At 32.6% G+C, this 57,080-nt stretch overlaps 6 protein-coding genes and 2 pseudogenes across 8 annotated transcripts; 4 read left to right on the top strand and 4 right to left on the bottom strand.

Moving 5' to 3' along the window:
• Positions 1-1,672: 1,672 nt before the first annotated feature.
• On the bottom strand, positions 1,673-4,967 carry LOC140822607 (protein CONSERVED IN THE GREEN LINEAGE AND DIATOMS 27, chloroplastic-like). Its single transcript, XM_073183392.1, has 7 exons — positions 4,473-4,967; positions 3,939-4,091; positions 3,653-3,730; positions 3,101-3,196; positions 2,560-2,595; positions 2,146-2,324; positions 1,673-2,060 (listed from the first exon to the last, which is right to left on the bottom strand). The coding sequence occupies exons 1-7, from the start codon at positions 4,698-4,700 to the stop codon at positions 1,898-1,900; spliced, it is 933 nt and encodes a 310-aa protein (XP_073039493.1). The 5' UTR covers positions 4,701-4,967; the 3' UTR covers positions 1,673-1,897.
• A 648-nt stretch (positions 4,968-5,615) lies between these two features.
• On the bottom strand, positions 5,616-9,099 carry LOC140822626 (uncharacterized). Of its 2 annotated transcripts, none has more exons than XM_073183432.1 (9): positions 8,519-9,099; positions 8,282-8,426; positions 7,698-7,866; positions 7,353-7,611; positions 7,065-7,168; positions 6,795-6,977; positions 6,608-6,693; positions 6,306-6,390; positions 5,616-6,071 (listed from the first exon to the last, which is right to left on the bottom strand). In XM_073183432.1, the coding sequence occupies exons 1-9, from the start codon at positions 8,706-8,708 to the stop codon at positions 5,937-5,939; spliced, it is 1,356 nt and encodes a 451-aa protein (XP_073039533.1). In that variant the 5' UTR covers positions 8,709-9,099; the 3' UTR covers positions 5,616-5,936. The 2 variants fall into 2 exon arrangements, with proteins under 2 accessions (XP_073039533.1, XP_073039534.1); XM_073183433.1 differs by having other exon boundaries at positions 7,065-7,153; positions 8,519-9,097.
• A 1,559-nt stretch (positions 9,100-10,658) lies between these two features.
• On the top strand, positions 10,659-13,264 carry LOC140822620 (BTB/POZ domain-containing protein SR1IP1-like). Of its 2 annotated transcripts, XM_073183415.1 has the most exons (5): positions 10,659-10,895; positions 11,011-11,080; positions 11,225-11,842; positions 11,922-12,461; positions 12,543-13,264. In XM_073183415.1, the coding sequence occupies exons 1-5, from the start codon at positions 10,876-10,878 to the stop codon at positions 13,104-13,106; spliced, it is 1,812 nt and encodes a 603-aa protein (XP_073039516.1). In that variant the 5' UTR covers positions 10,659-10,875; the 3' UTR covers positions 13,107-13,264. The 2 variants fall into 2 exon arrangements, with proteins under 2 accessions (XP_073039516.1, XP_073039515.1); XM_073183414.1 differs by having other exon boundaries at positions 10,668-11,080.
• Positions 13,265-21,215: 7,951 nt separating this feature from the next.
• On the top strand, positions 21,216-23,277 carry LOC140822639 (peroxidase 73-like). Its single transcript, XM_073183445.1, has 4 exons — positions 21,216-21,523; positions 21,614-21,814; positions 21,927-22,092; positions 22,634-23,277. Exons 1-4 carry the CDS (start codon positions 21,302-21,304, stop codon positions 23,038-23,040), a joined length of 996 nt encoding a protein of 331 aa, XP_073039546.1. The 5' UTR covers positions 21,216-21,301; the 3' UTR covers positions 23,041-23,277.
• Positions 23,278-26,655: 3,378 nt separating this feature from the next.
• Positions 26,656-27,819, bottom strand: LOC140822587 (LOB domain-containing protein 37-like). Its single transcript, XM_073183368.1, has 2 exons — positions 27,481-27,819; positions 26,656-27,367 (listed from the first exon to the last, which is right to left on the bottom strand). Exons 1-2 carry the CDS (start codon positions 27,662-27,664, stop codon positions 26,907-26,909), a joined length of 645 nt encoding a protein of 214 aa, XP_073039469.1. The 5' UTR covers positions 27,665-27,819; the 3' UTR covers positions 26,656-26,906.
• A 2,139-nt stretch (positions 27,820-29,958) lies between these two features.
• Positions 29,959-33,644, top strand: LOC140822637 (uncharacterized; annotated as a pseudogene).
• Positions 33,645-34,357: 713 nt separating this feature from the next.
• On the bottom strand, positions 34,358-37,694 carry LOC140822638 (uncharacterized; annotated as a pseudogene).
• A 10,886-nt stretch (positions 37,695-48,580) lies between these two features.
• On the top strand, positions 48,581-50,764 carry LOC140822627 (probable N-acetyltransferase HLS1). Its single transcript, XM_073183434.1, has 3 exons — positions 48,581-49,091; positions 49,187-49,395; positions 49,700-50,764. Exons 1-3 carry the CDS (start codon positions 48,900-48,902, stop codon positions 50,562-50,564), a joined length of 1,266 nt encoding a protein of 421 aa, XP_073039535.1. The 5' UTR covers positions 48,581-48,899; the 3' UTR covers positions 50,565-50,764.
• Positions 50,765-57,080: the final 6,316 nt, after the last annotated feature.

Here is a 57,080-nt window from a genome sequence, read left to right on the forward strand (position 1 = left end):
AATTTTTTTTAATAATTACTCTTAATAATAAAAAAATGTCTAAAATTTATATATTCATTCTTAATTTTGTACGTTTATATGTTCTGTAGAGTGCGTTTGGTTTCAAAAGATTTTTGCTTAAAATTCTTTTAAAAGTGTGTTTTTAATATTGTGATTTTTACTTTTTTTTTTACTTGCTAACTATGAATTTTTAATTTAGTCTTGTAGTTTGCATATTAGTTTTATTTTTAGTCATGTTAATGGTGAATGACATTTTGTCATGTAATTTATAGATTTTTTTAATGTTGTCTATCGTGCATGTCAAAAATTGTTTATGTCAAAAATTGTTTATGTGACAAACATGATTGCTGACATATAGGTTCTTGGAAAGAAGCTTGCATGTCTAGTGATTTTTTTTAGCTACCAGAATAGATGTATATGGTAGGAGAAAATAAATGTTTTGGTCAATTAACGTGTCTTTTTTTTTATATATATTTAGATTCATTAACTTTTCAATTTTGATTTTGGTACAATATATTTTGAATTTTAGCTATTTAGTTCATCTACTACTGGAATGTTCATTTTTTTATTTGGTTCATCTACCACTGGAATGTTCATTTTTTTGTCGGAAAACGCTAATTAGATTGTGGTTGAAGCTACCGTTGCCAAAAATTTGTAGATTTTGAAAGGAAATCAATTTATTTGGAATCAATTTAACAAAAAAAAAAAATTGAATAAATCAAACAAACTTTTCAAATTCCATGCATTCCGCCATAATCATTCAATGATTGTATAACTACCATTGGTCCACGTATCTTTTGGGCCTACAATCACATATCTCACTCTATTCCATAGAATTATCTCACTCCTTGTGGTGGTTTTCCTCATCTTTTCAAGCACTCGAACTCAGTACTTCTATCTCAAAGACATTCGTTCTTAGAGTGTGATTTCAGACCCAAAAGATCAGTAGACTTATGGTCATTACAATAAAAGACGACATGTAATCATATCACTCACAATATTCCATGGACCGTGAGGATGTGATTTGCATGTTCAAAATATGAGCAGGCTCATGGTCATAACAAATTGTGACACCAAAATGTGCCTTACCTACCACCTAATCAAGGTTTCTAGTAAACATTGAACATTTTGATGATAGCTGGATCAAAATAATTGAAATTGAGAAATTATTGTATCAATATCTAAAATTGAAAAGTCAATGGATCAAAACAAAAATAGACAAATTGTTGGGCCAAAATTATATTTTTCGCATACAATAATTTCAAAATTATTGATATACTTTCTTGATATAAACATGACAATTCCAGAAAAGATAATATAATAAAAAACTTATCACAGATAAAGATTCGTGATACCGTTTCACAAAAAATCTACTCAATAATTAAACTTCGATACATTTCAAAATAATAATTGTAATTTCTTCCTTTTAAAAAATTTTATTGTGATATCTCATAATCATTAGTTTCTGAAGCAGTTTTGTAGTAGCTCTAGGGAGAGCTTGTGATGAGCGGAAAGAAGGAAATAAGTAAGCTTATAATAAAGGTCCATATGAAGCAAAAGTGAAATCGACAGCAATTCGGACAAGTTGGGTCTCCCTGATTCAAATATGGTATCCTGAATTTTTCCATTCAGAATTTGTTTCTTGAATATTCGCAATTAACTAGTTGCACCATCTGGAAACCTTCATTATTTATTGAACTGTATGAATTTGATCAATTGCTATTGTACAAACATCGAAAAATCCAAACTAAAAGTCACGCGATTTCTGCAATTAATGCTTTTAAGCAACTCTGAGATATCTATATTTTCTCCAAAATGTAAGCCAAATGATTTACAACACCTGAAAATCTGCATCACCTAGCTTGTGCTGATCATGATTAAATGGATTTTCACAAACTCACTTAAGTAGATCTTCCCATTTGCAATATTGCCCGCCTGCTAATACACGGTAAAACCTGTCTCTGCAGTAGACAGGCCTTCCACCTGCAGCCTCTGCAGCCGCGGCTGCTAGATCATCATCAGTCTTGACATCAAATGGTAATCTTAACAACTCCTCCTTCCTGTATAATCGTATTGAAATTGTAATGTGTGCAATTGTCATGTTTTCTCAATTGAGAGATTGGAGTCTCCACTGATAGTTGTTACCTTAAATTGAATTTTGAGCTGATCTTTGAGACAGAACCATTGGATTGGTTTTCTTGGACAAAAGTGTTATGGATGAAGTCCTCTACTGGTGTAGCAAAAATAAATAATGAAACAGCTGTAACAAGCAGCACTCCTGTTCCAACCAGGGTCTGCTTCAGTAACTTGATGACTGGCTTGACCTATGCACATAGATCACAAGTTTCAGTGAGTTTTGATGATGACCTGAATAAGACTTTGATGGTCTAAGAATTAATGGACTTATTGTTTTACTGCACAATAAGCTCTTGATTGATTAATTGTTTTAAGGATTTTAAATTTCATCATCTATTTGTGGTCCTGTGCAGCATAAATTTTTTTTGTCCCAATCATCAAATTTGAAATCTATTAAACAACTATACTTTATCCATCTTGTACCTTATATGATCCCAGTAATCTATCACGAGCAAGGATCTGTAAACAAAAGAGACAGAATGGCTGTGATAAGTACTCAAAAGAGAGGGAATGGCTGTGATAAGTACAATTGATCGAATCTATCTTGTTTTCTTGTCCCCCAAATTTTCTTTAAAAAGCAGAGCGGCGTATTCTGTTAAACTCACTCCTTCAAGCAGTGGATTGATGACAATCCCCTTAAATTTTCTATATTTTAGCAAATTGGGTGCTAAATGTTATAAATTTTTAATGTGTATCAAATCATCAAATGCTGTTGCACTCGTCACAAAAATATAATGGTTCACTTTGCATCAGTGGAATTTTTTATTTTTATTTTTTTGTGAATTTCCCATTTAAATAGGAAAGACTGAACTGCAGATATCTATATTAAAATTTTGAAATCTGAAAAGGCTGGGTCCTCTTATATTTGCATTATGCCAGTTGCCGGGAGATATGAACTTTGAAATTGATTTTTGGCAAAAATTTCATCGTAATGCTGTCAATACAGTTTTGAATATGCACCAACCTCTGGTGGTTTCACCCACATTTGACCATCATACCATCCAGTTTCTTCATAAGGTATGACTGCCGATAAAAGCCTGTCTCCGACATAGCTCCATCCCTGTCAAATTCGTTGTACTAAGCTCAGGATGCATGGAGACAATAATGTTTTGAAACTTGATATGGAAAGAAATAATTTTATAGGTAAATCTGCTCAGTTAGACAAACATGAGAGATGTACTGCTCTTTTGAGGATTTATGAGAGACGTCAGGTCTAGATTAAAAGAAAGGCATGCTATTGTGAAATCTAATATTTTTCTGTTTGTCCCAGTTACTAGCTAACACAAACAAACTAAGATGCAGAAAATTAAATTAGAAACTATTGGTCCTTTCATTTGTAGAGGATTGAATCCATTTCATATGGATTGCACTTGCCAAGAGATCTGACAGTAGCTAGTTCAGCTGACGGGGATGTATTGTAGACTAATATTTCTGTCTTTTGCCTTCTTCTTTTTTGGTGCTACCTCATGTTGAGTGATTAATTCATGCAAATATTTTCAATAAGGACAGGACATACCAGGTAAATCCTCAGGACAATTAAAGAAACAAGAAAAAGTGTTCCTGTACCAGCAGCAAGGAAGAAACGTAAAGGATCCTGCATGGTTAAAAAAGTGTTAGCTTCTTCTAGTTTTAGAGAAAGGGAGTAAATGTTTCAACGCCAGAACTTGGATGAGTTGCATGCATGAAGAGTTTGGTTATCACTCAACACAGAACCCTTCGTGGCATGTCTGTTTTCTTAATCGACCTATATAAACTTTTTAGGTAACGTTATCCTTAAAAAATGTCCATACACTTCCAAGTACCTTTGATAGATTGAAGCTTGCTCCTGCAATAGGTACTCCCAGGACTGTGAAAGTGACTAACCAAAGTCCTCCTAGGCGCAAGAAAAAGGATCCTGGACCCAGGTCAGCCCATGAGTATAGTGTTGATTCTTTCAGAGACGAATATTCATTTACCTAAGAAAGCACCAGATTTTGTTGGTGGAACTCACATAAAAAATTTGTAATCAAAATGTGAATATAATGTATCCTCATAATCTTGCTTCATTTTTTAACATTGTCACAGGAAGTGATCATGGGGATTCAAGTTTGACAACCATTCGACTCTGCAACTGAAGATATGGGATGGGATTATAGCGGTGGCATAAACATTCTCAGTGTGTCAAAGGTAATCTGACATGAGAGTACACCTCGTATACTTAATTCTACTCAAGATTGTCAATCTTTTTTGCTCAATTAATCATCTTCAGGGATTTCGATGAAGGTCCGAGGTGTTCAGGAATTCCATAGAAGGAATTAATTCAAATGTCCAAGAAAACAGAATTACATGAGACATACCGGTCTTTGTTCGAATGGCACCTCGATTTCGAATCCAGGATCCCAACTCTGGCCAGACGCCCCCCCACCTTTGCCTCCATCCATTTCATCTTTCAAGCCCCTAACAGCAATCCTTCCCTGTAAAATCCTACATCTTTGGTATGTAAACATGGAGCCGCACCCCTTTCCAATCTTGATCTCATGTCTAGGACTCGAGACAATAGTACAATATATACTCAGTCGAAGCATTCTCACTCTCTAACGCTGTAGTGATCGGATAAATGTTTTTCCCAGCTCTGAGAATTTAGAGTGGAGGAGAACTGAGTTGGAATTTCACGTTATATTTACGGAGTTAATCTGTCATTTGTTTTATAGTCGGAAGGTCACTTGATATATTTATTTAGATGTGGTGTAGTAAAATGGGATTATCCGGAGGAAGATATTTGTTTTTTGTGGCTGAGGCAGATGCTGTGCGAGTGTGGAGTGGGTCGAACATTTCGTGCCAACAAGATCTTAGCACGCTGCTTCTTCTTCGTTCCTGCGACTCACCACGTGGAAACACCGTGGACTTGGATTCCCTTGTGAAGCACAAAATTGTCCTAAATTTTCTAATTACTATGTCTATGACATATTTTGTAATTTATAATTTATAATATATGTATGTATATAATATATACATGGTGAATTAATCGATTAGTTTCAAGCATAAGTTAGTGCTCTTTTTAAATTTATTTTTATCATGCTATTCTAAATATGTATGTTATCTGTCGTTTATGCATCCATATATCCATGGCATAAGGTCATATAATTTCATGCTATTTCTAATTATGTTGTTTTTTATTCTAAAATTTTTAAAAATATTTTCTGATACTCTTTTTAAAGTAATGATTGAATATGAACTCTTGAAATTAATATAAACTAAATTGGAATATAGTTTCTTATAATACAATTGTGTAAAAATCTTAAAGTACATAATGATTAGTGAACTAGCATACATAAAAAGATGTATTATCATTCTAAATTACTGATTAAAGTTGGATTAAACTTTAATAAAAGATTAATTTTTTGCTTCTTGATTTCGACTTTTTCGGTGCTTTTTTGAGAGTCGAAGAAGTATATTCTATATCTGGATACAGTACTGAAAAGAAATAATTCTCAGAAGACGAATTTTGATTAACAATGATTCTCAGGCGCCCCATCTAACATGCATTAGAGACCTACAAAACTGATCAACTCGACAACAGGATTAGCTACCATATACACCCTCCTATATAGATGTAGCCGAGGCGAAAAGACAGTTAAACAAAAATTTGCAGACATAATTCTGTATATCTTTCCGTCGTCTTTCCCTTTCATGTGGAACCAGCCAATACGCGTCGTGAATCCATCTCACATTGGCTTCTTGAGATCGACGACTCAAGGTAATACAATTGATGCCCTAGAGACTTGATCAATAGAACGAATTTCAGACAAGATATGTGTATATCACAAGTTATGCTTACTCTGGTGAAGCTGCTTTCCCCATTTTTTAAGCACATACATGCAACCAGCAGCGGAGAACAGCCCAAAAGCTGCAAATGCAGTGAGAGTCGAATTCCCAATATACTGACAGTAACCTCTCTGCAATATAAACAATATCCAAATAATTTTAATCACACGCTCAGTCTCCACGTGATTAATTCTCTTCAATCATCTCTTCTCCAGCCTTTTTTTATCTAGAACAGTCCTTTTTCCGGGTTAAGAAATTTCAAGATGGAGACATGTACTCAAAAGCAAAAACAAAGGCTAAAATATGAAAATTTGTAGCTCTGCAATTGTTTAAATTTTTTAAAGCAACATGGTTAAAGAATGTACCAGCATCAGGAAAACCAAGACTGCAGCATTTGCGGGTGCGAGTGATAGGGTCATCATTCCTCCACGAACTTCATTCGGCACATACCTATGAATTGCATTGAAAGGTGAACTAAGATGCAAGTAACTAAACTAAGTCATGACATCTAACGCTCAAACTATATGCTCATCATATCATATAAGTAAAATGCAGGACTAAATTTTTTAAACCACTGGAATTAAAATAGCAACAATAATCCACACCATAATGATCCAAAAAGCCATAATTTGTGACTAAAAAGAGCACAAAAGCAATAACAGCTTACATGGTTCTCAATCTTGCAAGAGACGGCAGAACCAGGCCCATGCAAGCATGAAATATGCAAAATAGTACCACAAGAATATCAATATCCTGAACATATTTATACATTAACCATGTTATCAAAACCGGAAATTGGATTTATGAAGCTCAATTGGTCCCACAAATTAATAAATGATTGAAGAGTTCCATACCTGATAATCAAAGGCAACAATAGACAAAGCGGTGCCCATTATAATAAAAACATATACTAGATATTCCTCTGTACGAATTGCTAATGATCCCGGTAACAACCATGGGAATCCAGTGCTACCGAGCATCTTAGAACCCAACATACAAGGATATATCAAACCCAATGATACTTCTCTCCCATCAGCCTGCAACACGTGACAAGTTCCAAATATTAAAAAAAAATTGAACTAAGAGAGAAAAGTATCTTCTATCAGTTGTGCTCAAGATCTTACCACTACAGTTGGAGCCCAAAGAATCCAAAAAGCTGTAACAGAGAAGTGAACAGAAGCTTGCGCCAACGATAATAGCCATATTCTCTTGTCTAGCAAATGAAAATCTAAATTTGTCACGTGAAGGTTTGAACAGTTTTGGAAAACTAAGATCTATACAAATGTTGTAGCAAACAGTGGTACTGACTTCTTGATCTAGCTATTATGCAAGTAACTTGTGTGTTAAAGTACTAAAGACAATATATCAAAAACTGGTTTTCCGATATTAATCAACAATGTCAGAAAACATACCACAGAGAATGCGCCTATGAAACACAATACTATAATCCTTGAACAGTGTTCTTTTAGGAGCTTCTTTCCAGCCTTGGGTAACATAGATAATTGCAACAACAACCAGAACCACAGCTACATTCCACTTAGATCTAATGTTTTTATTGACATCACCATCAATCAGATAATTGCCAAGCACTTGACTGCCGATGAAAGATGCAGATTCAAAGAATGTCATCAACCAAAACATATGATTCAACGAATCTTGCCTCTGGCCGAGCTGCAAAGCATACAATGTAAAAGATAACTGGCATTGCTAATCCAATCACCCGTATTTGTTTATCAAGACAAAATCTTTATCCTAACCTTGTCATGCTCGATTACTATCCATGTCTCAAAAGAAAAGGAAAATATTGAAGAGGCCAGTGAAAGACAAATGCTTGCCAACCAAATAGCTGGAGTGCTATTGACCATCTTCAATATGTTCACAAAAAGGTGCAGCATGTAAAACAATAAGCATAGTTTCTTATGACCCCTGCGCGTAAAGATCTTAATAACATCAAAATCTCGATCTACAATAATTTCGTGTAGTATTGCAAGCGCCAGGTGTAGAACAATATCAGCTAGTCGAAAAACAAATTCTTTTTTTTTTGCAATTCAAGGTACACATTTAGTATTGCAAGCGCCAGGTGTAGAACAATATCAGCTAGTCGAAAAACAAATGCTTTTTTTTTTTGCAATTCAAGGTACACATTTAAAAATCATCCAATAATATAGGGGAACCAGTTGGGGGAACAAGGCGCCAAGGACAACACCCAATTTATTTTGATTAGCTTTAACTAAATTAATCACCCAACAGATTATAGAGATGGATCAAAACCACATGTTTCCACATTATAACAGGTATTAAACTAAAATGACACAATCAATTGCTAAAGAAGTACACGTACACTAAATCAGAAAGAACTCCAAGAAAACTCCCGATAAACAGAGAGACCGCACATCCGACGCATAATAAAACCAGCATTTGCTCTTTATTCAATCCATAATAGGTCAATTCGTACTCTCCAAACACATCCCACAAGCCCTCCATCACTATTAAGCAAAATCCAAAATCAGCCAGCGAGAAAGGACTTAGATTCTAAATCCACAAAAATAATATCATAAAAGATACAAAATTAAAATACCAGAGGAAAGTGAGTAGAGCAGAAGAAAGTCTCGCTGAAAACGAAGAAAGGAAACGGTAGGCGCGTGATCGAAGACATTTGCCGCACTTCGCGCCGGATAAAGGAATATGGAGAAGAAACTGGAAATGAATAAAAATATGTATACCACTTTGTTTGGCTCCCAGATTTCGGACTCAATTACAACTCCCATTAGTGAGGGAGAGCAAAGATTGCAGCTTTAATTGAAATTGTTCAGATGGTTAAAAACCCAGACGGTGATCATGCTGAAAAATTACAAAGTAAGATCAAATATTTCACTTGTAACTGATATTGTCCTGATCCTTCAAAACACCGGCGACAACCATGGTAGCACCAGCAAAATCAGAAGCACATGTTGCACTTCAATGGAAATAGTTCGGATCCTTGAAAGCCCATATGAGAATCATGCTAGAATTACACCAAATGATTTATTCCAGGCGTGATTGCAAATTTTAGCAGTTTTATGGTTTGATTTGAGAAGTGTAAACTGTTCTCTGGAATCCGTGCGGGAAACCTAATTGAATTTTGCCTTGGCCCAACGGTTTTTTTGATGTAAAGAAACCCCACATTCGATTACATTAATGACCCAACCCAATCAAAGATCCCCTCTTAAATTTGTTTGTGTAAATTCATATACATCCATTTTTAGTATTTGTTTTTTTGAAAATATACTTTTTCTGAAAAAAAATATTTTAAATTATATGAAATATATAATATATTGAAACAAAAGATAATTTTTTTATGGCCAACCGATATACAAACGTGTTGTGTGAGTAACATTGTTATGTGAATCGCTAGAAACATGTGAAGTGGAAACAAATAATAAGAGGAAAGGCGAAAAATATATATTTAATTTTAAACCTATATTCGATAAAATAAAAAATTGAGAAGGTGGTCGCACCCATCCGCCTGTTGGGCTCCGTTTCTGTGTACATATATGCTAATTATATGAAGAAAAAAAAAAATAAATATACCTCTCTTCTAGAAATTTAAAGGTGAACCATTGTTACTGGATATAGTGTGTCAATCATCGTAGTAGTTTTGAATCGGAAGGTTGAATATAAAATATATTTCTTAGTAATATCAATTTTTTTTAATACTTGGGCAAAAACTTGTGTGAGACGGTCTTACAGGTCGTATTTTATGAGACAAATATCTTATTTAGATCATCTATGAAAAAATATTACTTTTTATGTTAAGAGTATTACTTTTTATTATAAATATCGATAGGATAGATGACCTATCTCACAGATAAAGATTCGTCAGACCATCTCACAAGAGATATACTCTAATACTTGTAAATGAGATGCCGAGTGTCGTCAATTATTATAAGTGCAACCAAACATCAAATAGGAAATTTTTTTGATTGTCAATTTAAATAAGAACACGAATGGAGAAGTTGCTTTTAAGTGAAATCGAACATCCAAATCCTACGTACTCGCTCGATATTTTTTTAAGAGTTGCTTAAAAAGAAGAAATTAGTTCACAAAATCTCATATCTAAAAAAACCATGTAATAATAAATAGATACGTAGAAGGAAACCATTGCAGATTTGTACAATATGGAAAATGTCACTATTTGGAAGTCGTTTCTCGATTACGGGCCAATAGTTTAAGGAGCGAGTCTAATGTGAGACCGTCTCACGGATACTAATTTGTGAGACGGGTCAATCCTACCCATATTTACAATAAAAAGTAATATTTTTAACATAAAAATTTATACATTTTCATGGATAACCTAAATAAGAGTTTCGTCTCACAAATTCGACCCGTGAGACCGTCTCACACAAGTTTTTGCCTAGTTTAAGATATTTTAACTTTTTTTGTTTGTTTTCAAAGAAGAGTAGTTTTGTAAAGATTGGATGGTATGCATTCGAATCTAATCCAAATCCAAATTTCTTTATGGATAGTATGCATTCAAATCTAATCCAAATCCTATTTTTTAAATTAAAACAAAGCAAGAAAATTGAATTTCTTCAAAATGAATGACCGAACACACATGTTGCGATTGCATTTATTTTCCATCATTTTTATTTAATAAAAATATACTTTAAAATATATAATTTAATATTTTTAGAATTATTTATCATATGTTGAACCAAGTGAGATAACTGTTGAGAAAGAAAATGACACGGTTATCGATTATTTTTTATCGATGTCCAGGAACGAAGGGGAACAGATTCACTGTACGTTCACTTCAGTTTAATGCAGCGAAGCTGAGTCGCCATAAAATAAAAATAATTAAATATCAAGATGCTGGATCTTGACCACAAGCAGCACACTGCACAATCCAATGATGCAAATATTTAGTCCAAGAAAAAACATCGCCTTTCTGCTACCATGAAGAGGACTAGCGAATGGTCAACTTGATTTCTTCTTTAATAATCTTTCGCGCGCGCGCGTGTGCAAGATATGTATGTTCTTGATTTTGGGAGTGGAGGTAGAATCTGAGCTTTTTCTTTTGAAATTCAACAGGGTTTTTTCCCATGAGATTCCTACCGATGTTACTGTTATTGCTGGAGGAACCTCCTTCTCGCTGCACAAGGTAGATTTTGTTATCAATAGATATAATGCTAATAATTCACCAATTTCTTGATTTATGTCAGTTGGGTTTTGTTATTCAACGTCATTTTTGGTTAAATTTCATTGATAAGAATTGAGTAAATTTGATATATGTTGAAACGTACAGTTTCCTTTGGTGTCGAAAAGTGGATACATGAGGAAACTGGTTTCAGAATCCATGGATGCTGATCTTTCAATCATCGAACTCTCCGATATCCCTGGAGGGGCGGACGCATTCGAACTTGCAGCAAAATTTTGCTATGGAGTTAACTTCGAAATCAGTACAGAAAACATATCGATTCTAAGATGCGTGGCCGAGTTTCTTGAAATGACTGAGAATTACGCGGTCGGAAACTTAATAGGAAGAACCGAAGCGTACGTAAATGAAGTAGTATTAACGAGTCTTGCAGGGGCAGTGTTCATATTACGTTCTTGTGAAAATCTTTTTCCCGTGGCAGAAAATGTTAAACTGGCGAGTCGATGCATTGATACAATAGTCTCTATTGCGTGTAGAGATCGCCAATTTGCTGCGCCGGTGGAGCCCAAAAGTGGAGAGTTACATCACTCGGTTTCGTATAATTTTCCTGTCTCGAAGCCTGTTGTGGATTGGTGGGCTGAAGATTTGACACTGCTTCGAATCGATCTGTTTCAACGGGTTATTGTTAAGATGATATCTAGGGGATTCAAGAAATATGCACTTGGTCCAATACTAATGCTTTATGCTCAGAAATCTCTTCGAGGTTTGGTGAGGTCTTGCTCCATGAATTTGCTTATTATGCAGTATACAGACTCGCTAATGTGACACATTTTTCTGAACATTCCAGGAGTTGTTTGGAAAGGGCCGAAAGAAGATCGATACAAAACAACAGCACGAAAAAAGGGTCGTCTTAGAAGTGATGGTTGGTCTTCTTCCAAGAGAGAAGAACTCAATGCCTGTTAGCTTCCTGTCTATGCTTCTTCGAGCTGCGATATGTTTAGCCACAACATTTGCTTGCCGGCTTGACTTGGAGAAGATGATTGCTTCTCAACTGGGACAAGCTGTGATAGATGATTTATTAATTCCTTCTTATTCTTTAAGAGGAGACACATTGTTCGATGTCCAGACCATACAGCGAATCACAATGAATTTTTTCGAAAGTAGAATGGAGATAAACAGAGTGGGATATGATGCAGACCAATGTTACATCTCCCATTCATCAAATGAGATGGAGAATGTGACAAGATTAATTGAGAATTACCTTGCAGAAATTGCTTCTGATCATAACTTATCCGTTCCCAGGTTCCTTGACTTCGCAGAACTTATCCCTGAACAGTATAGAATAACTGATGATGGAATGTATAGAGCCATTGACATATACTTAAAGGTATGTTGATTATATAGAAATTCAAAAATCGTGAGGTCTTATGCACAATGTTTTTTTTATCTAAACCATTCCGTTGTATAGGCACATCCCGCGTTAAGCGACAGGGAGAGGAAGAAGATTTGCAGTTTAATGGACTGTCAAAAGCTATCTCGTGAAGCTTGTGCACATGCAGCTCAAAACGACAGGCTTCCGGTTCAAACAGTTGTTCAAGTTCTTTACCACGAGCAGCAACGCCATGGGGAAGTCGTGGATGGTGGACTCCACGAATCGTCCCCTGCTCTTAATTCACCTAAAACCCCAGAACCGATGGAAATTCACTCGATTCCAGGTGAAGAGTCGATCACAAATCTACAGAGGGAAAATGAGGACCTGAAACTGGAGCTATTGAAGATGAAAATGAGATTGAAAGACAGAGAAAATCCTTCAATTAAAATACCAGGTGATCATCCCAATCCTTCGGTTATCTCGCGCACAATGTCCATTGCGGATAAGCCTTTTTCGGCCCGGAAATCATTGTTAAGCTCGTGTCGAGGAAACTTGGCAGGTTTATTCGGCCTGAGGGGAACACACCGGGTTTCAAAGGCAGAGTTAAAGCAGGGAAAGACAGGCGGCACTCTATTTCGTGATCACACACACATTGTTTAAACCTCGGAAAAGAGATCTTGGCCATTATTGTTGGGTAAAAATTGCATTTGAGATTCATGTATAAGCTTTAACGTGCTAAAAAAACCCTTTAAAAAATTAATACAAGTTCAAATCTACTTGTGATTTAAAAATACAACTGAAAACACCCAACGTTTGGATATTTTGGCATGTTGATTGAGGTGGGAACGGTATTTTCATCTTTTAGTTGCCTTCTCTATAAGGGTTTTTAGCACATTTAACTCCATTAACAGGTTCAAATGCAATTCCATCTGCTTTGTTGTAGTCCCTTTTCCATGTTTTGCTTAGCAATAGTTTCTTTGTGATGTCTGTATAAAATTCTTAGTGCAAGCACATTTTGATTGGAAATCAAAATTTTGATTTCCAAGCTTTAAAATGTGTTTATATTCTTCGTGCTTCAGCATGAAAATTCTCAAGAAGTCTTTGTCGCATGGATTCAGCAGCTTCTCCAATGTGCGGAATATAAACACATTTTAAAGCTTGGAAATCAATATTTCATATATCAGAAGATATATACGTGCCTTCACCTCCAGATAATAAATAATTTAAATGGCAGAATTGAAAAAATATATTTATTACTGTACAATATACATAATAAACATTAAAGGCTGCTACATATGTAATGATAATTTGGCCATAGATGTCATGTTTCTGGTGCCCTTTCTTGCATATGTGTCCCAAGCCTTGTTAGCATGGAAATTAAGAGTAAATAGACACCATTCATGTGATCTTTTTTGAGAAGGGGAAAAGTATAAATTTTGAATGATTTCAAATCACCTTTTATTTGAAATTTGGATTCCTAGTTTTTACCCATGAAATTATCAATAGGAAGAGGAGAACTACCAAAACACAGGAAATGCGGAAATCGGAAATTATCAACTCATCTTACTTATTTTATATGATTTGTCTAATTGATTTTACGTCAGATTAGGCAAGGTGTTGTGGGCCGACCCACCATTTTGGCGGGTCAAGAAATTACCAATTCATCCTCTGATTTTATGTGACAGAGCAAGAAAGTTTTGGTGAGTCCAAAGTTTGAGATGAGATTATAACAAACCCAGATCTCTCCCAACTAAAAGAAATACTTTAAACTAACGGGTGTTTTATGGTTCATATTTATTTATTCAACATGATAATTCATTTATTATACAGTAATTTCGATTTTGCATTTGTGCTTTGATCATTACTAATGCTTCTGTACGAATTAATTTTTTGAACAATAATGAAAAGATAAAGGAAATCAATATATTAATAGATTTTTTTTAGTTCACTTTGTCATCGTTTTACATTAATTTCACAATAAAATAATACTACATGGTTATCTATATCTATATCTATCTATATCTATATCTATATAAATATATGAATATGAATTGTGAATTTACAAAAATGTCCTTACTTTCATTTAATAATAATCATTAATACATGTTTATTTTTTTGTGAACTTACACACTCCATTTTATTTTAATTTTTCCATGTTTTTCATATTAATTAATAAAATTTAAAATAAATTGAAGAGAAATGTCCTTACATTCATTTAATAATAATCATTAATACATGTTTATTTTTTTTTGTCAATTTACATACTCCATTTTTATTTTTTTACCATGTTTTTCATATTAATTAATGAAATTTAAAATAAATTGAAGAGAAATGTTCTTACATTCATTTAATAATAATCATTAATATATTTTTATTTTTTTTTTGTCAATTTACACACTCCATTTTTATTTTTATTTTTTTTCCCATGTTTTTCATCTATTAATTAATGAAATTTAAAATAAATTGAAGAGAACATTTAGCCTTATTTTTTGTTGTAATGAAATTTGCACTCTATTTTTTAAATTTTACGATAGAACTGATACGATATAGTTAATACGAAAGTCACAACTAACGAGTTGAATTCGATTATCTATTTCTATATCTACATATGAATGTGAATTGTGAATTTACATAAATGTCCTTACTTTCATTTAATAACAATCATTAATACATGTTTATTTTTTTTGTGAATTTACACACTCCATTTTTAATTTTTTTTTTGTTTTCCATGTTTTTCATCTATTAATTAATGAAATTTAAAATAAATTAAAGACATGTTATGTATATGTATTCGTTATTAAGTTACAGGTGTTGAGTTTTTAGACTCATTAGGTGTGATTGATGTATGTGAGCATATTGATCAGGAGATCGAAGGTGCCGAAGACTGAGTAGGCGAGACTAGATGTGCACACGCTAACCCGAGGACCTTATTTTTTCTGCATGTTTTCATCAATTAATTAATCAAATCTAAACTAAATTGAAGAAAAATAAAATTTAGCATTCATTTTTTGTGATGAAAATTGCAATCCATTTTTTTTAAAACTTATATCTATAATGAAATTCAATCTATTATCTAGATATTATTATTAATATTACTACTATAAATATATGAGTTTGAATTGTGAATTTACATCTATGTCCTTATCTACATTAAATAATATTCATTAATACATATCGCTTTGTTTTTTTCATCTATTAATTAATGAAATCTAAACTGAATTGAAGAAAAATAAAATTTAGCCTTCTTTTGTTTTTGATGAAATTTGTACTCCATTTTTAATTTTTTTTTTGTTTTCCATGTTTCCCATCTATTAATTAATGGAATTTAAAATAAATTGAAGATAAATGAATTTTAGTCTTATTTTTTGTTATGAAATTTGTACTCCATTAAAAAAAACATATCTTTAATGAAATTCGAAACGATAATATTAATATTTATTTTTTTGTTTATTTTCTATCAGCTATTAATGATTTCTAAAATAAATTGAAGAAAAATGAAATTTAGCCACCATTTTTAGAATAAAATTTAAATTTATCTTTCATTTTTTAAAATAAAATTTACACTCTATTTTTTTAAAAAATATATATATATATCTTTAATGAAATTTAAATTAAATAAATGAATAATGAAATTTGCATTTTTGTTTGATTTCTATTTTTTTATTAATTAAAGAATTTTAAAATAAATCGAATAAAAATGACGTTTACACTGTTATTCAAAATATTATAGTTCTCCAATTTTTAGTAGATTTTTGTGAAACAATTTCATTGTTATATAGTCTTGAGAGGGGCTGACCCAGTTATTTCAGAGTGAAAAATAATTTATTTTTCACGATTCAAATCAGATATGAGACATGTTTCACAAAATTCACTCGTGAAACAACTTCATAGGAGTTTCTGTGTCAATTTTTTTTAACTTAAATAAATTAACATATATGAATAATAATAATAATCATAATTAATATACTTCTTAATATACTTCTCTTTGTTTTTTTTTTCTCATCTATTATTTAATATATTCTAAAATAAATTGAAGAAAGATAAAATTTAGCCACCAGTTTTTATAATGAAATTTAAATTAAGTCTTATTTTTTGGAATGAAATTCACACATAATGTTTTTTTGAAAATAATATCTTTAATAAAATTTAAAATAATAATAATAATAAATACATACTATATTGTTTGTTTTTTTTCTCAATTATCGAATTAATTCTAAATAAAATTTAACAAAATTAAATTTAGCTACCATTTTATGAAATGGAATTTATAATTTATTTGTTTTAAAAAATATATCTTTAATATAATTTAAAATGAATAGAAGAATAATAAAATTTACAATATATTTTCACAGAATAAATTATATCTTTATTTTAAAAATAATTCTTTTTGTTTGACTTCTCTTTTTTTTGTTTGATTTATGAATTTTTATAGTTCTCCAATTTTTGATTGGTCTTACGTGAGCCGGTCTCATGGATATATTATTCAGATGGGCCAACCGGTCAATTTTCAGAGTGAAAAACAATGATTTTTCATGATTAGGGTAGGATATGAAACATGTTCCCGTGAAACAGCCTCGTAGGAGTTTTTATGCAATTTTTATTTTAAACTTGAGTAAATTAACATCCATTAACAACTTAAATAATACACGACTAATAAATTTGAAAAGTCTAATAAAATTGTGTGAATTTACATATGTCCTTATTTTCATTAAATAATATTAATAAATACATGTCTTCTTTTGTTTGTTTTCAGGTATTAATGAATTTTATAATAATTGATGAAAAATGAAATAAAATTTTTGGGAATGAATTTAAAATTATATCTTTAATGAAATTTTAAATAAGCGACATAATGTCAGCAGTTTAACTCACGAAAAATTCACATGAGTCACTCATCCCAATACTACCCTCACTATTGCACACTTAACCTAACAAAAATGAATGATAATGAAAGATTTATCTTTTAGTTCGAATGTTGCTTAATCTTTATTTCAAAAGTTATATTTGTTACCCACGACGCAATATTTATTTCTTATAATTGTGATTTACCGTGCAAAGCTCTATACCAAGCAAATGGTGAACATAATGAGGATTGCATTGACGTGGATGTCAATTTTCCAAATTGTAAACCCTATGCATGACAAACACAAATAATTATTTGATACAATAAGAAAACACTTCAAAAGAATCAAAATGAGTTTAAATTAATTTTATGTGTAATAATTACTCTTATGTACATCAAATGGACAGAAAAAGAGAAATAAAAATGAATTCAAATCGTTTTTGTATAAAACAAATTACCAATACACAACCCAAGTTTTAAATCACACTAAAAAAAGGTATTCATTACTTTACTTCTTTATGTTAAAGGTATAGAATAACAATCACAATTGAAGATGAGAATGAGATGGCAAGAATAACATATTTGGAAAAGTTGCAGCGTCTTTTGTTGGATTTCTATTGAAGATTTCATTCAAATTCATGACAGATAGAACAAATAATGATTTATATCTACATAAATAATGCATCTAACAATAAAAAATTTCAATGCAGAATTTACTAAATAACCCATATAAAGATTCGCTAAATCAACCAAGCTCCAAGCTCCACACATTCTTGTTCAAGTTGGATAATTCAGTAGAAAAACGTGATGAAGTGTTAAAAATTGTGGCAGAAGCTATTGAGATACATGAAAATTATCCAACAACAAATGTCAATATCAAGAAATGGAGATCTCGGAAGATTATCAAGCCAACTAAACAAAGCAGTGTACCCCCAAAGGTAGAAAAATCAAATGAAATAAACATCAACAAAAATATGAAGATCCATGAAGACGAAGATGAAATATAGATTCGAGATGAAGAGCCAATTGCTGAGTACAAAAAAAGAGATAAAAAGATAAAAACCGACATGCACAAAAAGATTTCAAGAGGTCTTCAAATCAAAGACTAGAAAATGTTATGATTTCATTTGTAACCAAATAATTAATTATTTATCTATTAAAAGTTATTCTAATTTAAAAAAAAATTTGAACATATTTAAATAAAATAATCAATAACAAATTATATCTATTTCTTAACGTGCAACGCACGTGTATTTATCTAGTATAACAAAGTGTATTAATTTAAACTTCGATTTCTTGCACGTATAAGCTAATTATCCAATAAAATATTAAATAGGTTATATTAAAAAAATATAATCTATTATACAACTGGGTGAACAATTTAGTTTTGATGTGGATTTCCCACCTTACCAACTCCAGCCTTCTTTATGTGTGATCATACATCACATACTAACCAGAAATTTTATTTAAAAAAAAAACCCAATATATCGATTTTGATATGATGTTGCAAACTCACTGTGTCATTCAACTATGATGTGATGAAACATAAAAAACATTATATATCCAATATGTGAGTATCATTTTATCGATACTCACATAAATGTGCATGATGGATGTGCAATATAATGCTTCAATCCTCAATTCTGAAGAATATATTATTCCATAAGATATTGGAGGCCAGAAGCTTCCTGGATACCAACGAATAAATTCAGAAAATTTTAAATTATAATGTCCCAAATTCAGTGCATGATTTACAAAGATACAGGACAAAACTAATATTATACAATAACAAAAAATTAACATAAAGTTTTAAAAAAATATAATTTGAAACGAACTAATTAATGTCCTATTCCTATGTAACAACCCTTGTTCCATTATGCAACCGTATCTCTTAGATAAATAAATTTTTAGATGGAACATATTTTTTTAATTTTACAGGAAAACTCGTAACGTTTATTATTGAGGGATAATATTTTTCGTTACAAGAAGACCAGCCAATATGGAAAATTCTCAAACACTTATTAACATGGTATGGGGAAGAACAGGCAAATTTTGCTGAAGATTAGGCCACCGTTGTAGCCGACCTCCTGGCATGGAAAACAGTCTATTGCGATAATAAATCTTTTACTTCTGAAGCATATACCAACATAACTTAAATCACTTTTTGGCTTTGTAACTGCTTGTATTGCCAAGAGTGGGTCGGTTGATAAAATCACACGATGGAAACCTTTGTCCCGAACAATCTCGAGCCCTTCTCGAATTGCGATCCCCATAGACAATGGATCCTGGTTTCGGGAATACAGGCATAGGACGGGAGTTCGAGCTGTCCATCTTTGCTTGTCCGTATTCATCCAAGTAGCCAGCCACCCCGTTAGATGGGAATCGCAGATTGCGATCCTCACCATTGTGTACCGTCCTACACCTTTCCCCCAAAACCATCCAAGCTTGACAAAAGAATTCTTCCACTTGTGTTCTGCTGGTGAGTTCCATTAAACGAAAGCATACATGGCACTTATTTTTCTTCAAACTCTTCCATACATCATTCTTTGTCAAGAAGTTTCTTACTTCCATACAATAAAATCGAGCATGGCATGTTTTAGTTTACCAATATTTCGAATTAAATATGTAACTACTAATAATATATAAATTATTTTGATTTGAGTTTGACCATTCATGCGACTATAAACATACCATTAATTTGCTTCGAGTGAAGGCGGGATTCTATGAAGACTTTAATGTTGCCCTAATTAATATACATATCCTAAAGACTTCACTATCTAAAGTAGATTATGATCAATAATTAAAACTATATATATGTCAAATTTGCAACTCGTTTTCTCTATTAATTATTTGGAGAACATTGTCTATGACATGTTTCTCGATCATTTCTTTTGTTTTTAATTATTGATTATTAGAAAAGTTTATGCATATGTTCAGAAATGATGTCAAACTCATTGATTTTTATAATTTTGGCTATCGCTAGAAGTATGAAGAAATTACGGTGTTGTGACATCATTTTTTCTATCTTACACGGGAAGAATTTCTCCGTATGCAAAAGATTTACCTTACCGTTATTATTTCGATCTTAATATATTACTATATATAATACAAACGTGATCATATATATGTCGACAGAGCGAAGGGAATTTTTTTATTTTATTTTTCCCTTTCTAACGTAGCATGGTGAATTGTGAAACTGCGCAAGAAAGCCCATTGTAATTATATATGATGCATTTGGGGGATTCCATCACCTTTTGCTTTCATCATTTCAAGAATATATTCACTATTACTAGTCAACTAGGAAAGCAGGCAAAATATAACATTGCAACAACTATAGTATTTTTTTATATATGTTTCTGTTAGTAATAAAAAATTAAGGCGGCCAGAATTAAATAAATAAAATTCACCTTCAAATGTCTCTTTCGAATCACATATCAATATGAACAAGCGCACCCGAACACTAATAACTTTTCTGCATTATCGTTTTTATTTTTCTAAGTAGAAATATTCGACGGCAACTGGCAAATTTGACTACTTTTAATTGTTTACACATTTGGATTTAACTAGAAACATCAATCATTTCCAGGACAAACCAAAGTATATATAACATTTAATTTTTTTAATTAGAAAATCTGGAAAAATTATGGCAAACTCGTTCTTTTAAGATGTTTGTTTTCTTCTTTTTTTTTTGTCCTATAAGTTGTCCAAATTTGATTATAATACAATAAGTTCATTTTTTTTTTACTTCAGTCATTTTTTGAGATTCTAGAAACAAATAGAAGAACAAAATTCTGACAACTTACATAACCAAAAGCCAAATTGTGCTAACTTAAGGGATGTACTTTTTTCCCAAAAATTTGCATTTATTAGTAAAAAAAAACATGTTTTTATTTTGATTAGATGGCCATATAGTACCCGTGAATCTTGTGCAAGTTTCAAACTTTATTTCATCATATAAATTGAGTCACTTCTTGCACCAAACTAATACTTGGTTGGCACACTACCACTTTAAATGGGTTCGTATAAGCATCAAACTACTTTATTGTTACCACTTTCTTTGATCATTATTCTGTTCTCGAGCTCGGCTTCAGCACAACTCAGACAAAATTTCTATGCAAACATTTGCCCAAATGTTGAAAACATCGTTCGAGAGGCCGTCAAGACGAAATTCAGTCAAACTTTCGTTACAGTCCCGGCGACCATCCGTCTCCTCTTCCACGACTGTTTCGTCTCGGTACGTACCATTTCGATCAATCCTTTTCACAAATTTCTATTCCGGTTTTTTTTTATAAAAAAAAAAAAAAAACTGAACTTTTTTCCACAGGGTTGCGATGCATCGGTTATAGTGGCATCAACTCCAGGGAATACGGCGGAAAAAGATCATCCGGATAATTTATCATTGGCTGGGGATGGATTTGACACTGTGATTAAAGCCAAAGCAGCAGTTGATGCGGTTGCCAGCTGCAAGAACAAGGTTTCTTGTGCAGATATTCTTGTGATGGCTGCGAGGGACGTCATTGCGTTGGTTTGTGTAGTCGATTTTTTTTGGAGATGAGAATCATATTTCTAAGCAATATAATATTAATGTATTGAGTTTGAATATCTTTTATATGGTCATTTTAATGGAGTTCGTGTAGGCGGGTGGACCCTCATATGCTGTGGAATTAGGGAGATTAGATGGGATGACTTCAACGGCTGCAAGTGTGCAGGGAAATCTGCCTCAGCCGACCTTCAACTTGGATCAGCTTAATGCCATGTTTGCTAGAAGCGGATTAACTCAGACAGATATGATTGCTCTCTCCGGTAATTTTTCGTTTTGATCCAATGTTTTGTTTTCAACGTAGGCTGATGTTCTAACTTCTTTTTTCGCAAATTTGAGGGCCGTATTAAGGTCGCATCGATATTTCTGAATCTGTACATCGCCATGTTTGTGCTCAACATTTTCTTAAACTTGTCCTTTTACGTGTAAATTAATTACCCAAAGCTGATATATAGCATATGGCCGAAAGTAAAACAAAAGCAAATATATATATATATATATGCATGGGTGTTGGTTAGGAATCCGGCCCAAAAAGTAATCTGCCAAGACCGGTTGAACCAAATATATAACTGTCATAAAAAATATTCCCGCACTTGCAAAGTTGTAATGAAAAATATATATACAAGGAATTTTGAAATGAATAAGCAGAATTTATGTGAGATTTTTCTTGTATGTGATTCTATCTATTCAACTAAAGTGATTGAAGCCCACACCACGTGATTCATGAATAGCTAGCTTCAACTTTTCCACAAATGGATAATCAAATAAGCCCATTTACATCCTATGATCATATACCTCGTGCAGCATGCCACACCGTTGGATTCTCCCACTGCAGCAGATTCGCGAACCGGATCTACAACTTCAGCGCATCCAACCCGGTGGACCCAACCCTGAACAGGCAATACGCGACCCAATTACAACAAATGTGCCCCAAAAATGTTGACCCTCAGATTGCCATCAACATGGACCCTACAACACCCAGGAAATTTGACAATGCATACTTCAAGAACCTTCAGAATGGAATGGGCCTTTTCACCTCGGATCAAAGCCTATTCACGGACTCGAGGTCAAGGCCCACTGTCAATACTTGGGCCTCCAATTCGCAGATCTTTGATGCTTCTTTTGTTCAAGCTATGACTAAGTTGGGTCGGATCGGGGTCAAGACCGGAAGAAATGGAAATATCCGGTTTGATTGTGGAAGGTTTAATTAGAGAGATTTGTTGATCATCAACACAAGTTGGTTCAATAACATACTTTGTTGATTTGTGAATGTAAAGCACATAAAGATCATGTTGTTTCAAGAACATCGTGAAATAAATAAGATTTGGTAAGTGTTCAAGGAAATAAATTTTTGTTTTATTATTATTAATTTATGTTTTAGATTGATAATTATAAAGCAGTTATAAATGGTCACGATTATCAAATATAATAAAAACTTCTGTTGTGGTTGATTTTGTATTTATCTTTGTAAAAATATAATCGTTATGTTATTTCTTTATAAATATAAAAATATTTTACAAGCGTAGATTTTTTTATTTACTAGTAAATATCATGTGCGTTGCACGTGGAAGGCATTTTTATGTTAATATATTTGGTTATGTATTTTATTCATCGAGTGATTTAGCTGAACACTCTTTTAGTGTAGCTCTTTGTATCACTTGATGACTAAAAAAGAGTTTCTAATATATCTGTAGGATCGAATGCTTGTGCTATCTAGCAGGAACAATTATTGAACTCCAACAATCTCTCCAATAATTGTACTCCTTGCAATCACTGAGAATCTAATCCATTACCTTGGCTCTTATACCAATGGTAAAATCGAACACTTACCGCTTTACCAAAAGTTATAGTTTGTGATTATGGTACAAATCAAATCTTCTAAACCGTATAACAGCTCGAGCGATATGGTTTAATTGTTCTACCTAGCCAGGACGATTATTGAACTCCAACAATGTCATAATGTTTTTTCCAAAATTAATTGAACTAAAGAAATTGAAAAAATATAACACAAATATGTCATACTATCATTTATATTTATGGTGTCTTCCAATTAGAACAAGTATACAAGAACTTGCATCCATCTAGCTATTTTTATGACTAAACAGACCATTTGCTATTTCTATTGTGATATTTTTTGTTGATTTTTCAAGTTATAGAAATAGTCTACCTACAAATTTTCTAACTATGTATGTAATTTAAATTAAAAGTATACATATGTTAAAGGTCTTCTAAACAAAAATATAATAATATTTTTTTTCAATTCACTTTGATTCGGACTTAACTCTCAAGTTTTAAGATACAATAAAATGATGCATCTATCAACACAAACATTACTTCACTAAACTTGTATTAACTTTTTTTCTGAATGATTGTCTTCAGAATAATTAGTTAAACTTGAATGAAGTCACATGCAAGAACAACAATCTTTCTCATCAAGTGGTTTCGAATTCCTATTATTTCTTGTAAGATTTTATTGACGACTTCAACTGCTAAATCAGGTCGTGTTCGTATGATTGCACACACAAGCCAAGTCTTTTCCAGTGCAAATCAGGCCCTTGATTTGTGCTCCTTACACAAATGCGCGTGAGAGAGTGTGTGTGTATATATATATATATAAATGAGCGTCTAACAACCCTTTGTGACGTATTTTAAAGCCATGAAGCATCGTGCCAAAACGGACAATATCGCAAGTGGGTTGGGCCGTGACATTTGGTATGAGAGCGACTCCGCGTGAGTTTGGGATGGTGGGGCAAACCTCAGCGAGGACGCTGAGTCTGTGTGTGTGTGTGTCGTCTAGGAGTTTAGACGGTTTTTTTACTTGAATATAACTCTTTTAGTTCATATACATATTTCTCTAATAATTCATATATATCAGATTCAAACTCAAAATAAATGACATATCATCATCTTTATCGAATACAAATTGATTGAAAAATGTACCGAATAATTTAAAAAAATTATATATTACATTAGACGATCACCTACACATATTTAAAATTCGAGACGCTGGGCGACCATGCATACACCACCTAGGACAGGCTATCTTTTTATCAGCAAGCTCACAAAAATATTTTGTAGAAAATCCGATCGAGCATAGCATGATTTGAGACCACCTGCCTATTCCTAAATTTCAGTTATATGAAACCTTCTGCCTATTCGTGGAAACCTCCGACCAAAATATACTCTAAATTTGGACTATGATTACAAAAAAAAAACTAGGGCTCAATGGAGTCGAGCTAAGTCGAGTTCGACTCGGAAAAAATTTCAATCATTCGAAAGCTCGATTCGAGTAATAATTTTTAAGATCGATCTTGAAAAACTTGATATGATTTTTTTTTAAAATTTTTAGATATAATTAATATACACTCGAACAGCTCACAAGTTACTTGAGAAGACTCAAAAATTACTCGGAGGTCAGCTCGATTACAGGCTCGAAATTTGATGGAGTTGAGTATCTAGAGTCGTTCACATCTACGAAAAAAAACCGTGAATAAAATAAACTATATTAGTTTTTTCAAAAATAGATTTAACGTAAGTAGGACCTTATGCATTGACTCCATAGTTCACAGGATCCAGAATTGCAGACGCCTGGAAGTTGGGGGCCTCCATAGATATAATTTAACGATAAATTGGTCTTCAGTCTCAAGCTGTTGATTTTTTTTGTGTTCAGTATTGGGTACTTTTGTAATACCACATTTTCACATGAAGTGTACCACATTTCCACATGAAGTGTACTACATTTTGTATGACATAATACCACAATTTTGTGAGTAAAATGAACCCAAAGAAATATTTTGATTAGAGATTTTTCACCAACTTATCCATAATTTAATTCCCAATCCAAATAATTTTAGACAAAATGCCAACGTCGACCGTACAACTTGCTTCCACTTGAATTGAAAATCTAAGGTATACTTTATTTTGTCCCCACTTTCCTTTGTATGTATACGGCCATCCTTTTGGATCTTACCCATGATTTTATTTTATTTATTTATTTATCAAAATGTTAATCTAACATTTTGTACACGGTTTACATTGTTGGTGTTATATTATTTATCATCAAAATAATAAAATTACACAAAAAATATAATTTTTGGTATATATACGAATCTCAGTGGAATAAACATTGACGCACGTCTCTTACACGCTCCGAAAGCCAACTCACTCTTTCTTGCGATATATATCTGTCTTTGCCCCTCCAAGAATTAAGCTGTTGTGTCCGCCGAAAGGTCCCCAAACACAATATTTCATTCATTCATAAAAGCCAATTAGACACAGTTCCTATCACAACTTTCTTCCAATTAATATTTTGGGGTTTATATATATATATATATATATATATATATATATATATATATATATATATATATATATATATATATATATATATATATATATATATATTATAAAGAGAAAATATATTGAAGAAATGTCCAATAATTTTCTTTGGATAAGTACGAATGGCTAGTTAATTTCCAAACCCCACGTAATTCCTGGACCATTCTGAGTTGTGGTAGAGTCAGCATTTGACCCCCAAGAAACCAGGATTAATTGCATCTTTCCAATGGGATTGGGATTTTGGGTTTGATTCTTCAATAATTCCTTAGGATCGAATGAAATTAATTATCTGGCAGCAAATAATATATTATATAGAATTTCATTATTTTTTCTCAAAATTTTCAGCCACTGATCACGATCACTTATTGATAAAATTGGAGAATATATGAGCTTACCATAACTTGTTTATCAATTCTATGTGTGTGCGCGCGGGCACGATTAAGAATGAGAGTAAGAATAAAAAATGAAAGAGTAGAACAATATATAGCTCGAGTCCAACAGTCATTGGGCACAGAATAATTATATTACAGGCAAACATTCATTTTCCCCTCCTTTTCTTTTACAGCTGCACAATAATTAAGAAGAAAAAGAGAGAAATCTCGCGCCTGGGAATATACAATATCTCGCCGGAATTAATAAAATTCCCGGAAAAGTTGTTCTAAGAAAAACAAGAGAAACGAAATGAGAAAAGATGGCAAAAAGCTAATAGAAAAATGTTGTAGCAGCTTTTGGGAGATAACTAAGTGAAGAGGTTCAGAAGTTTAGCTTCATTCGCTGTTTGATCTCCACAAGTTGTCGTCATAGATTCTTCAGAGTTCATCGATGGGCTTCCAAGGCGCCGCTTTTCGGGTGAAGAGTTTGCTTTCTTTCCCTGGAAACCAGCCGATAGACTGAGGTCCAGATCGGATAGCTGCATGATCTTGGCCAGATCGTCGGGGAAACGGCGGCGTTTATGCACCTTGGACCTCGAAATCATGCCAGTGTCTTGAAGCTTGCACGTGTTTGGGCACGCGGAGGAAGCGTCGGGGTTCGATGCATCGCCGAAAAACTGCTGGATTGGCTTCAACGCGCCACCCCGGAGGACGGTCTCCACCGCGGCCTGGCAGACATGCCAGTTCCCGGTCCACAGAAGCCCCACCGCACCGTTGACGGGGTTCACTGTTCGTCCGGCTGCTTCGAAAAGGAGGGACTGAAAAAGAGCTGTGCAAACACAAACAAAACACGCAAAAACACACGTCCCCTTTAGTTTCATGTCTCCTATTTTACATCACCAAAACAAGAAAACCTAGATGATACAAATTGTAAACATTTACCAGGCCTTTGATTTTCTGCGACGTTGGAGATGAAGGACATAAGCCCGGCGCGGCCAAAGAACTTGGCTACGAAGACCGTAGCGTGCCCTTGCGCTTCGGCGCTGTCAATCCACTGTAAACAGGGCCTCAAAACACAAGCCTCACTGCATCCCTTTCGCAGAATCCGGCAGCCATTACAACTCATCTCTACCGAAAATCAAATCTTGCAGAAAACCAACCAACATGCATAAAATAATTTAAAACAAGAGGCAACAAATTAACATTGGCTTGCCACCCAGCTGCGACTCGGCTTCAAGAAACAGCTAGAGGAAGAAATCAGAGAGAGAGAGAGGTATGGGGGAATTGGGAAGTGGGAAGAAGTAAGAGTGGTGGATATATAAAGAAGTGGAGAATTGGAGAAGAGGAAGAGTGGGGTTGAAGTTTTGGAGTAGATTTAACCAGAGTTAGGTTAGTTGAAGGAGGATATGGTTTTCGTCGGGTTGGGTTAGATTCCATTATTCCAAAGTATTGGGCGATAGCGGCTGCGTGTTTCCGCGGATGGACATCCCTCAACCGTTGGATTATCAATCACATCGTGCATATCTAGATTCTAGATAGCTTATTGCTTCTTCTTTTTTTTAATAATTTTCATCATCACAGTCACAAATGTCGATAAGAAAATATTTTCGATCTGTCAACTTTGGATTCGTTTATGCGACAATTTTTTAAATGGCGAAAAAAAAAAACAGATTATATTTAAATATCAAGTTTTATAATTTACTAAATATAATCAAAATCCATAAACAAATATCAAACTTGGAATTTATCTTAAACATCCATTTAATATCATCCTTTAAATTCACCCATCTCATGAATATTCATACGAGAAACAATGAAGTGCTTAAAAAATATTAGGAAAAAGCCACTAATGATGGATATATTTGCTCTTGATAATTCTACCGACCAATACCACACAATGATCTTCAAAAATACCACCTAAAATAAGAGTAAAAAAAATCATGGCTCATAAAATCAGTAACGGAGTCAGGTTTTCATTTCTATTCGTGCTAGAATTTTTTAAACCATGGTTGAGCTAATATTGACAAATAGAGCCCCGAGTTATCAGAAAATAAGACAAAATTTTATGTATAAAAAATATCAGAAAAAAAAAGTCACCCGGGCAGAAACACATGGCTCCGGCCGGGAATAAAACTAACTACAAAGTTATTACCTAGGAAAACCCTCGAAATGGGGAAAAAAATGATCTTGAATATTTTATTCTGAAATTATGAAAGGAAAACTTATCACTTTGGTCATATAAGTTGACATGTTTCAGATTTTAATCTTGGAACTTGTTAAAGTTTGGTTTTTATCTAATGACTTTATTTTTTTTTGCTTTGGTCATTTTTTCCCAAAATCACTAAATCTAACAAATTGGGCTTATTTGACATTCATGATCTCTTACGTCACTCATGTGACGAAAATAATATATATATTATATTAAAATTTATATAAGTAAAATAATTTTTTTTCCTCTAATTTTAAAATATTGGATATCATTCATATTTATTTTTTCCATTTATTTTTGCTTAGATGAATTTAATATGTGTAACATGGGTTTTATTTACACCATATGAGCCAAGAAAGAAAGAATCAGTATCAAATAAATAATATTAATTGGGTTTATTGATTTTGAGAAAAAAATACCCCAAAAAAAAAATGAGTGAAATCAAACTTTGTCATATTAAGAAATTAAAATCCAAAACATTGCAACATACATTACCAGAATCTTAATTCTCTCAAATAACAAATAACCTCAGGAGGGGGGGCATGGAGACTTGAAAAGATTTTTTTTTAAAAAAAAAGAAGAAGAAGAAGAAGAAGACATAAAACCTAAGTACAAATTATTTATTTTATTATATATAAAATGGTTTATTAAGTTTTTAGTTTTTTAAAATTTTAAAATTGAAAATAAACCAAAAAACAGTTTTAACCGAACCATAAAAACCAAAATTTTTGGTCGGATCAGGTTTTTGGTTTAATCATTTGATGAATATCCATAATATCACCCCGTGTAGAAAAAAAAACAAAAACAAAAACAAATATGACATAGTAGAACTAAATTTCGATAACATAGAAGACCAAACTCACAAAAGACAGACATGAAGACCCGAATTTGTAATTTTCCCTAAAATAAAAAAACAATGTTAACTTTAAAACGAAATTTTAAACCTTTTTTTTTTAAAAAAAAAGCTAACTAAAATTTAATAAAATTTTCATTTTATATACTTTTTAAATATTTTAATATAACCATTTTATTTTGAAAAAATAATCATTTTAAACTTGATATTTTGTCTTTTTTTTTAATTAAAAATACTATTATCTTATTCGGTGATGGGAGAAACTTCATTTATAAATTTTACAGCAACACAATCACCATTAAATAACAAAATATGAATAATTTGGCATGGCCAAATAAAAACATTATCATATCACAACATGGATGTTAATGGATCGGGTATGAGTAGGATTCAATATCTTTCATCTTCATCATCATCCTCATTTATTATACTCGTCTTCATCTTCATCGGGTATATATAATTTAAAGTATTTGAATTGTTACTTTTATTTTATACTTTATAAGATATCTATAAAATCGGTAAAAATAAAAAATAAAAATTCTTCTACCCAAGATTAGACAAAAGTGGTGAAAAAAGTCACTTGACAATTACAGGTGAACACTAAATTAATCGCACGAGTAGCTATCGAATGATCAAATCAACCGGGATTGTGGGATAAAATTCATTTGATAATTTATTAAAAGTTCGTTCATTATTCCTGAACTAGTGGTTATTAATCTTGTTTATCGGATTGGGTCCATTGTGGATATAGCTTTACCCGGCACCATTACACTTTACCTAATAGTTTTTCCATTTGGGACGTGACATTTAAACTTTAATCCGTATAAAATTGTCATTTATTAAATTGGTTTGTTTTAAATTGTAGTTTTGTATATTGTCAATATTTGGTTCTCATATACTAATTTTGAATTTTTCCAAATATTGTTTTTGTCCTTTTTCGCAAGCCACTGCACTCATTTAATATCTATCAAATATTATTTATTTGAAACTGATGTTCTCTTACGTGTTCGTGTTGTAAGAATAAAACATATATCACATATGTTAAAATTTATCTACGAAAAAAACGACAAGATTTTTCCTAGTTTGAAATATTAAGTGTGTTTTGCTTTATATTTTTTCTTTATTTTTAAATTGATTTTAATGTGTGTAACATAAACTTTATTCTTATCATATGAGAATCAAAATTAGTGTCGAATATACAATGAATTAATGACTTCCGATGAAAAAACCAAAAAAAATTGTAAGTAAATTGATGAAAACTAAACTTTGACATATTATAAAATAATTAAAATCCAAAATATATAAATATATATGACTAAAATTGCAATTTTCTTTGAATCCTCAAAGTTTCAATGTGAAACTTGTGAATCGTTTCAAGGAATGATTCGAAGTGTTTAGAAGGATAAAATTCTTATCTTTAGGAGTTACGGTCTTTTTATTTGAGAGGGTAATTTTATTACCATGCCAACAGTTTTAAGTGTGAAAAAAATTCTAAATATTAAAGACCATTATCGAATATCTTGTCCAAGAAAGATATGGAAACTACGTCAATGGTGAAAAGATAGCACTAAATGATCCATTTATCAGTCAATTTTTGCTTTACAAATAGGGGAAAACGCAAAAAAAAAAATCCTTCAAAAGTAAGCAAAAATTTGATTTCCTCGCTATCAGAAAAATTTGTTTGAACTCTTTGAGCTACATATTTTTTGAATGAAAATCGTCGAAAATACATTAAAAATATCTGATACAATTATATGATTTTTGAGTACTCAAACATGTATAACAAATTTCGGTGCTAAACAAATCATAATATTTGTACCGGATATAAAACAATTGAAACTCAAATATCATAGATTTGTATCATATTTTCAAAGTTTGATACCAATTTTCATCCGAAAAAGACAAATATGTCATTTATATCAATATTTTTTAATACATGTTTGGATACACAAAAATAATTATTAATTCATATCTGGAACATTTTGTACTTAAATATCATATTTTTTATGTTTTGTACCGATTTTTATCAGAAAAAGACGTTAGCGGAATGCACGCACATTTTGTTATGGATCGGATAATACAAACACATAATAAAGCAAATTTAAGTTAGGATACGAGGATCTAAATACCCTTAGAAAAATGCTTAGGCTTGTGAAAGACATCATGGGAGTCATTTTCATCTCGAAAAGATGTCAATAAAAGTAATTTTGAGTGCACTTTTTGCCTTTTAGAACACAGATCGAACAAAGGTTACAAAAAAAATAGACATAATCCAGTCAACGGTACTCGTGGTTGTAGCGTGGTGGTGCATAGACGTGAAGAAGAAGCCGTGGCAGCAAAAGCTTCCCCTTCACAATCGGTGGGACTCGAAATACCTCCGGTCGCTGATGTTCGAACCGGAGAACTTTTCAGGGTCAAGATGGTGGATTTCAGTGGTGGTGGCATAACCAAAGAAGAAACTGCTCCATGTTTGCTGATACGTCAATTGTGAATTTCTTTTGCATTTTCTTTTTATCTAAGTTACAGAATGTCCATCTCAATTCGCCACTATTATAGCTTTTGTGACCCCAAAAGCATGGCTACTACTCCAGGCAGAGACTTCTAGTACTTTGCATCCGCCAAGTACTAGTATTTATAGGCAGTGATCTGGTAATCCATAAAGAAAAAAACCTTTTTTTTTATCAATTGGGTGTGGAAATTTTAAAAGTATTTAAATAAGCTTATTTAAAACAACTTATAAACTCTAATATCTTATAAGTTGTTTTAAAAACTTATAAGCTGTGAGGTCTTAAGTCCTACCACATGAGGATTCAGGTAAATTGGGAAAAATCACTCCAAAATAAGATTTAACTACACAAAAAATGACAAAATTCCTAAATGTAGCATTACTGGTATGTATTGTCTCAGGCGCATTATCTGAGTCAACCTATAAGAGTGGTTGACACAGATGGGAATCCGGCCAAGCTAGGTGATCTTCTAGCTGTAGGGATATGCAACTTGGGCCCTCTACCTGGTGACGGATGGGGTTTTACGGCGATTTTTGACAGGGAAAATGGTGGTGGATTTCTCACAGACAATTCCCCTTGTGCAACAAAAGCTATATGGAATTTTGAAGGAGCTTACTAGCCTCATATACCTGGTAAACACTCGTGTTGTATTATAAATGATGACCTCTAGATGATTTTGCCTCAACTTTCAGAATTTAAAGCAAACAAAAAACTTGACAGGGGTCAAATTTCCAGGATTAACACACCCTGGAATAGTTGGAACATCACCTTCTTCGGAACTCTCAATGTATGGAACAAACGGGAAGGAGAACTTGAAGAAACTGGTATTCAGTCTCTAAAACAGTTCAAACCTACCGTCGACAGAGGGATGTCTTCTTGGAAAGGTAGTATATTGACATTTCGCAGTAAACAAGAAAATTGATATTGATAGAACGATTCTAATTTCAGAAAAGTGGTGTTATCAATCGCCTAAGCTTTTTCGAGAAATTGTAGCATTTTGGAATATCTTGTGGTGTTTGTAGATTGAGGAAGGAACTCCTCAACGGGACAGAATTGCAAGAAAGGCTGCAAGGACGATTCCTGGGAGAGAAAATGGAGGAAATTGTGACAAAAAAATTAAGCAGAGGTAGGTTCAAAAATATACCTTCCTGTATTTGTTGAAGGAGCAAATCTTAGCACCGGGGATGTGCACTTTTCACAGGGTGACGGTGAAGTGGCTTTTGTGGAGCGATGGAGCTGAGAGGTTTCCTAGAGCTCAAGTATGTTTACTGCATACCTCTTATCATTTTTTCGAATTGATTGCCTGATCTTTTTCCAGTCATTAAAAGAAAGTGAACAAATTATTTTGTATATTTCAAGATACTGATCTCTTCAGCGCAGCACGCATAACTTTGCTTATACACCTGTATGTCATTAGATTTTCACGACATTCCTTCAATTCCTATCAGATGTGAAATTATCTGAGACGGCATGAAAAAGTACCTCAGTCCAATGGGGCCAACTCCTTTGCATGTCAACCCAATCTTCGAGATAGGACCAGTCGAACCAAGATTCTCAGAATTGTTGGTTTTTTAGGGCATTAGTGTCGATGAGAGTGGGCGACAACACTATCTGGACGCCAGTGTTGCTTACATGCGTGCTGTGCTCAACGCCATTGACTTCATCTCCAGATTTGGATACTCTAAAGAAAAGGTCTGCCTCCTGCCCCAATCCGTCCTAATTCAACATCATACAATCGTCCATCATCCGCCACGCTAATGTGACGACCATCTAGAGTATCAGATAATATAGCATAAACTAAAAAAGAAAAGCTTTGGTACTTAAAGTTTCATCTTTTACTTTATACTGAAAGTAAAACTATTTCCGAGCAGGATATTCGTCCAAAAAGGGGCAATGTGCCTACTGGACCGAGACTTGTGAGGATTCCAGGCCTCCCACAGTGCCCTTATGATGGAAACTTGCGCACCACCAAAAATCCCTGAGCTACAGCTTGACCACAATCAAGGAAACAGCCGGGGTATGAAATAAGATGATAACAGTAGGTAAATATGCTGGAATGGTTCATGATGAAACGTTATGTTTGCTGGCTAATTAGGAGACTGAAAAAAAATAACCCAACAAATCCAATATTTTTTGTGTTGATTAAAGACTAGCATGCACAAATAGAATCCAATAATAAATCAAGATACGGGTGAGGTGATCATTAATACTCCAGAAATGCTAGAACATGTAATATAGCAACTTGAGCACGCCATGAATAGTAGTTTTTAACTATTTAATCTGCATGCAAATAGCGAGAAAATGATCCTTCTGATAAGATGCTTAAAATTATCACCCACAACGTCACCATTGTTCCGGCGACATTAACAAAAATCCTAAAGAAAAATCTGCCAATAATCTCGACTAATCATATGGTCCACTCAATAATATATAGAGAGTGTTCGATGATGTTGAAGAGAAGAACACTGGATCCCAAATGCCCATAACCAGAGATCCAACTCGACACTCAAGACCTGCATGAGAAGAAAGTTAACTCAGATTTGTGCTTCAAAGAAAAAGGGTCAAGCATAAATTTCTTCTCGAGCTAACAGAGAGTAATCCCTGCTTTTTATGCAACTCTTCTTGCTCAAAAGTTATTTTAAATTTGTCCCCCAAAAAATTATGTTGAAGCTATGGAAACTATGGATACGAGAACATATACCTCCAATATAATATATCAGATTTGCATAGTAATTAGAATAGAAGGAAGAAGTGAAAAATGTACTATGATCGAAAAAACTGACATGCTTTCCTGATTTCCTGTGGATCGACTCCCTTATTTCCTCCACAGCATGTACTGAACATGCTCGCAGCTCTACCTCCTCCTCGCTTCCAGAATGGATCTCAACATTAGCCATTATAGCATGTGATAATGCACTGCTAAATTTTAAAACTCCGAGCTGTTGAAGTACTGCTGGGACAATATAGTCTGCAAACATTGTCACAGATTCAATGTCATTAAATTCACCAAATTGTTGACCCTTGAAAGATCCCCATAAATCTGCAGCAAATATCTGAGCCCTTTTATACAGAAAAACCTGGTGACCTTTGTACACCGTGTGGTCACGGAATCCTGCAACATTGCCAAAACTTTATCATATACTTCATTTTAGCAATTATTGTAACCCAAGATAAAAAGACTTGACTGTAAGTTAGAGCTGTACGCGTTCTCCTTATTCAAGTCAACATTCCATCATTACCGGGAAAATGTTGGCTGATGAGAGCCACAAGCTTGGCGGCTGATTTCTCACAAGATTCCACAAGTTTTGACGCTTTCCCCTCAAAAGATCTCTCAAGCTCAAATCCCACCTAAGCAACCGGTTGATAAAATAAGCAACTTAACCAAAATAGTGTTTTAAGGGGAAAAACCCTTAAAATTAAAGCAACGTGAAGAACAAAAGGGAACTGAACTAAAAGATTTAAATTTGCACCTCATGCAGTAAGCGCACCCGTTAATCCTCCAAAGGTAAAGGCCTTGACCATTTCAACATTTTACATAGTTCAGGACCTAAGGAAAATGGTTTTCTCTAAAATTCTATGAAGAGGAAACATTGAAACAGTGGAAGGATAGATGATGTAAGGTTAAATATTTCTAGAAAGTGTGGCAAAATAAATGGTTACTCGGGTAAATTATAACTAAAAAAACACAGAGACTTGTAGGAACCTATTCAGCCTTACAAATTTGAAGATAATCAGGTAAATTTTACTTGTCTACATGCATTCTAGAGAAAGAGAACTCCTGACGCAACCATGAGACAATCTAGTAAATACAAGGTTGAGAATGAAAGGTGTAGGCAGAATTAGACCAGTGTACTTTTGCAGCTGATCTGCATCGAACGCAGACTTGTTATTCCGAAGAGCTTCCTTCAATCCGGCAGCCAAATGATCATATTTTAATTCCTTATCTGCCAAAGAAAGGATTGAAGAAAGAAACTAATTTTTCAGAATTAAATATACCGATCAAGCCATATATCATAAAATATGTTAAAAATGTAGTTATCGAAAAAACATAGATGGACAGAACAACAACAGTTGAATTGAACAACTCGATATTGGATACAAAGAGCGATGAAAATATAGATTTAAATACCGGTTCTAGTGTTTATAAGTTTTCTGTCACAGCCATTTGGATGTTACATGATCAAAGTATTGTTTTTCTTTATTTTCTTCTTGTTAGTTGATGAACAACAACACACAAGCAGAAATGGCTGTGTAAGGAGACCACTAAATTCATCATTGGACGAGCAAACACACGACAAGAACAAAACAGACAGTTGTTTTAGAGCAGCTATAATGATAAGTTGAGTTCAAAATACCTGGCCAGAAACAGAAATTAAAGGCGTCCAACACAAAAAGATACTGAACAGTGAGTGGACCGTTATCAAAATAATGAATCCCCTCAAAATCCCATTCCACCTTCGGTATAGAATCCTTAATCGTTTCCGCCACTTTCTCAATGCCTGCAAATTCCATTATTATTAAAAGAACGTCCAACTTCCAATCAAACACATCACACTTTCGACTAGCCCACAAACATAAAATCTAAAAAGAAACTATAGCTCTTTTACACGACTAAGCGGGAGCCAATTTGGCATAATCCATAATTCTTGGAACGAAAACAAAGCAAAAGAGCTCACCTGCCGGGTCGATGGTAACATGGGAAGACTGCGAAGAGACCCATGCAGAGGAGCCCTAACCCCATCCATGTTCTAACCCTGAAGGGATTAGACTGTAATTGTGCGTGAAATTCAACACTAGAATTTGATGGTCGTATTATCATTAAAGGAAAAAACATTAATTTGGCCGCGAGGCCATATTTGCTTCGATGTTTCTCGTTTTTGTATGCATCTGCCTTTGCTTTTCCAAGATGTTGACCACTTGCTCCGCCGACATAATATTAAATTACTTATTTATTTTATTTTTCCGGCAACTTTTATTTATTTAATTAATATATAATCGAAAAAAATATCGACAGAGACATATGAACGAGGTTTATAAAAACATTGGATTACTTTGATTTGGTTTCTTTTTCTTAAATATAATCTTTAGAGGTACTTGGGTCACGATTCTTGATTATGATTCTATAATTTATAGTTCTCATTCCAATTCCATGAAAAGGTATTTTTTTTTATAATTTCGATTCCAATATAGTCATGACTTACATCTTAAATTGATTTGAACTGAAATTTATTCTAAATTTCAGTAGAAAAAAACTATAAACTATTTGTCAGATAAAGTGTTTATGACTAATGATACTCAGTGTAAATCTAGGATCTGGTTTCAGCAGGTGAGACTAATTCAAATACAGAATTCAAATTTACTCTAGGCCTGAAATCACGAAGAAGATCGTTAGAAAAGAGTCGGAAGAGTGCCCCGATATAGCCCCTCCGACATTCAAGTCAAAGACCGAGAACATAATGAAATAGCAGTTAAAAGTGCTGCTAAAAGTCAATATAGTGAATAAATGAATTAAACAATATTTATAGGAGAGTATCTGGACCGATCGTCCAAAATCTATATTGAGCCTAACCTTGATAAGCCTAGTCATAGAGTATCAAATAAATAGAAATTATAGTTGTGAGTAGAAGTATAACTTTATTTTCCTATAATACACCAATGCATCACCCCATATTAGATAATCGGTGGTTCGAACTTATTTTGAATGTCGATAGTTCGAAAAGGCAATCATATCTTATTGTTTGTGTTGTATCATATTACCTAAAAACTAGCTAGATGTATCCTTCTTTGGTGCTTGACCCATCTCCACTAAGATTTAGTATCTCCATCTCAGCTTGGTAAATGATATTCATATGGGTAATGTTCTTATTTATTTAGGACATGATATGTGAACCGAGAGATTAATCATTAATACTCATCAATACATCATAGTTGAACGAATGACCGTGTCACGTGCTGAGTAGATAAAAACATCACTCATATGAGTAACATGAAAAAATCATCTATTCTTTTACAACAAACACAACCAATCAAATCATGCAGGCTTCGTATAAATTTTGATATAGTGCTCTTGTTTAGGCTTTGTATTTTTCAAATTTATTAGAAGTGAACCAAGTACTTACGGTTCGATTTCTTTAAATACAAAACCAAACCCAAAAACCGTGTAGAACCAAATTAAAAAAGTTTAATGGTTAGATTCTTTAGATCGAGAATTAGATCGGCCCATTTACGTTTCACGAGCCTCACTTGTACGCCCTTTAACTCAAGTGGCCCAACAGCCCGAAGAAACACGAACGACGGCCCAGTTTAATTTTGGCGCATGATGTGGCTGAGCAGAATTTAAGGCCTGATCCTGCCATGCATGATTTCTGGTACTGCTGCCGTAATCTAAAACTGAAGCTTTTGTTGGATTGTGTTCGATTTTATACAAATATAATTTTATTTTATGGTTGAGTGCGAATCAGGCTCCCGCAAGTACAACTACGTACCGTATGTATCTATATATCTATCTATCCATTATCTGAAATTATTATAAAAATCAAAAGTAAAGTATCGTTCTTCTGGTTTTGTTTCACGGGAAGTCAGAAAACCAATTGAATCTTGCTTATTTACATCGACAATCTCAGATATGATTCTTATGTCAAGAAAAAAGTCGATGTTACAAATATTAAATTCAATCTAAACAAAAAATAAAGCAAAAAAACACTCCATATTTCGAAATAAGAGAAAAACGACTTGTCATTTCCTTTCATTTTTCGTTTAGATAAATTTTGATCTGTGTAATATATGTTTTTTTTCCATTTGAGTCGTCCCATATAGGGAACATCGTTGTCAAATAAGTATTATTCGTTGAATTTAGTTGGTTAGAGAAAAAGACTAAAAATCAAACAAATCAAATTACTGATAAAATCAAAATTTGACAAATTACATAACTTAAAAAAATCTACTTACATAATTAAAATTGTAAAATGCATAAAACAAATGATCATTACATTGTTACAAAAAAAAATTCGAATAATAGCAGCATAGAAATGAATTCGTAAAGATACAGCGCGCAACAACCGAAACAAGTGTGTTGTTTACAGTATGATTATCGTGCAAAAGAAAGCAAAAACAAATAGAGGCCTACAGCTAGCGATATGGTTTTCTTAAAACAGATTCGTCCCCTTCGGTATGTGTTTCGAGATTCCAGAGGACGTCTGTTTCCCAGGATATAACGAGCAGACCAGCGGTGATGTCGCACAAATCACTATGCTAGCTAGCGAACCGAAAAATAACTGAACTTTATCAGCGGAAGAAGTAGGAACAGATGTGCAGGAAACATAAATATGCAGAGATGTAGGAGAAAGTGGATTTCAGTGTGTCTTTTAGGCTTGGCACATCCCCCAGACGAAGCTCCAAAAGCCAGGGCAGACGAAAGGTCTCAACAGCATGTGAAATGTCTCAACCGGAAAAAAAAACAAAAACAAAAGATGGCATAAACTGGCTAGACGATTTTTGCCTTGATCGGTCGAGGTTGGCTACATATTTTGCATGCATGACCATGGCGAGCTGTGTATATATCCACCGTATGCGCAAAAACAGTTGTAATAACTTATATGGTGTCATGCATGAATCGAATCAGACATGAAACATAATTACATCATCAATGTTTAGTTTATAGAATAATTATAAAATGATCAAGAAAAAATAAACGCCACCCCCACAAAAGAGAGCTCGATTAATGAACAAAATGGACACATGTACGTAATTATGCGCAAAAAAACTGATTTAAATGCTTCCTTGTCTCCTCCTTATAATCTCGTTTATCGGATCCTAAATTTAGAATAATACTTGGGGTTTGTTGAATTCTCAAAGGACGTGTTACGAAGTTCCTGGTGAAGTATGCCAAATTTTGAGCTAGTAATTTACATGTTTCATATTTTTAATTATATCATCCTATGAGATTTTTTTACCCTTTAAGACTCGTAAATTGTCAAAATTTAATTTTGATCCATTGTATACGTTGTTTTTCACGTCTAGTCCTTTTTTTTTTTGGATTGATAACGTGGTGTCAGATTTATTAATAATAATATCCAACACCATACTAGCCATATCTTGATGTTACACTAGCAATATTCAACATCACATTGAATTTCAACGAAAAAAATATAAAAAGTGAAATAAAACAAGGTTATTATGTAAATGTCAAACTTCGACAATTTACATGATGAAGAATAAAAATAAAAAATTACACAATTATTTTTAGTTAAAAATATGATTTTGATAATGAAAATTGGTCTGTTTTAGATTTCAGTCTTGTAACTTTTCAAAATTTGGATATCATACCGTAAATTAGATTGTTTTTGGTTTTTTTTTTTCTCGAAAGCACTATATTCAACAAATATTGTTTATTTGACATCGATTACTCATATAATGTAAATACATATTACACACTAAAATCCATCTAAGCTAAGGAAAAAATAAACAACAACAATCAATATTTCAAAATACGAGGAAACAGAATTTTCATTTTGTTATTATAGTAACATGAGCCACGTAGGTAAGTATTGATGTCAAATAAACAATATACGTTGGATTCAATGATTCCAGAGAGAAAAGAAAAAAAAAATCAAGTTATTAGATGAAAACCACCATTTGATAAGTAAATGAATAAAATCCATAACTTGTCAATTTAAGAACCGAACTCATTTTTACTCATTTTTACAAATTTTCCCTATGTATGAACACATGTGGTAAATATATTTGGTGATGATACGAAACTAAAAATTATGCAAAAATATAATTCCTAATAATATAATATGTTAACTTTATAATTCATCACATATGTGTGTCAGTGTGTGAGTGACTCGAGATAAAATTATAGATAAGTAAAATTATTTCATCACGGGTGGATACGAAATATTCTCGATCATTCATACAAGACATCTCAACTCTACTCAAATATCATTTAATTTTATTATTTTGTGACAATACGAGAATTTGATTTTTCTTGTGAACATGTGTTGATAGGTTATATGGACATTGATTAGTCCAATGTTTGCATGGATTTTACATGTATTTCCCAATTGGGTAGTCCTCTGAATTTATACATTGCAATTCATGTTGCAGCGTTGAATGCCCAACGTGAGTGAAATGTCCAAAATTTCTTGATATATCATGAACACTCTTTTCCACAAGTGTCATACCTGAGCCAAAGTCCGATTTTGACACCAACGGCCTAAAATCATGTACATGGGGAAACAAAATTGGATAATTCTTGTGTTTTCTGACTTTTGACCATTTCAATTATTTTTCATCGTACAGTAAATATAACACTATACATATAAGAGTCAAATCGAAAAAAATAAATAAAATTACAAAAAAAAAAAAAAAAAAATATATATATATATATATATATATATATATACTAAAATTGAAATTTAACACCACAAAAAATCAAAATTGTAAAAAAACAACTATTCAAAAAAAAAAAATCACTTCAAAAAACGAACCTGAACTTTGGGAATAAAAAATACAGACACACAATCACATCTATGTACTATGAATATAAACAGGGATTTGACTCATGCAGGGGAGTCGGACACTTGGCGTAGAAAATGTCAAAAACTATGCACATAAAAAACAAAACGCAGAATTGACAGCTCCTCAGCCCTTCCCAAATACGTCCCCACAACACATTTCTCAAGCACTAAACCAAATCTACACTAGATCCATGAACATATATCTTGTCTCCCCTGCTATACGTAATTAATATATATATATATATATATATATATATATATATATATATATATATATATATATAATTACTTTTCTTCATATATATATATATATATAATTACTTTTCTTCCGAGGTTAATTTCATCCATCTTCTGCATATTTCCAACATCCAAAGCTGGACTACTGCATCTGGGAATATGGACATGAGGCCAATGCCATTTATTCTAGACAACTGAATTTAGTAATAAAATACATATTACACGTCTTTTTCACGTGTGGAGCATGAATGAGATTTTTATCAAGTTAATTTTGAGAAACATTAAAGGAGTCGATCCAAAAGTGTACCTACTGAGCAATAATTATATATGAAAGACGAGTATTTGATCATATAATATTAGTATTACAACCAAATGTCAGAATTTGATTTCTACAAAATTGCAAGTTGGTGGTGACTGGTGGAGTTACTGAGATGAACATTGTTGTAAGGAAGTAACTGCCTGTTGGAAATAACGATCAAATCCCGATTCTTGGATATTCAGATATATAGATTTGATTAAGAGGGAAAACACCTCGTCTTTGTATACGTGAAATCCATTACAATTGCTTTTATCAAATGAATTTGAAATTGATTTCGACTTTGAAATGAATGGATTTGAAATATCTCGTCTCGAACATATCAATCCAAGCACAACCTAAAAAATCGGAGACTTTCGACCACATATCTTACAAATTAATATGAAACAATGTTCAATGACTTGACACCTCGATCATCCGGAACTGAAGTGTATGGTGATTGATTTTATCTAGGTTTTTATACATGATGGTAAAGTGTCAAACTTCAAAAGAAACAACAAAGAGACAGAAACAGAGGTCTCCTTGTGTGGTCAATTTCCTAATCCCTCAGACCAGATAAAGAATCAATTTTTGCCGGTTGAAATTTAAATTCTTCGTGACACCACATATGATTAACTTGGTGGACAATTGCCCACACCATTTTCACTTTTTTTAAAGAATAATTTCTTCAAGCAATAGGAATCATCACAAATAGAAACATTAGTTTACAAATTCTCGTCCCTCGATCCAAACTTTCGCCATAATCCTCGAGCCAGTCGAACTTCTGATTTTGGGTCAAATCTTACTTTACAAGGGATCTAATTAAGACACGATCCCCTTTTCCTCAAACAAATTGTGATTCTTTCTAAATTCTTGTCGATCTAGGCACATTATTCTGCCCGAATGTATAAAAAATTTCCCTAATAAGCTCGTTGAACTTTGTGATATTTATCCGTTCATATCGCTCTGCCTTTTACGAAATATGTCAACTAATCAATTAAGTCTCTTATTATTAGTCAATTTATTCACGTAAATTTAACAGATAATTGCCAACTCTATTTACCAATTTTTTTTTTAAAAAAAAGTAACAAATGTGTGCTAATAATTAAGTAGTGAAAACAAAAGAAGAGACGTGGGCATGGCATGCTCCAAGGGATTAATGTTCGGAAGTAGGCCTACAATTTTTGTCTTCCTTTGTTCATGTTCGAATATGATTTGAGTAAAATTTTATGAAACGTTAGTACAATCGATATAATAACGAGAAAGGGTACAAGATTTCTGTAATTATGAACCGAGGATTTTGTCTACCCATTTCTGTCAAATATTTTATTTTTATGTTTAGGTAATAAATTTTTACCATTTTTTTTAATAATGGGTTATAAAATGTTTGTAAGTTGAAGGATATTAAGAATTAGTATAGGGTAAACAAGTTGGAGTAATTAGCACGGATCCCTAAACCGCACATAATGACATAATATGAGAGAAAATACCATATTAGATAGATTTTTTTGTTTAATTCACCGCTAGACTCAGTTAAATAATTTAATTTTGATTAGATTCAATGGAAAATTATAATTTTGATCAGATTCAAAGAAAAATTACAATTTCAGTTAAATAATTTAATTTTGATTAGATTCCATAGAAAAATAATTTTTATCAGATTCAAATAAAAATTACAAATTTATCTTGTGATTTTGATATTCTATTTTATTAAATTTCAATTTTAATCGTATATATATAAATATATATCTTTTTAAAATAATTTTTAGTTTTCCGTCAGTAGAAACACTATTGTGATATTGCACATATTAGTATCGCATCGTGTCACATCAATGACATGTCGAAAAATGAATAAAACTAAAAAATAAAATAAAAATTACAAAGACAAAAAAAACTTAAATTTTACAACCTGAATAATCAAAATTGAATGACTATAATATAAATGACAAAAAAATATTGTGTTGATCAATAAATTTTTTTTAAAAAAAAAATTGCATAAATTAATTTGTCCTAGAAGAAATTTGGAATTTAAATTTATTTCATTTTCATATAAGTAAATTATTATAATTTAGACACATTCATCTCATTCTGTATGGGCCTTCACATGTTTGATGTACTTTTGTATTCAATATCTTCACTATTTATTATTAAATTTTATCGAATATCATGTCCGCGCCAAAAATTACTAGTGACTGAATTTTAAAAATTATAAAATAAAATTAAGTTTGCAACAAATTTTGCTTTTAAATAATATTAAAATTAAGTATTTATCACTGAGTCAAAAATTATAGTTGTTAGACAAGACATAACTTTATTTCTTTATTTTCGTTGTAACACATAGTACAACTATCTGGGTGTTAATGAGTCGAACTTTTAGATCTATAAGTTCGAGAGGTGCGTGTTCGTTTATATGCTGATGTTGTCTCATATCCATCAGTAGGTGCATTAATGTGGAATAAATATAATTTTTGGTTGCATGGTCCCAACAATGGGTTTTTTAAGTGGGGCAATATGCCAATTACGTAATAAATGATATTGATAAATAACATTATTTTATTAAGTTTAGGAACAATTAAATTCAATAATAGGAGTATCTTGAGTAGGTATTTTGTGAGACAGTTTCAAAAATCTTTTATCTGTTAGATGAGTCAACTCTACTGATATTCATAATAAAAATTAATATTATTACCATAAAAATTAATACCTTTTCATGGATAACCTAAATAAGATATATTTCTCACAAAATACGACCCGTGAGATTGTCTAACGCAAGTTTTTGTCGAGTATACAAAGGGTTTCAGATTTTTGGACCACGCATGCAGTGAAAAAGTTTATAAATTAATGTTAATGTATAATTATTGATTTTTTGGTGGTACATATTCCACATAGTTGATGCTACTTTTTCAGGTCTATAAAAAAATATTTTTTCAGATACTTTCAACTCCAAAAAAAAAATTAGTATGTCGATATGACATATACATATAGTATGTTATTAATAATATAAAAAAAATAATTAGAAAATATTTGTGGGAATGTACGATTTATGTCTTTTTTTTTTTTTTTTTGTAAATCCAAAAAAATAAAGTGAAGAGAAATTTATCAAGAGGTGCAACAATTTCCTTATTTACAATAATAATTGACATTTCATATTTTTAATACTGTACGGTTTATAATAGGGATGAAAATCTCACTCCTGGATTTGGGACCTCGCAAGTGATGTCTCGAACAAAGACATTTATCGGATTCTGGTTCAGGGTAAATTCAAATTCCCCGAAGCGGGCATGAGTAGAGATGAGATCATGATCTTCGTCCTCAATCCCCCGAATTATAAATATAGTTTTGATACAGGGATAAAGAATCCCTAGTTATTTTTATCTCTTTTTTGAACATCAGAAATAATAACCAATAATCGATTCTATAAATAGAAAAGACGGAGATGATGACATGTTTCTGATGAAAATAAATTAGAGTTGTATCATTTACATCACCACCTCATTATTATCCTTATGTTTAAAAAGTAAGAGGTATATCTTTACTAGTATTTCTAACTTTTATATTCCAAAAATTTTAGATACAAGACTTCAATCATTTGAAAAAAAATATAAAATAAAGGCCAATAATTTATGTCGTCCTTATATTTTAAAAAATTTGAGGACAAAATCATAATAATGCAGAATATTTTTTACGGAAGGACAAGTAAAATCCACCAACATCAATGATAGCAACATTCATAATTCTTATGTTGTCACAAACATATAAGATTGTTGGTCAAGAGTACAATTATTAATGTTAATATATTTCATTCTTTCAACATCTTAATGTCACCTCATTTCTTTTTTCTAGTGGTTCCATTTTCAATATATGTCCATGTAGCAATTATATAGCATTTAAAAACTATCTTTTTATCTCTTAAATTGATGATTTTTTCTTCTTAATTTAGTTCGAAACTTCATTTATATTCCAAATAATATATTTTATATGCCTTGGCATCTGAGTTATAGAAATGTATATTTCAATAATAATTAAGCTATTTCCTTACATTTTTCTCGAGGTGTTGGATGGATAGTCCCATAGATTTGAAGATAATTAATTTAATCATACGAAACAAATATACAAACTATATTTCCCTTGAGTTAATTAATAATTAGGCGTGATATATAATATCCCCACTAACTAGCTATAGTTACCAAATGAAAATGAATGACAATTTAATTACGACAAACCTCCGCACTTCCTAAAAAACCAATCATTATCAAAACTGTTTGATGATTAATACATTTATTTTGTCCTTAATAACGTGTGGTTTTCACATTATATCCTCCGAGTGTATACTGATGAAAATAGCAACAATCCGATAGCCTTCCTTAGCTTAAGATTCACAAAAGTCACAAGACCTACAATTGCTAGAAGAATAGCAAGAAGAAGTCGGCCTCCGTCGACATACTCTTCTCTTCTAGTTTCCCCACCACTAATCTTCTCAATCCGATGCCGACGAGAGTCTAATTCGCAGAAAAAAAAAGAGAAATATTTCTTTCAAGTTTTGGTGTCGCTAACATCACATTTAGGTTAGAAGAAAAATATTGAATGAGATTGTTGACCAAATGGAAATTGATTGAGCCAGGATTGGAATCTTTTTTTTTTTTTTTTTGTTTCCAGTTATATTTTTTGACTTATACTATTTTATCAAACAACTTACTGAAAAATTAAATTTAGAATAAGAAGAACCTCTGGAGATATAATCTAATAGAGAATGTGGATAGCAAAATAAATAATTTATGGGTGAAAGCTGAAACCAAATAATACACCTATTTTTAGGGGATATTACGTAATGGATAATGCATGCATGTATAATATAGCTAAATCCTTATTTTATTGGATAGTGTAAATTCAGATGGATCGCTAATTAAATTCACTATAAATTTTTATATTTTTGTGGAATCTATTTATATATATATAATATATAAATATAATAAAAATGGGAAGTAATCTCAGAAGCAAAATTAAAAGGATGGGTAATGATTATAGATGGGGTCACGATGGCAATTGTAATAAATGAATAATTGTTGGGGCCACCGAGAGACACAAAACTGCCATTTGTTGTAAATACTGCGCAGACACCGCCGCCATTTTTACATAACCGGCCCTCTTTGTTATGATTAATCATCCCAATTAATTAAAAAAACTTAATTGATTTTCAGGAAATAAGTTAATATATACCTGTTTTACTTTATTAAAAGGTTGGGTTATTTGGTTTAGAATCCACGGGTCTCTTCTAAATTTGAGAGAGACGATGTAATTAGACCCAATGGTCATGACTATACCTCAAATATTTAACGACGTTGTCCTGTTGTAATATTTGAATTCGTGATATAAGAAGCGTTTTATATATTTATATATATATATATATATATATATATATATATATATATATATATATATATATGTATTATGAGATACGGATATGTCACGCGGTCTAACGATTTTGAGAAATAAAAAAATTGACTTTATTTAAAATTAATATCCCTTAACATTGTTTTTAGATACTCATATCTGATATGTTCTAACGATTTGGTGCTATGAGAAAACTGACTTAAGTAAAATTAATACCCCTTAATCAAGTAATGATTCCCATAAATTTAATAAGATAAAATTATTTTGTTTTTCAAAAGAGGTTACTCTAGTAATATTCTTGAATTTCGAACAATTAATATTATTAAATTTTTAGTATTGTAAATATTTCAAATCAAAATAATGAAATGATTAATTTAATATTGGTATGTCGTCGGATTTTAACAGATAGCTAGAGCCGAAGGGACACGGAAAAGGAATAGACACGGACTTCTCCAAAAAGGTTTTCAAGTGATAAGTTAAACTCAAAAGTCTTCACGTGAATGTGCCGTTTTGAAGTAAAACGACGTTCTTAGCTAAAGCAAATGCCAATGCTTAATGCAAAATCCCCGAGGTTACATTTGAATTTACATTCGTATCACATTAACGTTCGAAAAATTTATGTTCTATAAAACATATTATCGTCGATAAAACCATCTTGGAAGAAGCTAGTATTGAAGGAGAGTATACAGATGAAAGCTACTCTTTCGTGTACGCACAAATTTTGGAATATATGCAATAACAGTGGAGTCATAAAACTGTCCAAATTTTGTTTTGTTGTTCTTTTGATTAATCATCATTGTCTTTTTATCATTCTGCACTTAATGAATCTACTAGCAACCAAAAAAGCCCGATCTTTGTAATTTGTCCCTCATTAAGATTTTTCTATAATTTAAATTTTTTGCATATCCATTGATTGGCATTAAAAATTTTGAGTTTTTCAATTAAAATTTACGATGCTTTTTTTTTTTAAAAAAAATATAATTTATGATCACAAATAGAATGGGTCCATGATCCGGGTGGGCACTCCGAAATTCAAGTATAAAATGGCCGCACTGCTCTGAAAATTATAGCTCAGCGAGAAATTAAATGAATGATTAAGCTAGATGATTCCTCTCGCACTGAATACTGATACAGTAGCCTTATAGAAATTTTAAGATCAAGATTCTCGTTCCTTTTCTTGGGCTGTCCTTTCTCCAGGCTTTTTTTGCTTTAAAATCATTTGCATCTTCCATATTTCGATAAGATTTTCGTCCGTCGCTTTTCCAAATTCAATCACACTTTAATACAGCACCCATAATTTAGTGGCCTTGAGAAAAAGCTGCTATCTTTAGCCTTCATCTTGAAAAAAATGGTTTTGGATGGTGGCATGGCGGCGGCGGCGGTGGTGGTGAGAGAATATGATGCGAAGAAAGACTGTCGTGCAGTGGAGGAAGTGGAGAATAGGTGTGAGGTCGGGCCCAGTGGGAAGCTCTCCCTATTCACCGACCTCTTGGGAGACCCCATTTGCAGGGTCCGCCACTCTCCCGCCTACCTTATGCTGGTCAGTAACATCACTTCCTACATTACTTTCTGCTAACTGTTCAGCATCATTGTTTTGGAAACTCATCAGTGGGCTTTATTTCGAGGACATCTCAGGTAGCGGAGATGGTGGTGGCGGGCGGCGGAGAAGAAGATAAGGGGAGGAGAGAAATAGTCGGGATGATCAGGGGTTGCATCAAAACCGTTACTTGCGGGAAGAAGCTCCCCCGAAACGGCAATAACTGCCCCACGAAACTTAATCAACCCCACCCTGTGTACACTAAACTTGCCTATATTTTAGGCCTCCGTGTCTCCTCCTCTAACCGGTAAATAAAATAAAAAAAAATCCCATACTTTTCCATTTCTTGCTCCTCACTCGAATTTGTCTCACGTTATAAATCTTGTCTCATTCAAGAATAGACCACGATTCATCGAGTGGTATTCCAAAAATGGATGGTGGCTCAACTAATTATTGTTTGGATGACATTTAAATATTCCTTGGTTATTTACGCGCACACGCTCAAAAAAAAAGAGAAAAGAATAGTGCTTGCTGTCTAAAAGTTTACTTCTTTTTACATGTGGGGACGATCGGTTTTCTAATATTTGTTTACTGTTTTTGGACGCTTGCAGGAGAATGGGAATTGGGTTGAAGCTAGTGCGGAAAATGGAGCGATGGTTCGGAGAAAACGGCGCTGAATATTCATATATGGCTACTGAAAATGACAACGAAGCATCTGTCAAGCTCTTCACTGAAAAATGTGGCTATTCAAGATTCCGTACACCTTCCATTCTAGTCCAGCCCGTGTTCGCCCATCTTGTCAAGATCAACAAGAGGGTCACGGTCATCATGCTCGACCGCGCCGACGCCGAGGCCTTCTACCGCCGCCGGTTCTCAACCACCGAATTTTTCCCACGGGATATCGACTCTGTCTTGAATAATAAACTCAGCTTAGGGACGTTCCTCGCCGTACCGAGAGGGTCGTACTCCGCCGAGTCATGGCCAGGCACCGCCGAGTTTCTCGCCAGCCCACCGGAGTCGTGGGCTGTGCTCAGCGTGTGGAACTGTAAGGACGTGTTCCGGCTCGAGGTCCGCGGCGCGTCGCGCGTGAAGAAGGCATTGGCTAAGACTACTCGTGCTGTAGACCGGGCTTTGCCCTGGTTGGGTTTGCCGTCGGTGCCCGAAGTTTTTAGGCCTTTTGGGTTCCATTTCTTGTATGGACTTGGAGGTGAAGGCCCAGATGCTGTTAAGCTTATAAAGTCTTTATGTGGGATGGCCCACAATCTTGCGAAGGAACATGACTGTGAAGTGGTGGCCACGGAGGTGGCTAGCCGGGAGCCGCTCAGGTTCGGGATCCCACATTGGAAAAGTCTATCGTGCCCGGAGGACTTGTGGTGCATGAAACGGTTGGGAGAAGACTACAGTGACGGAGCAGTGGGTGACTGGACAAAGTCACCTCCTGCCTTGTCTATTTTTGTCGACCCCAGAGAGTTTTAGAAGTTGAGTTTGGCAGAGTGATAAAACACCACGTTTTTGACCATGTAAAGATCATATATAAAATCAACTTCACTTCCTTTGATTGTATTTTAATTTAAGTTTAGGTATTTTGTTTCTTGTAATATTATTATGATGAGGTGTGAGGATAAGGAGTGGAGAGGGATGGAGCATTTGATGAATCAGCTTCGTTGTTTAGTTGTTTTATTTAACTGTAAAACTTGTATTATTATGACGTGCAATGATGACTCAGGTTTGATTTCCGCGGCAATGGTGACTATAGAGATAAGATGGATCTCTTCCGACCTTGTCATTGTTTGCACAAGTTTGACTCTCTCGTTCCATACCACGTAGGTGCGTGTTGCAAAAAACTCAAAGCCTTTGCTGCTCTGTTCATCCTTCATCCACATAGAGATGTCGAACGCATCCAAGGACTTTTAAGAGTGGCGAAAAGCGAGTTTCTTTCCAACAAGATTTGATGGCGGGCCATTGTTAGTTGTCAAACATCGACTAGATAAAATTATTGAAAATTAAATATACGGATTTCGACATTATTATTTGAGTTAGCTTTTGAGGTTGAGTTAAATATGGTATCAGAGCTCGGATTCTACCGTTATGTATTGGACTGTCCATAGTTGACTCACTCGTTCTGCACATAGTCGAGTCATTTGTAAAATTCACGCTCCAATGTTCATTCGTAAGCATGATGAATGTATGTTAGTTGTCCAACATCGGTTAGATAAAATATCTGGAAGTTGCATATATAGGCTTGTACAATCATTTTCTCTTGAGCTAACTTTTAGGATTAAGTTTGATCCAAGTCTCAATGTTTATTTGTTATGTATCCAATAATCACGAATTTACCATACCGAAATTTTCGGTACAATAACACATACGAAATGCATTTTTTTTATACGATACAATAAGGTGTATCACCCCTAAGTTTAGTCATGTTATAATTAATCCAAGCTTCATAAAAACGTGAAAAAAAATAAATTGTCAAAATATTATCATGACAATATTTATTTGAACTAAAATTTAATTAGAAACACAATTTATATAAATTCTTGAGAATATATTTATTTTAAAAATCTTTATAAATGAGTATTATTTTTTAGGCAAAAACTTGTGTGAGACGGTCTCACGGGTATTATTTGTGAGACGGATATCTTATTTGGGTCACCAATGAAAAAGTATCACTTTTTATGCAAAGAGTATTACTTTTTATTGTGAATATGGGTAGAGTTGACCCGTCTCACAGATTATAATCCGTGAGACGGTCTCACATGAGACTCACTCATGGATAAATTTGGGGTAGCAATACTTTTTAAACGGAGAGTTTAATTTGAAAATTATTATTCCCAGTTTAAAATTGTTTGCTCCACGTAAGCTAATACTAATTCATAATAATCTAGCATATGTCAAGGCGATCATCCGCTTGAAATAAAATGTAGCATTTTTGGCCATGTATTCTTTTGTGGAGCAGACGATGGTTGATTATATTTGAAGGTACAAGCATATTTAGTGGCTCTCAGAAATTCAATCAGTTATTTATTTATTATTCCGTATTTCATATTAAATTTTATATATATAGACACACACTCACATAAATAACAATTGAACTTGCAGTTAGAACAAACAAAAAATTCTGGTATGGATTACTTTAACCACTCGACTTTCCTTATTTAATTTTACATAAGGTTTGAATAAATCTCAACTATTTGGACTACATCCTTATGAGTGGTTGTCCTTCGAAAGTATTTTAAAATTCGTAACAGACTATTTACTAATCATAAAAATTATTATAAAACAGTCTTACAAGTTAAATTTGTGAGATAGATCTTCGAACTCATGTCTTATGAAAATGTATTATTTTTTATGTCAAAAATATTATTTTTCATAAAACATATGGATCGGTTTGACTCTTCTATGAATATAGATCCGAGAGACCGTAATCTAGTGTTGAATAATTTTCACAATTATATATTTGTAAGAAAAATAATATTTTTGATCATGTATGTTTGTTTCTTTGTGAATATTATTCTTTATATTATTAATATATATATATATATATATTATCAAATTTCAATTTTAATCATGTATGTTTATATTTTGAAATCGAAAATGCTGATATGATATTATACATTTTGACTCTACATTAGTGATATGTCAGAAAAATGGTTAAAATCACAAAATAAAAAGATAATGATTTAAATTATCAAAATGGAATTTCATCTAATGATATAGAAGATGAAAATCATTTTTATAAGCCTATTTAAAAATAGGTCCACTGATTTATCAAAATTTTGTGCCAATCATGGGTGGTGGAAAGGTGTCGATATGTTTCACGGTTATGAGTAGCGATGTGTTAAATAATTAATGGGGAGATGGGATTGTTGAATTGAACAGACAAAATCATGTGAATTCATTATAAGTTACGTCACTTTTTAGCGTATCCCATATATATTTTCATGTGCGCGTCATATCCAATCTGGTCCAAATGTTGAAAAAATAATAATGATTTAAGAATATATTTGGGTTGATATTTTTTTCCTTCAAAAAATACTTATATTGTTTTAAAAGTATTTCTTGAAAAGATATAATCAAATATGACATGCATAATATGCAGGAGAATTGAGTTGATTGAGTGTGTGAAGTTTGTGATCAAAGTCTCACATTAATTAAATCCCACAAAAACCGTATCTGTTTAAGTGTGTCTGCAGTTTTTTGCATATTTACTGATGTGTGTAGTTTGCAACTACACATATCTAAGATTTACTCAATAAATACGTGAAAAATATTGACAATATGCCCTTTGTCATTAAAAAAAAATATATGACAAGCATGAATCGAGAAGTGGATATAATAATCTAAGGGATAAATTAAAAATAATCATACCAAATATTATATTTCATAGTGTAGAAATTAAAGAGATGGGAACAAGATAATTGGATGCACATTGGCTTTGAGTTGGGCCGTGGAGTCAGCTGACCAATTTAAAGCAGGTTAATATTTTGAGCTGCTGCACACTCCAAATATGCTTCTTATTATTGGTTAATTGGGTACCGTTCACATAGACTTGTGAATAGAAAGTACAATTTTTATTTAAATACTTCCTTTAATTTGCTGTAAATATTGTTGTTTTCCAGTTTTATTTAATATAAACAATAATGGAAGTGGCGACACTTAAAAAAGCCAACTCTTCAAAGCAATCACTTTAATTTGTGGCAATCACTTGTATTGCACTCTCGGTGCTCTCTCGGCTGTGTTGGTTTAATTCATTTTATTAAAGGATATATCGATATATTTATATTTTTAATAGGTTAATCGTGCATGAGTGAGAGTAGTAACGTGATTGATAATCTCCTGAGAAGTTTTCATACGTTTAGTTGCTGATTTTATGCCGCTTGATTTGATTGGTTAGGTGGGTACAAAAAAGTTATGTTAGATATTAATGGGTAATATTTTCTTTGGTGGGAATATGCATGGTTGATGGTAGGAAAATATAAGACTGGTCTTTAAGAGATATTAGATAATGCTAGCAAATAAACACACGCATCTATGAGCTTATGAGCCTAACAAACCAACTTATTAGTATCCAAATAAGTGCAATCTGCGTTGTCACGAGTATAAGGAATTAAAGTTGTGTCTTGATTAACAACTATACATTTTGGTCTAATAATAAGCGATTAATCTCGATATATTTAAAAAAAATTATTGGCGCGTGTTGTTGGAGTGTAATATATAATTGTATGCGGTAGATGAGTGATCTCCGATGAACATGTGATGTTTGAGCTGTTGTATGATTTAAAATATTGATGTTTTTTTTCTGACGAAAAAAATATTGATGTTATAATGTTAAAAATGGTTATAATTCTTAATAAAACAAAAAATGTTTGATCCTAACATGTCTCATATGGCATGTTACTTGATTATTTAATAATGTAAATCAAAATAAGTATTTGATATTTGGTAATAGTATTTCATAACAATATTTGAATTGCTGATATAAATGCGTATGACTATATTATATGGAAAATTCGAAAAATTGACTCGTGCTATATCGAACATGTATCATAATATACGAGCCGGATATGTCATGTGCCATGTCAAAATATTAAGAGAAAAATAAATTGGAGTCGTAATTAATATTATATAACTAATATGCATCCAATGAAAAATGAATATTTGAATGATAGTTTAATTATTTATATTGGAAAAGATATACTTCTTAGGTTGTCGAATGAGGTTGTTATTTGCACTCCATTTATTGTTGTTTGTACTCCACTTTATTAATACAGATAAAGTGAAGTGTGTGCAACAAAATGTGGAGTGCAAATAATAATTCTCCATCGAATGTAGTTATTATTAATTATTTTCAGAAAATTTCAAGTCGTGGGGGAGATTGAATGTTAAATATGAAATTACAAAAATATCATTTATATTTTGTTATTATATCTTACTTTTTGTTATGGATGATTATATATAATCTTGGACGGATTTGATTATAGTACTCGTATTACTCTAACTGGATATATAAATCCCAAAAAACAAATGAGAAATTTGAAAATAACATCAGCCGACGGCACGGCTAATTAGTTGGTGACTTTTCAATTTAATTTATGTAAATTAAAGAAAGATCTTCGTAAAAAGGAAAAACTTAATTGTAAATTGATTTTAATGCAAGTTGCTTAAAGTATATAGTGGCCGATCGTGACAAGAGTAATTAACTATGAGAGGCTGTCTCATCAACCAAATTAAACATCGTCAATTATTTATTTGATTATCGTTGTTTGTAGACTTCTGTGTTAGTCTGGAGGTTTTATATAGTGCACACCGAAGGCTATCAAATTTAGAATTAAACACTGTAATTTTGTGTGAAATTATTTTAAAATTATAAAAACTTTATAGGAAAAAATAAATTAATTAAGTACGCCGCCTAATCACAACAATCTGTCATCGAGAGTTTATGATGGTGCATAGAGCTAAGTGCTTTCACCTTTAATCTAATTACTTTTGATCCTTTAAACTTAATTATGCAGGCCACAAACCCTAAAAAAGTCATTCTTTTTCGCGTTAATTCTGCAAATCAATTGCATTATTGGCAACCAGAACCGTAAACTATCGTCAAATGGGCATCGTTTTAACTCGGTAAGCACGTTTGTTTTCTTGTAATTTGGAACCATTTCAGCTTTAATTAGGCATTTCTTGACCTAGGTATTGTGATTTGTGAATGAATCTTGCCAAACTCTGCCTAATTTGCGTTTGTTGTGGAATTATAAACACATGGGTTGGAATACAAATTTATATATATATATATATATATATATATATATATAAACCCAATTTGAATTGGACTGAATAGAATATTCTAAAATAAGATAGTCGGGAATGTTATCGACCATAAAATGGTTTTTTTGTTACTTCCTCATCTACTCATTCTCGTGCTCATGAAATTTTATCCCATGCCAGATGACACTAGTTATTTCACACCTCGAGGTTAGGTGATTTGTGCATCGCAACTGCACAATGAGCTCGTATAGAAATTAACATGTAACCATCATCATTCGGAGTTTATCCGAGGAGTTTATAGTAATTAATCCTTTTAAAAATTTATTCTTTTTTAAATAGATATTAGATGGAGTACACACATAATAATATAGACGCATGCACACGTACGTGGAGCGTTTATAGACTTATAGGTGGTTAAGGTACGAGGAATTGTGGTTGAGACAAACGGTAGGTTTCCTTTTTTTTTTCCTCATCGTATAAAATTGTCCTTTTCCATCCATTTGATCGAGTTGAGCACCTTACATTTAAGTTAAAACATTATATCTACAATATGGTGGGCTTACTTTGGTCTGAGTCTCAGTTTTTAAGTATACTTTACATTGGATTCCAATTAAACCTCAGCTTTATAGAATTTGGAAAAGAGTTTAATTAAATTTTTTTATCACCTACCAAATTAATGGGTAGTGATTTACCATTTCTCTATCTACATTTGGATATTTATCTTATTTAATGGTTTGACACGGTTAAGTTCATGCAAATATAAATATAGACTATGTCTTTTGTGAGACGGTCTCAAGAATCTTTATCTGTGAGACCGGTCAACCCTACCGATATTCACAATAAAAAGTAATACTCTTAGCATAAAAAATAATATTTTTTCATGGATTACCCAAATAAGATATCAGTCTCATAAAATACGATCCGTGAGACCTTCTCACACAAATTTTTGTCATAAATATAATACCATAATGTTAAATCCAAATCTGAAATTGATTTAGACATATGACGTCCATAAATACACATGGACTCATATAACAATTAGATTTAGGGATGTAAACAAATCAAACCGTTCGTGAGCTATTCGGAGCTCGACTTGATAAAAAGCTTGTTTGAGTTCAGTTGTTAATCATTCAAACCAAGCTCAAGCTCGATTTTGAGCTCGACAACTTAATCAAACAAAGCTCAAGCCTCAGCGTATTCGGCTCGTGAGCTCGCAAACATGTTCGT

Source organism: Primulina eburnea, unplaced genomic scaffold (assembly GCF_022965805.1).
Source record: "Primulina eburnea isolate SZY01 unplaced genomic scaffold, ASM2296580v1 ctg973_ERROPOS1174311, whole genome shotgun sequence".
NCBI lineage: Eukaryota > Viridiplantae > Streptophyta > Magnoliopsida > Lamiales > Gesneriaceae > Primulina > Primulina eburnea.

Bases quoted from the DNA above. Each gene is read 5' to 3' on its own strand.
- LOC140822620 (XM_073183414.1), top strand. From the start codon at position 10,952: ATGTTCTTGATTTTGGGAGTGGAGGTAGAATCTGAGCTTTTTCTTTTG. The intron at 11,081-11,224 runs GTAGATTTTGTT...TGAAACGTACAG, and splicing joins CCTCCTTCTCGCTGCACAAG to TTTCCTTTGGTGTCGAAAAG. The intron at 11,843-11,921 runs GTGAGGTCTTGC...TGAACATTCCAG, and splicing joins AGAAATCTCTTCGAGGTTTG to GAGTTGTTTGGAAAGGGCCG.
- LOC140822607 (XM_073183392.1), bottom strand. From the start codon at position 4,700: ATGCTTCGACTGAGTATATATTGTACTATTGTCTCGAGTCCTAGACAT. The intron at 2,596-3,100 runs GTTGGTGCATAT...TTTTGTTTACAG, and splicing joins TGTGGGTGAAACCACCAGAG to ATCCTTGCTCGTGATAGATT. The intron at 2,325-2,559 runs GTACAAGATGGA...CTATGTGCATAG, and splicing joins GATTACTGGGATCATATAAG to GTCAAGCCAGTCATCAAGTT.
- LOC140822587 (XM_073183368.1), bottom strand. From the start codon at position 27,664: ATGAGTTGTAATGGCTGCCGGATTCTGCGAAAGGGATGCAGTGAGGCT. The intron at 27,368-27,480 runs GTAAATGTTTAC...GTGTTTGCACAG, and splicing joins CGCAGAAAATCAAAGGCCTG to CTCTTTTTCAGTCCCTCCTT.
- LOC140822639 (XM_073183445.1), top strand. From the start codon at position 21,302: ATGGGTTCGTATAAGCATCAAACTACTTTATTGTTACCACTTTCTTTG. The intron at 21,524-21,613 runs GTACGTACCATT...TTTTTTCCACAG, and splicing joins TCCACGACTGTTTCGTCTCG to GGTTGCGATGCATCGGTTAT. The intron at 21,815-21,926 runs GTTTGTGTAGTC...GAGTTCGTGTAG, and splicing joins CGAGGGACGTCATTGCGTTG to GCGGGTGGACCCTCATATGC.
- LOC140822627 (XM_073183434.1), top strand. From the start codon at position 48,900: ATGGTTTTGGATGGTGGCATGGCGGCGGCGGCGGTGGTGGTGAGAGAA. The intron at 49,092-49,186 runs GTCAGTAACATC...AGGACATCTCAG, and splicing joins CTCCCGCCTACCTTATGCTG to GTAGCGGAGATGGTGGTGGC. The intron at 49,396-49,699 runs GTAAATAAAATA...GGACGCTTGCAG, and splicing joins CGTGTCTCCTCCTCTAACCG to GAGAATGGGAATTGGGTTGA.
- LOC140822626 (XM_073183432.1), bottom strand. From the start codon at position 8,708: ATGGGAGTTGTAATTGAGTCCGAAATCTGGGAGCCAAACAAAGTGGTA. The intron at 7,169-7,352 runs GTATGTTTTCTG...TGACAAATTTAG, and splicing joins TCATAGGCGCATTCTCTGTG to ATTTTCATTTGCTAGACAAG. The intron at 6,978-7,064 runs GTAAGATCTTGA...CACGTGTTGCAG, and splicing joins TTTGGGCTCCAACTGTAGTG to GCTGATGGGAGAGAAGTATC.